We start from the raw sequence: 72,089 nt of genomic DNA, 5'->3' as shown, positions 1-72,089 counted from the left end.
GGTGATGATACTAATAACCCTTATAATAAAAAGCAGGTTCAACCAGCCAGGTCCACTGGTGGCAGGCTCAAGTAGGTAGCAGGGGGTGGATGGCACATTAGTACAGACAGATCTGTAGTGATGTGTGGATCAATACTAAAATATATAAATACCTCATATAGCAGCTTATGTTTCATTATGTTAGAATATTGATGTTTTAGTCATTTGGGGTGAATGTGTAGTTTATCATGAACAGTGGAAAGTACTTATAATATCAGGATCTTGTCTAAATAAATGGTAAGCACTACTTTTTTTTTCACCTGCCATCATCATATGTGAAATAAAACACAGCTAAGGGGTCAAGTGTGGAGCTGAACAACAATGTGTGTGTGTGTGTGTGTGTGTGTGTGTGTGTGTGTGTGTGTGTGGGGGGGGGGGGGGAAGACATGATGGCACTTTAGCAACACCACAAACCTATGTAAACATTGGAGAGTCAGTTATAACAGAATATAATGAAATTACGATGAAAAAGAGGAGAGGAGAGGACAGGTGCATTAAGGTAATGTGGAGCTGTGTAGCAGTGATGTTGAATTTATGCCAAGTGGCTTCCACTTGTCTGCCAGGTTCAGGTTTTTGTGTTGTTGTCTAAACAACAGGAGTTCCCGTCATCCTGAAGACTAAAATATCTGCTTTTTACGAAGCAGATTTACTGTCAGATATTGATGTCTATTAATGAAGTGTGTAGATGAAAATAAGTGAAAAGTTCAAAGTAGTGTAGCACACAGACTGGAGCAGCACATTGTATGACATTTTAATTTTAGGTCTGTTCAGTTTTGGCCAGATATCTTTCTAATGTTTAATGAGTTAAATGTATTTTCAAGACATTAATATCACTTGAATTTAATTTTTGTGTCTATTATTAGATTTAGTCATTCACCAAAATTCCCAAATAATTTAATTAAATTTTTTTTAAAAATTGCTTTTTGGGGCAAATATTGTTATGCAATTAAAATGGGATTAATCCTCAACTTATTATAAAGACTATAATTATTTAAACTAACTTTTTAATTGGGTCCCACCCCGATTTTTTAAAATAAAAATAATGAACAGTTGGTGGCAGATATTTGATATCTACATTTAGTTGGATAACTTGTATAGTGATGTATACATTTTTATAGTCTCAGTTGTGATTAAATGTAAAAAATTTTAACTAATTTGAAACATTTTCTTGTTATTTTGCCTCAGATAATGTGTGAAAGTGGATGATTTCATTACAAGTAAACTCTAGATGAGGGAAGTTTGATGCACGCTGCCATTTTCTACGAAGCTAAAGCTATCGCACTCTGAAGTTAACTCTTGTTTTATTATATAAATTATTTGTTTTTAGTTCTGTCACAGACTACTGCAACAAAACATTACAGAAAAGCACCAGCATGTAATCCAAATATAACACCATTATATTCCATTGACACCTGATGAATAAAAGGATTGCATGGAGGATGACTGTTTCACTGTTTGCTCTGGACAAACATGGATTATTACACTGATGGTTCTGATGCACAGCTCAACATGCTTGGATAGTAATTTCATTCCTCTGCACAAATTTTCATGACAAATTGATAATTTTATACCAAAATCTACGGTGGCCCTGAAGTGTCACAGCAAAACAGAAGCCACAACACAACACATTAAGCCACATTAATTTTCATTAAACTCAGGATGGGGGATTGGATCCAAGTCATGACTCGATGCAATCAGTTGGTTTCTATTAGAGGATATGTATGAATTGGCTTGAAATGATGTGTATGTAAAGTGTCCTGTGACAACATTGTTGTGAAGTGGAGCTATACAAATAAAGTTGAATTGAAAAAATTGAATTGAATTAAGCCACAACACGACACATTAAGCCACAACGGAAGTGATATTTCTGTTTTATTTCTTTCTATTATTTTTTCTTCTTGGGACTACTGCAATGGAATTTACATCAGCTGACCTGAGCAGCGACGTACGTAACATCACAGGAAGTCATCTTTTTTCAGTCCTTACAGATTATAAATGAGAGATCGTTTGAAAAAGTCAGAAACTTACATTTTAAGTTTGAAAACAAAAAGTTTTCAGAAAAGTTTCTTTTTGGAAATACATACCTGTAAAAGCCTGCTTATTTTTTTCCAAGAGTCATGTCCTCCTCCTTTAGGGTGACACGCTTTGCTTCTCAAAAACACAACATAACTCTCCATAGCAAAGGCTGTTGGATCCTGGTGGTTACCGATCGGATTGATGGATTGTTGCAGCTAGCAATGAACTGAGAACACTTATTGAAACACTTCCGGGGCATGTCAACCTGATCAATTAAATTTTCAATTCAAAGTGGGGTCCAGTAGCCTATTTTTTAATTTTGTGTTTTTAATTAAAGTCCAAAATTAAAATATGAATAACCTTGATATTTTTTTTTTTTTGTATTTCGTGTTTGATTATAAAATAAAAAAAACAAAAAAGTTTGTGAAGTTTTAATCATTTAAGAACAAATAATACACAGATTTATTATCTATGAATGATGCATGCTATCTCTGCAGCATCTTTACCAACCAATCTGTTGAACTGATATGAGCTTATCTCAGGCATACATATCACTCTAAGCTGAACTCATAATTGTAGCATTTACTCATTTAATAATCATAAGTAATGCTGTACATAACTAAATAAGATACCTCAGTTTTAAGTATGAGGGGAACTCTTGTTTTCACATCGACCAAAAGTCCAAAACCTGGAGCAGACAGATGAAAATCACTTGTATAAAAGTCAGCAGAGATACACAGCTCCACATTTTCTCCCTTTACATCTGCTAGAACCACATGATACCACATAGTAGCTGCTTGCAGTATCTAAGGACTCAGAGTGACATTTGTCTCTCCCTTGCAGCACCTGTCCTCCTCCTCTTCTTCATTAAAACATCATTATATTCAGTGTTATGACGCTGTGGAATGCCTTATTCCACATATGACTCTGGCAGGCGGAGGAAAAAGTAGTTCCAATCAACTCTGTAGACTTTAGACAAGATCTGGTATTACTGGTCCTTTCCATTATATTCCAGTTCCAGTGATGAACTCCATATTTACACTAAATAACTAAAACACTGATATTCTTAAACAAAAATCAATTCGAGAACATTGACAGCTGGTATCGGCGATAGACATTAAAGTATCGATCTGCATATCACTAATGTTAAGTTTAAAGTAATTACTGCTCCTGAGGTCACTGGATCCACTCGCAGGTGAAAATATGTTCATGTCTGAAAGAATTTTGGCGACTGACATTGACACTGACATGGTCATTTACTTAGAAATTTACTTAGAAATTACTTAAGTCATTTACTTAAATAATTTCTTTCTTCATCTTCACCAACATCAGTCATTCTTACACACTGAAGCTTTAAAATCTGTGGAATCTCCCTTTAAAAGAAGCCACAAGCTTTCCACAGTTTCACATATAGTCTGCACAAAAACTCATCTAGCTTCAAGACAAATCTCATAATTTGGTTTATATTACTATAGAAACCATCCAGTAATTAGATTACAGTGTCATTTCATTCATGTGTATACGTGATGGCGTGCAAGAGCAGAGAGAGGAGCATTTGACGACTAAAGATGTGAGAAGCACTTGGACACATATTGGATATGGATTTGAACATAATGGTATTAACCTTCAGGTCAGAATTCAGTCAAACTTAGCCAGCAGTGAACAGCTCAGCACTGCCACATCTGATTTAAACCATGATGTCTCCGTGCAGAACTTGACAAGTGAGTCTATTCCATAAAACCTCAGCCGAACAAAGGAATAAGTTCTCATTAAACCAAACAAGTAGATGGGTTTAGGCACAGGCAGTCAGGAGGAAAATTATAAATTCATGAAGGTTCTGTAGCTGTTTTATTGGCTTTAGGCAAGACTGCAGCATTTGGCCTGTAAACTAAGTTTGACAAGCCCCCATGTAGTGCAGCCAGAGCAGCAATACGCCTCTCACTGATCATCCCTCCTGCACTGCCTGGAACCTTCTGGATCACAACAAGAGGAGGAGCTGATAGTGGAGCTCAGCTCCCCAGGAGGTTAAGTAGGGTGGGCAACCACATCTACTTCTATGCATTCACAGTTTGGAAGATAAACAGAGAAATGTGGCTTTGAAGAGAGGAATCCTCCTGGAATTAGAGTTGTAGCGTCATGTTACTCATGTAGTGCGAAGTTTTTGTCTGTATTTTTAAAACAACCTCTCAGGGTGGTGTGATGTACACAGCTGTGTCAGGAGGGAGATCTGAACTGACAGTGACTTGGAGGCAGGCTGTGTATATTTAGGAAAGAAGTAGTAATAATATTCCCAGTGCAGTAGTCTGAGCATTTCCACTCCAACGGGCTTTGTTGAATGTTACCTACATCATCAAGTTGGTTTTTCTCAATCAGGAAATGCATCTCTGAGCATTTATGCGTTTAGGACTTTGCATTTGCAATAATTCATGTGTTCTTAAAGCTTTGGAAGAACTGGTGGAAAAACATGTGCTGTGACAAGTGCATTCATGCAGCCATGCCTTAAAGGATGCTGACATAGTTCCATGCAATTGTTTGCGTATCCTAATTGCAATTTCAGTCACTGGCAATTTTCATTTTAATTCTATGAACTTATTAGCATTTGCACTTCGATAGAAAAACAATTTAATTGCATCGTGTGTGTGTGCCTTTTGTTAAAATTAACTGTATATTGTGTATGAAAAATCTATTGAACAGAGTCAAATTAAATCTGTGAAAGATGACCTTTCAGTTTAAACAAAAGGTCTTTTTCTCCTCATTTTCACCTGCTTTGTTTTTCCTGTAAATGGCTTCTGCTGTGAATTCTTGCATGGTAAGCTGATTTTAGGTGTCAGATACCTCAATAAAAAGGGTCAAATAAAAAATAATCAAATCAATACTTGGATGATTGACCTATGGTCTCAACACAACCTCTGCAGCAAAGATGGTGCAGATGACTAAAATTTTGTGGGGAAAGTTTTTTTGATAGATTATATGGGTGTCATATGATCACTGCTTGTTCCTGATTGTCTTTCAGTTTAACCTGCATTCTGAATGCTGTCCAAACATCCAGCTTGCTTATTGTTCCTTGTGTTTTCTTCTCACTGGCCCAGAATAACGCATGCCAGTTTCCTTATACTGGCCCAGTGCCAGTCATGACACCAGTTGATAGTGGTAATTCGTCACTCTAATGTTGTTTGCAACCGTACGAAAATACCAAAAGACATAGAAGACTAAAAGCACAAAGTTTATTTGCTGTTTTCCTAAACTTACTTTTTATTTGGTGGTTTCTGTGTCTTCTTCTTCTTCCTGTTCCCAACTTTTCTTTGTCAAGTGACGGATAACTAAGCCCCTTGAAAGCAGACACAATGGTGCGTTATTTCCGTCTCTACGTTACAGAGAGAAAATCAACTCTGTACCAATATGTATGTGCAATACATCATGTGTAATGTTTGTAAACCTTTATGTGCGATATCAAGCAGTTAGGAAAATAAACCTATGAATGCACAAACTGCCGAACTACTTTTCACAAAGATAAAGCTCAACCTCACAAATGTAACTCCTGAACATCCAAACGGTTAAATATTTCCAGAAATCACCTGATGTTCAAGTATTAAAAAAGTGCTAATGAACAGATCAGTCTGATTGCAACAAAATAAAACAAATAAAAAATGCTTTGAACGGTTTATAAATTGTTTATAATACATGCCCAGTTTTTAGTTGATTTTTTTTCCTCAACACTTCATGGTTTTACATTTACAGATTACCTCGCCTTCCTGTGTCACACACGGTGGACTCCCACCCTGACGGGCACACACAGCCACCTGCACACAAACACAGGTGAGAACATGCCTACCTACCATGTACATAAATATGTCTTACAGACAAACCTCTGGTGCTATGAAAAGAATTACATGACCATCTTGGGAACTGCCACAGAAAAATGAGGCTTATTTAATCATCATTGTAGTCATTTATAAAAGGTGTATTTAAGCTCTAATTGATTCTTTGTTGGTTTAATTAATGTCAACACCTGAGATCTGACATTTAAGCTTATTGAGAACAACTACACTGAATTTTTATTTGCGTCATAAGACAGTTTATAAGTTGGGTTTTTTGTTGCAGTATTTGTCTGATGAGGTTTGGAAATGCAACGTGACTTCACAGCTGTACGTAGCTGTCGATTTTTTGTCTTCATTACGTGTCATATTCACACTAAGGTTTCCTGTCACACCATTAAAGATCTTAGTCAGGGGTGCCCAGCTCCAGTCCTTACGGGTCACAACCTTGCAAGTTTTCCATGTATCCCTGCTCCAACACATCTGACTCAAACTAATCAGTCATTGTGCATGACTTCATTGGCTGTTGAATCCTTTTAATGGAAGCCAGGTGTGTTGGAGCAGGGATACACATAAAAAACCTGCAAGGTTGTGGCCCTCGAGAACCGACTTTGGAGACCCCTGGTCTTTGTGAATAAATGATGTGGCAGTGCCAATTTAAAGGTTACTTGGTGTTAAAAAACAAGAGGTGCAAATCTAAGTGGAAGAAACTCCGACTGATCCATCAAAACTAATTTTAATAAAGGAAATGATTTTTTTAACATCAAGTCTTTGAATTTCTGTGGGAGGAATGACATGCACTATTCAGAAGCACTGATTTTAAGGTATGTTTTATTCATTTAAGCGATTTTCTTTCCAATTTTCTGTTGAATATGCAGATGGCTTAAACAAGCGGTTGTGAGAAGAAACCAGACCCAGCCATTTATACTCTCTTTACTCCTTCTTTAACTGTATTTTCCTAAGGACCAACATAATTTTTTATGAAACTGTATTGTCTAACAAGTCGCCCACATATAACAACTGCCATTCCTTTCTGAGCAAGACTTATGCTACAATCTGTATTGCTGTGTGGGTCTCAGTATGGGAGAAAAAAAAAAAAGATCACACATCACCGACTCCCACTTTTTGAAAGACTTAAACTCTTTGCGCATACGTTTGTGTTAGCTCCAGATGACGGGGCCTTGGCAGAATTGGGCTCACTTAACTTGTAAGTTTGTTTGACACTTCATTTGTTTATGCAAGAAAAAATAAACCCCAGGCTGCTTAATTAGCACAAACTCGAGGCACTGTTGATACAGGCCACATTCAGCATGCAGTGATAGCCATCATCATCATCATCATCATCGTCATCTGCAGGCAATAACAAAAGACAAACAAACTGCAGTAAATGCTACTAAGATTTCTGAACCACTCCAATATGCCGACACACTAGGAGACAGTCTTCTGCATTGACATTCTTCTAAAAGACTGACATATTGTGGAACTGTCCTTGGATGGCTCCGGGAGCGGATCTTTTCATACTGGTCAATCTATAAGTTGACCTTCTGCATTGTGGCAGCTGGTCTTACTTGGATGAAACGGCCCTGGGTATTGTGGTGTGCCTGTCAAGTTATATTACACACATTTACTGTAAAACATTATTTATTTAAAATATGAATAGTTCAAATCCCCAGGAAATTTTGCACATTAAAAACCAGAACAATATTGACATCTAGTGGTTTAAATTTAATTAGTCTGCTGCCAAGTGCGGTTTATGAAACAATTGGTCTTTTCTCTGAAAAGACACTGACATGGTTCATCTTGGCAGGTAATTAAGTCTAAACAGAAAAAAGCTTTGCTGACATTCTGTAGAACTGAGGGACCATTTGGTCACTGGTACAAAACACAACTATAATGTTACCCGAAATGATTAAATAGATCAAATAACTGTTACTAAAGAAGGAAAGAAGGGGGGAAATTTCTTTTTTTTTATTTTTTTTTTAAATGCACGTTTTTTAAAAAAAAAATTTATTTCTAATTTATTTTTAATTTTAATTTTCATATGTAATTTTTTTCAGAGGAAAAAGGGAGTATTATTAGAATATAATACTGTAAATGTAAAATTAGCAGGATTTCTTGTTAACACCTTCCAAACTGTTAAATAACGTACACTGAGGTAAAATGTGCTAACTGATGCTAAAGGTACACGAGATAAACATGAACTTATTTATAATTGCCCTGTTAAAGAATCAGAATTCAGTTATGCTGATACTAGATACTAAGAAATTAACAACTTCAATTAGGCATGAACATTTTGATTGGTCAGTTTTGTTTTTTTGTTCTTTTTTTTTTCAGTATTGCTTTTTTTTTATTTTCATTTTTATAAATAATTAATTAAGTAACACCCAGTGGAACATTAAAACAACAACAACAAAAACAACAGGGTAAAACTACTGGGAAACAAACACAGTTACTTATACATACATCAGTACATCGACTCTTAGACATTAAGTATTGAACTCTTTGCTACACTTTAAGTTTTCCTCCCTGGTTATACAGTTCAGGAAAGGGGCCCATTTCTTCTGAAATGTCTTTTCTTAATTGTTTGTTTGTTTGTTTATTATGAAAGTTAAAGGTTAGCTGTTCGTAATTATCCATCCATCTATCTTCTGCAGCTTATCCGGGGTCGGGTCGTGGGGGCAGCAGCCTAAGCAGGGAAGCCCAGACTTCCCTCTCCCCGGCCACATTTGCCAACTCTGCGGGGGGGATCCCAAGGCGTTCCCAGGCCAGCCGAGAGATACAATTCCTCTAGCGTGTCCTGGGTCTTCCCCGGGGTCTCCTCCCAGAGGGAACACCTCACCAGGGAGGTCCAGGAGGCATCCTGACCAGATGCCCAAGCCACCTCGACTGGTTCCTCTCGATGCAGAGGAGCAGTGGCTCTACTCTGAGCCCCTCCCGGATGACCGAGCTCCTCACCCTATCTCTAAGGGAAGAGCCCGGCCACCCTGCGGAGGAAACTCATTTCAGCCGCCTGTATATGAGATCTCGTTCTTTCGGTCACGACCCACAGCTCATGATCAAAGTTTTGTAATTAGCCGTTTTAATTATTTGTTCTCACCATTCATTATAAGAAATATCTGTTTTATTTTTTCAATATCTCAGCACGATCCTGCAGCCTATGTATAAAGCGAGTCTACATCTTTGAGACTATCCAAATGAGTGCTTCATTTTTTCTAGTCCCATACCTAATACACACAAAGCTGAGCATTGGACCATTTTTATCCTAAACATGTCTTTCACACACTCCATTATAACTGTCCAATAGCTCTCAACTGTTTGACATTCATAAAACATGTATTAGTGTACCTCTGGCTCTTTCACACCTCCAGCATTTTACAGAGTCTCATAATTTTAGTCTTGCCATCTTGTCAGCGGTCCAGTAGCTTCTATGGATGATTCTGTATATAATTAATCGCATCTGCGCCTCTCTTGATATCTTATACCAGGATTTAACAACATCATGTCATGTAGTGTCCTGTGTTTCCTGTTTTAATTCTTTTTCCCAAGCCCTCTCAAGACCATTATGTTTTGGTGGGTTAGCGGTTCTTATTAAGTTATAGAATTTAGATGCTACACCTTTAGATACTTGTGTGTTTTGACAGATTTCTTACATAGTAGTAGCAGATATTAAGCTGTGTTTTTAAATGCTTTTCTAATACAGTCTCTGAGCTGTAAAAGTTTCCAGGTATCTTTGGAGATGATTTTATATTTAGCTGTCACCTGGTCAAAAGACATGTAACTCTCCAGTATTGAAGAATATCTTCAATAAATATTATTCCTGCTCTGATCCAAGATTGCCAATGCAGAGATTTTTTATCCACCTTAAGGAAACTATAATGTCAAATACACTTTTTTTTTTAAAAGAAAGGATCTTGTCCTATTATTTGATGGGTTATTTTCCACATTTCTCTCTCAAAAGCCAATAATGGGTTTCTGAAAGGAATTTCCTTAGTTATTTGTGATATAAAGGCTTCACTGGAAAAAGGTTCTATAATTTCACGCTCTATAGGGACTACTGTGGGACGTTATCCTCATCTCTAAATATTTTGGCAAGTTGACCAAGAGAGAAAGCATTGCGATAAACAATCTCCTTTGGGTAGACCCAGACCACCATCCTCATGAGAAGCATGCAATTTGGTTTTATGAAAAAAAAAAAAAGGTATTTTATCTGCTCAAAGGAACAACTCAACTGCTTTGTTAAATCTCAGCAGCAACTCAGATGAAAAACTGAGAGGGTATAGAAATGTCACATAGTTTATCGGTGGAATTGTCATCATTTTTAAGATATTTAGTGTAACCAGTAAAGATAATCTTGATTTGGTTTTATTTTGTTAGGTGATTTCTATTTTATGTATGAGTGGGAGAAGATTCTCAGACATGATATTTTTCAGTCCTTTTGTGATCTTTATACCTAAATATAGAAGCCCTGAGGGGAGCCATTTAAACTGCCAATTTTCCCTGATGCATCAAAATCTTGATATAGGCATTGCCTCAGACATAAAATGGGGAACAGCCATTTCCTGGTTTGAGTTCAATAGTATCTCATCGGCATCTAAAAACAACTTATTTTCCGTTCTACCTACGTGGATACCCTTGATATTGCGATTACTTCTAATAGTAACTGTTAAAGGTTCTAAAATCAGAGCAAAAATCAATGGATTCAGAGAGCACCTATGTCTCATACCTCTATGTAACTGAAAAAACTTAATTCCATTAGTAGATACTACAGGCTTTGTACAATCATACAATAATTTGACCCATTATATATATATATATATATATATTGACCCTAACTCAAACATATTTAATATCTTAAACATACATTCCCATTCTACTGTATCAAATGCCTTTTCTACGTCAAGTGAAAAGGCCACTTTAGGTACAGGATCATTTCTAACTTACCATATCAAATGTAAAAGCCTAGGAATATGATCTGCGGAGGATCTTCCCCTAATAAAACCACTTGCTTTGGATTACTAAGACAAAGTAAATATTTTTCTTATCTTATTGCTAAAATCTTTGCCAAGATTTTAGCATCAACGTTAATTTATGATATTGGTCTACAACTCCCACATTTCTGTGAATCTTTCCCTTTTTTCAGTACAAGTGTAATTATTGCTGTATCCATACTACCCGGTAACCTTTCTTTCTCCAGGAAATCCTGAAGAGCTTTCTAACAATTTAGGTGCCAGTATATCAGAGAAGATTTTTATAGTATAGTATTCAATGGGAAATCCATCATTTCCTGGGGATTGACCAAAACTTAATTTCTTAAAGACTTGCTGCATCTCCTCTAATGTTCTCACTCCCAATATCTTTTTGCTTATCCTTTGACAAAAATGGTAATTGTATAGGCGCTAGAGATTGGCCAGAATTTTTACAGATTTACAGTAAACTGAGTGGTCTAACTATATTTCTTATTGTTCATGATTACTAAATGTATAGACTACTATCAGGACAAGGAACCACTTCATTCAGAGTAAAAAAAAAAAAAGTCTGAGCAAGATTACCTACCCCAGCTTAAACTAAGCAGTACAATAAGTACAGTGAAAATATTCTTGCTTTGAATTACTCGTATGAAGGATCATCATGACTACCATCTTTAGAGTGTGTTTGTTTAAAATGTTGTTTGTGCACGCTTAGAACTTAACTCTACATGTTTGCAAGCTGCAATACGCATAACTGCAGGGTGCAGAGTCTGGACCAGTTTCACAGGATATAAGGATACCATTTACAATACCAATGCTTTGTTCGTTTTATACCATGATCTCAAAAGCAACCAAATGCTAACCTCCTCCATGGTACCATGTTCACCCATTGTTCACACCCCATAAAACCAGCAACTCAATCCAGTATTCCTCTAATATGCTCCACTAAAGATTCCTTCATTAGTATACAGCAGGGGTGTCCAAAGTCGGTCCTCGGGGGCCGCAGTCCTGCAGGTTTCCCATGTATTCCTGTTCCAACACATCTAGCTTCCACTAAATGGATCAAACAGCCAATGACGTGCACAACTGATTAAGCTCTACTACTAATTAATTTGAATCAGGTGTGTCTGAGCAGGGATACATAGAAAACCTGCAGGATTCTGGCCCTTGAGGACCGGAGCTGGACACCTCTGGTATACAGCAAGTATGTGGACATTTTCGCTCACAAGGAGCCAGTTGCCTATGCAAATGTGAGGTTATATGTTCCCTTACGTATGGAAACGGAGACTTCCCATCAAACTGTTGTCATTCTTTGCAGCTCTTATAGGTCCATGCATCTTTTAGATTGCCATAGTAGTTCTTTCATCCACTGGTGCACAATTTCACTTCCAGGTTTTGACACCAGTTGGTAGTGGTAATTTACTGTTCTAAACTTATTTACAACCATTGAAAAACAGAGGAAGCAGAAAAATATAAAGCAATGTTTCTGCATCTTTTTCTGGTACTTTTTAGCTGAGCTCTTTAAAAACGGACCAAATTACCTGCGAAACCAACACAGGAAACTGATCAAACTATCTATCTGTCTGTTTATAAGTCTTCTGCTCAACTGATGTCACACTTCCTGTTGTTTTTGTTTGAGGGAAGAACTCCTGCAAAGACCCGAGACATCCATATAGACCTTTAGTTAATCCATCTACTGTTGGCTGAAGTCTTAACAGAAATGTACTTCATGGAGGGGTGGCTGTCTAGAAGTCATTCTTAAGCAAGGAAAATACAGAGAAAAAGCTGAGGAATGCCATTTGACACAAGAACTAAACCACAACAAACAAAAGAAACGGTCTGATGGGGGTATGAATCCTCACCTGAGCCCAGATCTCATCATTACTGAAGCAGTGTGGAATCATTTGGACAGAGAAGGGAACAAAAAAGGCAGCAGACATCCAAAGGAGAGCATCATTAAGTCCTTCAAGAAGCCTGAAGAACTATTTTGGAATATTACTTGAAGAACTTACAAGAGTACATCTGAGAGAGTTCAGATGATGAATAAATGTGCTCGTAATGCTCATTAAAACTGCAAATAACCTGTTTACAGTTGCACCTTTCCATAAATCAACACCTCTTCCATCTAGGCAATAAATATATAAAAATTGGAGGGTTCAATATTTTTTAGCAGTCCTGTATATCTTTAGATTTCTACAGAGCGTAAGAAATATATTACGAAAGCTGCTTTCCTGCAGTTCTGTGATGTATATAATAAGTGGATGTTCAGATGTCAAACTGAAATGCAATAATGTCAAGCCTTGCCTGTTTATGACTTCTGATACTGGCACTGCCGAATTACCTGATGCTTATAATAAAATATTTAAGATACTGCTGTCAAAATGTCCTCAAGCACTATAGGAGATACATTTCTCAGGTAGAAGGCTCTTTCTTATAGCGTGCATAATTCTCAGTGGACTGGAGGGTGATGCAAGTTGGCTGCAGCCACTTGTCAAGACATTCAAGAGGCTATTTGTTATTCCTGGTCTGTGAGAGGGGCTGACATTCCCCATTGGCAGTTGAAGCACATCCAACAGTGCCCTCTGCCCCTATCATCTCCTGTGGTTTACTTGGTTGAAATGGGACGTGGCTCACAGGGGCTTATAGAAATTCACTCAGGAACTCCTACAGGACCATATTGAGGAGTTTTCTGACAGATGTGCCTCAGTAGTGTGGGACCACAGCTGCCTCTGGAGATTGCTGGATCACCTTCTTTACATACATTTCCACATGAAATTGAGGCATGAAGTGAGCAAGCATGATTAAACTTTTCCAAGCTTCCATTCAAGACACTGACAGAAGATGAAGAAAGCAAATATCATAGCATGGTTTTATGCTTTTCTTTCGCTTATTTAAACTCTCTTGTTTATTTTTGCCCGAGGGCAAAACCTAGACTTTCTAAAAATGATTGCAAACATCCTGAATTTGAAGAATTATAAATATTTGTAAGACACAGTTCAGGAAATAACTGATTTAAGGAAGGAGATGATAACACACTATAGAAACTCGGTTAAATTTAAAAAAGAAAATCCATTAAAATAAAATAGATGAACAACTTTTTTATGTCCACCCTGTAATTTCAAGAACCTCTTTGCTAAATAATTCTAAGTTTCTAGAAGAAGTAATTGAAATTTATGATATGGCATGGTTTTATTCAATAAATAAAGCTAGAGAACCTTGTCATAGGGCAGTGATAGTCACTGTTAATGCAGCGAGAGCCTAACTCAGCAGAGAGCCGCCACGCCCCCCCACCCCCAAACATAGCGTTGCTAGGCAACGTATCCTGCTAGGTTGCCAAAGCAGTAACATTCAGCTTTTCAGCAAGGAATTGTTATCCTAAATATTGCACGGAGTAATCGCATCTCAGCCCCGTGTCTGGGTTCACCAAAGAAATCCTCCAGAAGCTGCGAGCTGATCGCTCTGATTGGTTGATGCCCCGCGTCAAGTGGCCAAAGTTCAGCTTTGCCACGCCTCCACATAGACTTCACATGGAAACTTGCCACTCTTGCCACTCAAAACACGTTTGGTCTGAACACACCATGAGAAAATCCACTTCAAACATGGTCAACCTGCCAAAAAAGTGATGAGATGGGCTATCTGATTATTCATCCCTGGCAATCTTATGTGTCCTTGTCAAAGATCATTCACCACCTTGCCTCCAGTGTCAACATCAGTGGTGTATGAATCTTCAGTGGTTCTCATAAAGGTTGTCGGCTTTAAGATTGGCTGCCACGTTTCCATCAGTCCACCTCAGGCCAGCTGTGGCTACACATGTAGCTTAGCATCAGGAAGTATAAATGGTGAGTGAATTGATAATGCCTTTAATGTAATGCGCTTTGGGTGCCCAGACAATGGAGATAAATCTAATTATTTTTTTAACTCTCGTTGGTTTATTCATTGGTAAATGAGTGAAATTATACAATCCGACTTCTACGAGTGAACATATTGCTGCAGTGTTTACACAGTCAGAGGTGCCATTTGCCAAAAGGCATACCAGGCAAATGCTTAGGGCTTCAAGAAAGGAACCCCAGAGAGCCGACCAACTTTGAATCACTACAGAGGAGTGACAAAGTCAGCGGTCAACGGGAGTAGAACTCCTGAAAGGTGCTCCATCTCAACTGTTGCAGCAAGTACGATTAACATTGCAAGAAGAGTGAGGAAGACATTATAATGCTGATTGTAAATAGATATACTGTGCTGAACATTGGTACATTTATAATGACCATAATGACGCTGATATTGATAGGTAAGTCCATCATGTGGGAGATGCTGCGAGCAGTATGTAAATCAGGATTCAGGTGTGAGAAGGTAAAATAACACAAACATGCTGCAGTGATACTAAGAATACACTCCATGAAAATAGCAAACTGACTATTCGTAAAACCTTTGTTCACCACTCAGTGCTTTAGAGTACAGGCAGCATTCACCCTCTCTCTCACACATTAACATTTAACACTTCTTGTTCCATAAATTTGGAGTATATCCCTGCTCTACACACACTCCCACAGATGAATGCCTGAGGGAGAGTCTCAGCAATGACTGGTTGAAGAGAATTCTCGCTTGGCTTGTGGGTTTAATAGCAACATCTCTGCCACAAAACTCCGGTCCTGCATATAAAAACACACTGAAGAGAGAAGAGGATTAAAAATCTGTTCACAGACTTTCCAAATGTGGCGGTATGGACTGCAAAACAGGACGAGGGTATCCAGAACATGTACACAGAATGCGCATCCAACCGCATGATTTATTAAGTGACACCATGGTCTTAGGCATCGCTCTGTTTTTGTCTGCCAACTAGAGGAGAGCCCTTTCCATCACCTATAGAGCAGAATGGAAACTTTGCAAGATAAAAGTACTTTTATATTGTCTATAGAAAGTAAATAAACTAAAATCCTGAAATGCTGCAGTATTTAATTAGAAATACAGTTAGGAAGAAAGAAATTGGTCCCTTTCCTATATTTATTTTCTTTGCAGTATTTATTTGCACAGTATAAATTCAAATTTATTAACAAGTCACATTTCCATCCGTCCACTTTAGCAGTTTAACCGCACAATACAGGTGAAAAACAAAAAGAATAGAGTAAGAGCAATTCTGAAGTCGGACTTGCAGACATGCACAACCCACAATGAAACTACGGCTTGCAAACAGTGTGCTACAAAAGGGTTTACATTCCCTGCAAAATACCCATCACATTAAAAGAAAATTAAAACATTCTCTCTTTTTTCCATGAATTACTGCCATTTACACAGAACAAATGTCTGCAAATTATTCAACACTTATTTATCTGGAGGGAATACTCAATATTTCTAACATAAGGCTCCATCTTTACTGATGGCTTCTAGGTAATGGAACATTAGTCAAATCACACCAAAGCAGAAAGTAGGAGAAATGTACAAAACATAGCTTCATTTTCTGAACCATAATTTATTTTCAAATCAAAAAAGCCTTGCATTTTATAGATATTAACTTTATTCTTTATTTCAGACCCAGTTTGGATCCATATCACAAAAAACAACTGAGAAAAAAACAGACATAAAAAAGAAAACACGACAACAGGTACTCCACAATGGTCAATGTTCAACATATAAAGAGGTCCGCCAGTGGTTCCACAATCTGGAAGAGAATCTGGCATCACTGCATAAAGGATTAACCACATCCTTAAACATAAATCTGTACAGCAAGTTTAGCAAGACAGCAGAGCAGGTTGGTACCCTGATAGTGACAAACATGGCTCACATTGGAACTTCTTGACATCCTCAACATCAGCCTCATACTGTCATTAGAAGCCACCGTGAGTTTCCTCAGGCTTTCTTGTTTATATCGACATCACAGATTGGCAGTATAAAAAGGCGTACAATATGCTTTAAAAACTGAGATCTTCACTGGTATGGAACACATGTTGAACTTATGACATAGAACAGTTGCTTATTTCTCCCCAGTTTGTTAAAAACAAAGTCATCAGTTGAAATTCCTTACTGCAGACTGAAGGAGTTACTCACAAACCTCCAAGCAGCGAATGCTGTTCTGCACACCTTCTGCCAGTAGCAGAGACAGAAACTGGACATCACAATCACAACCCCATCACAATCTCACAACCTGCTACGTTGAAACACAGAATGAGGTGACTGTTGTGATTTTTGGACTAAATAAGGAAGTTCTGAAAACCAGCGCGAGGAAGAACACAGGTATGCATGAGAGCAGAAATATTACGTATTGTGGAAAAAACAAAACCCTTTTCAATAAATAATAGTTTTGCATCTTTTTCATTGACTTTGGCGACCACAATACAGAAGAGTGGAGCTGTCACCCAGATTTTATACAACTGGGACCATACAACGTTATAACGTTCTAGGTTCATTGTAAAAACATGAAACGTATCATATTATAATGTGATAAATTGTGTTATAAAAGTTTAAAATTCTGTAAGTGTAGAAAGATTGAAACAAAACAGATTTTTATGGAAATTATTCTCGTCAAGCAGATACATTTCAGAATCTTAGACATTTCAGACCTAGACAATGGTATCTAACATTGACACAGAAGTGAAATGTCTGTAATTTCTCAGAGGCAGTAGCTATGTACATATATCCTCCTCATCGTCATCATCAGCATCATATATAAATGCTTGATGTGATATGTGGTGGTGATATGTGGTGCTTTGCATCTCCCCAGTATGACTTAAATTTGTGCTCAGAGGTTTAGATTACCAGCAAATGGAAAGAAAATACTATTTTCCAAAAGCAACTTCTCAGTTAAAAGGGAAGAAAGGTAGAATAATATAAGTATGCTACATTTGGTGCCACCGCAGAGGAGACAACTTTGTGTAGGATGTATTTTATATTTTTTTGGCTTTTATTTGACATAAAACTTGCTGCTTTTCTGGGGTCCAGCAGTTAGCTCTTCCTACTTTACATTCTGCACCCTAAAAGTATACAATGCCATTCAAGCAATGTGGCGGCATATTCACACTATGATAACAGGCAGGACTTTCATGTTGTTCCAACAAGTCATTCATCTCTCAGTTTTTGTAACTATTTGATAAGCAAAGTCCATCCATCCATTTTTTTTTTTTAACTGTATGTTTCAATTAAGGGTTCAGGTTGGGAGATCAGGTTGGCATGGAAACACAGAAAGGCCACTGTCTGAACCCCCCACAAGCTGAGGCTTGAACCAGCAACCTCCTTTCTGTGAGGCAACATTGCTAAATTTACAAAAGGACGTAGAAGCTTTTATGGGTAAATCAGATTATTTATGTTGTCCTGATTTCACTCCCTCTTTTTGCTATTCCAGCTGTGTAGCGGTGCTATTCACTCACCAGTGACATCTACTGTTTGGGAAAAATATTGCAGAAAGTAGAGAATGCTCCGGTATAAACATCACAATTAGCTTGCACAACGACTTATCTGTCTGGAATAATCCAATTTTAAATGTGTGTGTTTGTGCACATTTCCTGCAGCCTGGAACTGTGAGAGAAAATGAAAACATAACACACCTTGCTTAAAGGGGTTTTTTTTTCCTCATGCTTTCAAAGTGTTGCTCGGTGGTTTTAAAAAAGTTTGAACTAATGTAGCTGTGAGTTATGAATAATGCATCCCATTTATTATTAATGCATACTCATAAATGCATTATTCAATGTGCAGAAAGCCTGGTGTTCATTCACACAATTAAAGCTTCAGTGGAACAATGACATTTAGTTCATGAATGGTTAACCACCAATACCGGAGGCTCCGGGTAACCAGCCATCCAAAATCATTTACACGAGGACGGAGTTTTCTCTTCTTTCCCTTTAGCTGAGCTCGTCTAACTGCAGTTCAACCACTAGCTCTGTTAATGAGCTAACACCTCCTCTCTGGATTATCACACTCTTATGAAGTGGTGTCAATTGCATGACCGGAAGACAGCTCTCTTGGGAGTTTTAATGAACAGACTGGACAGCTTTCCCATATCTTTAAGAGACCCTGAGGCCAAAAGGACGATGGCAGTGCAGCTACTGGCCAGTAAATTTGACACCGAATGAATCCTGTGGGGATTTGCAGAGATGACACGCTTTGCTTTTTGCAGAGTTTAAAATAGGATCTGTGAAGAGCTTCCAGGTGGATTCTGGTTTGAATGAGGATGAAGAAACAAGCAGCAATTACGATAACTCCTGCATTGATTAATCAGGTTTATTTCAGCCTGTTCTACCTGCCATTGTGGCTCTCTGTTGACTTTACTTCTATTGTAGAATACAGAACTTATTATGCTACACAGAATGGGAACAGCTTTCCAAACACATCTGACATATTTGTTTTCATTTGGAGAAAGTAAAAATGGAATCCAAATGTAAAAAGAATAAAAAACTGACTTTTAATAGCTGTCTGGAAGTTATGGTACTAAATGATATAATAACACGAATCAATATTGTGAAAGCTTTAGCTCCAGATGGAGCAAAGAGCTTATTTTTGTCTGGAGTTCGCCCGTGATGACATCAAATGTGTTTTTACTGGGATATAAAACACAATCAAAACCAGAAATGGATTAATGAACAGAAGAAAAAAAGACTGGGTGATGAGGTAAAAAATGGTCCAACAAAATATATTTTATCTTTCTTTAATCACTTCATTACTTTTTAGAAAACAGGAACATAATTGTTGCAGGTTTTTAGTTGAAAGCTGAATCTATTCTTCAGATTCAAAGATTTCAGCGTATCAACAGTCTGTTTCTGCTCTTAGTGATGCTCCCTGCAGTTTCAATACAAGACAGACGAGGACTGGAGTCAATCAGTCTGTTGGAAGTCATGCTGAATGGTATTGTTCTGCTAAAATAAATAAACAAGCACAGCTCTCACACTGATGGCTGCATGACTCGCCAAAACTCCAACATCCACCGCTCGATCACTGCTACCCAAACATGGAGAAGCACGAATACTTCACTATACCATCAAAGTTGCTGGATTTTGCAGCTTTCTCTGATAAAAAGTCAGATGTTCTTTTCAACTTCAACAAAAACCAACATCAATTTTTCCCAAATGCAGCTAAAACATGGACTCATCTGACCAGAGTACACTTGTCCACTGTCTCTCTGTCCATCTGAGACAAGCTGGTGCCCGGAGAAGTCTGGTGTGTCCGGCAAGCTTGAGGGTCACTATTGTTCCAGTTTCCACACAGAATCATCAGTTTACAGTCTTTAAGTCCAAAGAACAAATTTATTCCAAGAAACAAGTAACTGCTGTGTTGGTTGAAACACAGAACATCCCATAAGTCTCCACTGCTGCATTTACTCATTTCTCTTAAGTCTGAAGATTTATACCAAATCTTTTGTCATTATATAATAATCCTGGCAGCTGGGATCAAACTGATCCATCATTACAGAGAATCAGGTATTTAACATAATTATTAAATGCAATCTGTCCCCTAACAGTTATGACTGCAGCCAGGAAATGACTGAATCACACCAGCGACTCTGGAGCTTCAACCTACTTTGTTTTTACTGGTTTAAACTGCTGTAGTGTTTCTGCTTCTGCAGCCTATTTCAGTTCAACATAACGTTTTAGAGAATCTTCCTGCAATAATATGGAGTTTATTCATTCTGTCACTCATTCACTATGGAGAAGATGTCCCTGATGTTTTACTGACTGATCCAGCAAGTCCTCCAAAGACACAACTAGGTGGTTGTTTGGGTCAAACCACAGACAGATAGTGGTTTATGAAGGTGAGTAGATGTGCTTGGTGTTACTCAGTGTTGCACCCCCTTAATGTTAATGGTTCCTCTCCATCATGAGCTCAGAACATCTGCTATAACCTATCCTACTAATGACTGGACAAAAAGTGGAGAGGGGGGGTGGCGGCTGAAACCGATGATTTGGGATTATATGTATGACGCTTACATATTTAGGTAATCTGGGACTTTTGATTGGCCCAGATGACCTGAATTTAATTGGTCATACTCTTTGTAAACTTTTTTTTTTTCATTGTTTTTTTTTTGTTCTTTTTCTTTTCTCTGTGTGTTGTGCCAGTCCTGCTGTGGAGCCATTGCTGCAGTGGGAACCTGGTATCTGCTGTCATCTGCAGACACTGACAGCAGAACGGAAATCTGGAGAGACGGCGTTAGACGGTCGCCCACAGTTTCCAATCAGGCCATCTTACTTGTTCTATCTGGAAGTTCATTTCCTCTTCATGTTAGCTAGGCGTCGGTTTCAACAAAAACCAGAAATACTGGGAAAAAAAGACCACTCACCATTCCCCTCCCACATCTCAGTAATGTAATACGTTACTGTACTAGCCAGATGGATTGCTTGTAGTAAGTCACTGCACACTAATGATCCTAATAGACAGGTACATCTCAGAAAATTAGAATATTATGAAACAGTTCAATATTTTTGTCAATCATTTCAGAATGTGAAACCTATATATTATATAGATTCATTTCACAGAGTAAAACATTTTAACCATTAATTCCATGAAATGTTGATAATTGTGGCTTATAGATACTACGATGGACTGGCGAGCTGTCCAGGGTGTACCCTGCTGCGATGGTATCAGGCAAAAAAAGATCCGATTCTCATCAGAATGACATGTTACAGACACATAAGTACAAACGTAGAAATGGTACTCAGTCTAGTTCTGATATTTGCTTGGATTAGTCCGTTACTGGAGGACTATTTGAAAAAGAAGAAATAAAGAAGTCCATGATGGTTTTCAAACAAGAAAAAGCCTGCAGTCTTCTAGATCAAAATCCACTGTTTTATGGTCTACTCACACCCCCCCATCTCCTTCCAGCACAGATGTTACAGCTCTGCATACAGTCAGCTGACTTCCCGTCATCCTCAATTCCTAATTGTCTACATTTACTGGACAGCACTGTCAGTATCAGCTCAACTTACGAAAAGTTTGAGGTATCAGCTGAAATGATTCATGCAGTTTCCTGTAACAAACAAAATATGATCATAGCTTTTCAGAACAACTTTCTGACACAGATGATAAATGCTGCGAGTTTAGAAGAGGTACATGAAAGCATGATGCATCTTATGAAGCTAGCTCTGTTACTTCCATCTCATACCATCCTCATCATAGTCATGACCAAGTTCATCTGCAATGGCACAGATTGTATTGTTCCTCTACCAATCTTCTCATTAGCTGAAAAGACATGTCACATGGCCGCTGGAAGGTTTATTTACATTACTGAAAATTAGATTTTCAAAAAAAAAAAAAAAAAAAAATAGCACAAACGCTGATTTTGCTCACACATTTCAGGACTGAAAGTCCTGAGCTTTTTTAGGGTTTGTTCAGCTTTAAAAAATATCAAAGATAAAGATTTTCATGACACAATCTTTGTATAAAGAAGTAAGTCTTAAGAAGTTGTTAATAAGACCTGTTTTTAAATAAGGCCCAGTGTTATCAGGCTACTTGCTCATTTATTTAACTAAAAACGTGTCAAATATGTATGAAGGTAAAAATACAAACAGAAGTGAAATTTCAACAGCAAGCATGTCTGGTCTGGAATAAGACTGAATTTCCTCACCCAGATGTAAAGCTGACACCAAGCTTTTCAACCATACGGCAGAACACTAATAAAACCTGAGAAGCTTGAGAACAGTCCTGGGAATCAGCGATTCCCTGCAGAATCAAACCACCTTTCCAAAATGTTTCCATCAACTCGTTCTCAACACATGTTCAGTCTTTGGTCATGTTTGATAGAAATGGACTATGCCTAAAACAAGACCCTTTAATGTAGCACAGCCATAAACCTCTGTTGCTCTAACCAGTTATGATGGAACATTTACATTAATTATGCACCGTTCTGGAGCCATGTTGCCCTGCAGCTATTCAAGGCTGAGACTGCACTGCACAACTTCTATTTTTTTTTTTTTTAATCCCATCCCAGAAGATCACGGCAGCTGCATTTGGTTTTATAGTGCTGTGTCACTCCGGCAGCTGTATAACACACTGGTCATTGGGTGTGCACCGCGCCGAATCAAGCAAAGAAATGCAAGAAGACATTATTGGAAAGTAAGTGACAGATTATGAGGTATGAGATGAGTCAACATTGGATTTACTTTTACTGGCTGGAGAACGCTTAGAGAAGAGACAGGATGCCAAATTAGTCTAGGATAGAGTGTGCCAAAGTGCAAAAAATCTGTTAAAGTTTAGTAGTATAGCTTTAAGTCTATTTTTACGGTTTCTGAGGACTGCAACAACACACAACTACCTCCAGTTCAGCATGGCAATAAGTCAGCCTCATGTTCTCTAAAGAGAAGAAGAAATCCTCTTATCACTCTCAAGACATGACTCCACTTCCCCAAACTCTGCGTTTCCAACATGATGTTGTTGCTATGCAGCACAGCTTCCTGCAGAGGAGAACAAAGAACACCAGGTGGAAACATGATGGATTGTCCTCCTACTGTGTTCAAAACTACCAAAACAAGACAGGCACTTTGCAGGGCAGTCGGCACATCCCACTCTTCTTGTCGACTTAAATCACAAAGTGCTGCTGCGGCGCTGGAGAACGCCCTCCACTTCAGACACCATAAATTTTCTCCATTTTCCAAATGAAACTCTGAAACTGTGTGAGCACTAACGGGATGCTACACAGAGGAAATGCAGTTAAAACGTGGGAGGAACACTTATAAAAGCAAAAGCAATGCCCAACAAATAGATTCAAGCTCTATTTGCATGCATGCAACCATTTGTCTGATCAGTCTTTAAAACTCTTACAGATCTTTCCAGAATAAATAAAGGTGCTATTGTCAGCCCCATTCTTTATTAAATCCATTTTCCAGTTGCAGCTCATTAAAGCAGGAAAAGCACGAGTAGAAGATCTCAGCCCTAAATGCTCAACAAAATCTGAAATGTTTCTTTTCTGCTCTAAATAAGGTCACATTAGTGACTGTAGGTGTAAATCCGCCTTCACAACATGACGCCCTGAGCAAGTTGTCTTCCTAACCTCATGCTTCCACACAGCATGTTAAATTGAGTTCTCCACACTCAAAGCACAGAAATGTATGAGGTTTCATTGGCAGTCACTTTTAGAAACTTTCAACTGTGACAAATGCATGTATTTATTTATTTTAAAAAGCCTTTTGGCCATTTCTTCCAAAGCTTTTCCTCATTAAAGCAGGAGCACGCTGCTGAATGAACACAAGCACATCTGCCAAACCAGACTGTAAGTTTTCCTGCCACCAGCTATGTTCTTGTAAAATCCCCCAAAATACAGAAGCAAGACATTAAAGGTGAAGCATAAATCTCATCTTTGTGATGATGATGAAGAAAGCGCAGCTTCACCTGAGCCTGAGGTCTCCTGCAGCGTTTCAGGGAGAAGCCTGATGGTTTAACTTCAGCAAAGACTTCCAGGAACCTCCTGCACTTCAGACCAGCTAACTAGCAGTAGGAGAACCGCAAGTTCTTCATCTGCTCTTCTCAGTTGAGTGAAGAGTCCATTACTGCCCCCGGAGGGCAGGAAACAGCCACTTTCCACTACTCCACCTCTCATTTAGTCAGTTTCAATCTCAAAAAGCCACAAAGAGCAAAAATGAGTTTATCTTCCAGTCATCAACTTATTCACATCAAATCATCTGAAGTGCTTGCAGTCTGTAGTCATGTGGCTTTCCTAGAGAAAGCATGGAAAGTCTGTATCTACCTATCTACATCCATGTCTAGTTTTTGTGGAGGATGGGGTGATTAAACAATTACATTAATATTGCATAACCTCCTCAAACCTGCATAACTACTGTAGAGGCAAGGCCTCCGTGAGACCCAGATGAGTCTGCTAGTTTCAGGCACAAAGACATTACAAGGTCTTCTAGGCTGACATATTTTTCAGCCAAATCCTCCAACTGCTCAGTCAGATTGATACATAAGAAACTTGCAGGCCAAGCCAACAGCGTTTGGTCTGATTAGCATTCCTTCCATGTTTTCACAGCATGGCAGGATGTCTTGTGCTCATTGGAAGAGTAAAGTGTGTACATGATCTTTAGGAGATTTCCTATAGAGCCTGACATCAGAGATGAAGTTATAACCAAAAGCATAAGCACTGGAGGAAACCATTTCAACTCCTTATGGACCGCTTCTAACTGCAGGACACCAGTAAACCCACTGGGAGGCAGAAACTGCATGTCAAACTGAATACAATGGGATTTCAGGATGTTTGGACCATTTGGGTGGTGCAGAGCAGAAGAACATCCAAAGGTTTAGAAAAAAAAAAAACTGATGTTCCTTATTTTAGACTTTTTTAGGAGATATTTGAGAATAAATGTTTAAATGGAAAAAAACTGCATCAGTTTAAGAAGTCGGTGACTAAATCCTTCCATGGAGGCTGGTTTTACTTTGAGAAGATCAGGTGACTGAGTGACAAGATCCCCAGTTCAGACCAGTCCGTGGGACACAGATCATCACACATCCTCAGCAGGAATCACCTGCTGTACTGTCTCACCTTGTGGAAACATCCTGCCACAGGTCCAGTTTCCCATCAGAACAAATCCCCACATGTATTTTTATGGTTATAGGGAGACAAGCAGGCGGCGGTGATGGCAACCAGGAATAAGCTGAACTGTTTTTAACAGGTTCAGCTCTAAGCTGCCTGGTATCTCCACATCCTGACCACCACACTCCCCCCACTGTTTGCTCCCCACTACAGTCCCACTGTGGGGTGCTCTCGTGCACAGCATGTCTCCACCTCCTGTCTTGGACAACTTCCTCTGCTTGAACTAGTCAGGTTGGGAGTCAGATGGAGAAACTGGACCTGAGGAAGGCTGCAGACAGGATCTCCCCCAGCTTCCTGAAGACCAGCGCCATCTTGCTGTTTCCTGTCCAGCAGAACCTGATCAGTCTGATGCTGAGTCAGGAGACAGGTCCAGTTCTCTGGAAAATGTCCTGCTCCGTCCCTGTCCCTGTTACGTCCCTAAGAAGGAGTAACACCTAACGAAGCAAGGTTACAACCTCAGATGAAAGCACAGAGAAAAAAAGTCAGAGTTGGGCACATTTATTCACTGCTCAGAGACCTTCACAGTCACAGATTCCAAACCAGACAGCCATTTGCGTCAGGGAGAGCCAAGGCCAACATAACAAACAAACACCCCTGCCTACAAAACAAAAGGACAACTTACCTACCCACCAAACAAAAAGTACAAACTTACATCTAACCTACTCTATATTAACATAAACAGGAGAAAAGAACCCCATATGATAAAACAAAATGGCAGCTCTCCCCTACAAGGCCTATCTGGAAGAAAGCTCAGGGTTATATTAAACAGAAACACAATACCCACCATATAACCCAAAATGTCAATAAGCTGATGCACAAAACCAACATGGTGTGAATGGCAAGTGGCCAGAAGGCCCAGACGCGCAGATCCTGAGGTCTTTTAAAAACCACTCCCAGACCTGATTGGCTGGAGGAGGCTGCCACACATCAGCATAATAAGGAACACCTGGGAAGGGAGTATAATGCACAAAGAGTATAACACAATGCTGTAACAGTCCCCTATACGTCAACATCATTGAGCCTCAGTGGCTCAGGCGTGGCATGTGATGGAGAGGCTGGACTTGGCCAACCTGAGACTCCAGGTGAAGGAACTGTTGGACCCTCTCCGGTCTACCAGCCTATCTGAGTGCTGCCCCCTGCTGCAGACAGCAGGAAGTGGCAGCAGTGTGAAAGAGACTTTCCTTGGTTTCACTGGTGCTTTTAGCACCTTCCAGACATTTCTCCTGGGTGAGAATCTGCGACAGATGGCTGTTGACCACCTCATCGTCTCCTGCCTGCCTGACAGCCGTTCCTTCTGACACGGTGGCCGGTGACTGAAGGCCTCCTCTGTGGACTGTGCTGTTTCCACCTGATACACCGGTGACTTTTGGTACAACACTGAGTTTCTGATGACTCCGCTGTTGTAGGGTTAATATGACAGGGAGGGGAGGGGGACAGGTGGACAGGTTTGGCCAGTGGAACGGCAGGAATCACCAGCGATGGCGATGGACTTCCAGGGGAAGAGGACTCGTTCACTCCCGCTGAAGATCATGAGGCAGGAGGGGGAGATTGTTGAGACCTATATGTACCTGTGTGCGACCATCGATGACAGACTGGACGGGAAATTCAACACAGGCACGGCGTATAAGTGAAATGAACAGGCTGTTGTAGATTATACCAAAATGTGAGCATGAACAATGATTTAAAAAAAAAAAAAAAAAAAAAAACCATAACTTATGATAAATTCTCTTTTTTTCTTCAAAAAATAAAATATTAATGTTAATCTCACAATAATGGAAGTAAATAATGACAGGAAGGGTCACTCAGCTGCCACAGCCTAAAGCACTACTGCATCAAAACTACTTGGAATAACTCAATTAGCCACCAGTTAGGTATTCTGGGATGAGAATGGTCCAATTAAACGGTGAGGAGAGGCGACTCCTTATGCATGAAATGCAGGACAGACTTTTTTGTTTTAGTGGTTTAAGTAAGTAAATGTTTATACAGCAGATTTCAGGATAAAAATCCCAGTGCTTTATAATCAAACACAAAAAAATTAAAACATAAAAACTGATGAAACTAAATAAAAAAAGATGACGCAGATGTCAGAGACCTGCTAGGAACCTACAGCTGTAAAAGTTCCCTGATATGGCCAGGTGCTTGGTCATGTACGGCTCTACGCGGTAAACCTAGACTTTTAAAATGCACTCTGTGACTGATGGGGGGGTCGGTGCAGCTGGATCAGGAGCGTTCTGGACAACCTGGAGACCCCCCAGACATTTTATACCTCAGCGAGGTAAGGTGGAGTTGCAGTAGTCAGGTCTACAGGAGATGAAGGCGTTAACGGTCATCTTCATGTCAGATGGTGACACAACTGGACTCAGTAAGGTTCTGTAAATGATGAAACGGGAACGAAGAGGGATTTTACGTGACCGTCTAAAGACAATGCAGGGTCCATGATTACACCGGGGTTCTACACTGAAGGCTTAATAAGAGGAAAGCCGGTCAAGAATCTCAACTATCTGGGGAACAAACAGGAACTTCAGTCTTTGCTTCGTTTAGTTGAAGTTAACAGCATCCAAACATCCAAGTAAAAACTGAATCTTAAAAACATGCAGAGGTTTAAAAGAAGCAGAAAACCAGGCAGCTTCCTCTGCTTTGCCCCCCCCCCCCCCAGGTCCTGGTTTCTTTTGGCTTGCTTTAACAACAACTTTAATTAGCTTTTGGTGCCTGTTAACTTTTTGTTTTCGTTCGTACCTGTGAACAAGGTTGTGACAAGTATCCATTATTTACATTTTAATCCTTAAACATCCCGGTTGCTTCGTCATTTTCTTCCCAGCAGCAGAATAAACTTTTCAGCGTGGATGAGAGCGATTCCGTCCCCGTATTTACATCCCACCATGTGTCAACAGCACTAAACAGAATCTGTCCACATCGGCAGCACCTGAACTCCGACCTCAAGCCGTTCCCAGACTGCCCCGCAGTGCCTTCCGCAGCACTCACACACCCCCCCCCCCCTCCAAACACACAGAACTACTTTAAAAACTCATTTATTCACCTGTTTGAGCAAAGTTCACAATTTCTTTTACTCAGTTGCTTGTGACTATGGGTTGAAGGCAGCAGACATCAGGACATGCCCAGAAACTCAACACACACACACACACACACACACACACACACACACACACACACACACACACACACACACACACACAAAGAAGTTCAAACAAGAAAGCTGCGACAAATGTGTAAAAAGTCAAAGGAAAAGAACAACATTCAGACGACTTTACAGGATTTCATTTAATCCCAAGGATTTGTGGGGAAAAGCTGTAGAGGAAGAGCTCATACAAACACTTCACTGTACATCCAGATTTACATTGTGTAGGAACATGATGTATGGTCTCTCCCCGCAGCCCCTCTGCCGTTTCACACAACAAACAGTCCAAGATGAGGTTTGCATCCCAACTCTACTCCGGCGCTCCGCAGCATGTTCCAGGTGGCCCACAGAGTTGACTTAAAATAAACCAATCACAGCGTGTTAAGAACTGTTAAGCTGAACATTGAATATGCTCTCATACTATTTTATCACATTGTGATAAAAGAATTTGGAATGCAGTTGAAATGTGGGCGAACTGAACAGGACAAAAACGAGCTTGTTAAGTTTGGAAAGCAAACTGGTGAGGAAGTAGAGCCGGGACGCAGGCTGGCATAGAAAAGGGAAGATTTGCATTGATATTTTTGCAGGATGTTGCTCAGACGAGGAGATGGTGAGCGCGGCTTTGCAGACCTTGTGGCGAGGCAGCCGGCGCCGTCTGGCCTCATTTTAACATGTCCTTTGATTCTGTAAAACCTTTTCTGATAAAATCAAAAGCATGAAAATAAAATGAAAGTATATATATAACTCTTTCAAGTCCTTTTTATGTATAATTGACATTTTGTTCTCATTCTTCTTCGCTCTCGTTTTCATGCTCCATGTCCTCCTCTCCGTTGGCTTTGGGTGCCGTTCTGCTGTCGGGATCCTCCTCTTCCTCGTCAGATTTTTCCTCATCTGCATTCCCCTCTCCGTCTTCCTCCATCTCCTCCTCCTCCCAATGCTGAGAAAGATGCAAAGCATAAACATGTCAACATCAGAAGTGGAAGGCCGAACTGCGAGCAGTGTCATCCTCAAAGTGTCGCCGACGTCATGCGGATGAGATTTTTTTTATTAAACAAGTCAGTCTAACTTACATCTGAGTCCTCTTCCAGGAGACCTTCATCCCCAGAAGCCTCTTCTTCAGATGACTCTGCAAAGGGAAACAAAAACAAACCCATCAGCTTCTAATGCAAAACTGTTTTCATTCCACCAGTCGGGCACAACTCCTCACACAACAAAAAGGGGGAAAAAAAACCAACCTGTGTTTACATTTTACACTGAGAAGGATGAATTTGCATTTCAATACAGTAGATCCATTTGGTTATGACAACCCAGACTGCACGGTGCAGGAGGGGAGAGATGTCTGGCTGATTTGATGAGCATCTCATCAAACCTCCACTGCTGGTACACCGGCACGTATAGCGAAACGTTTCGCTGCCTTGGTCATAAAAGCAAGCTTACGCGCTGAACAAATAGGAAATGAGAAGTAATTACCATGAAAATAGATTCCGAATAAATGCTTTTACAGTGATATAATGAAACTTGGTTTTGGAGACACGACAGCCCCACCAGACCGCCGGTCATTTTAGGGCCAAAATAATAACAGTCACAGAAAAAATGTCCACAACACAAGAGGGAGGGTGGGGGGGCAACCTGAGAGGCCGTTACCATGTCTACAAAATGTTACGGACAATTCAGAGAGAAATCACTTTGTGTCAAAGGGGGGGGGGGGGGGGGGGGGGGGGATTTCTGAGCATTGCAGGACTGTAGAACAGGCAGAGTTTTATAAAATAAATAAAGTGACAGTATGTTGTCTTTTTGGACTCTACAGGATAAAAGCCCAACGGGGGGGGGGGGGGGGGGGGGGGGACTCGACCGGGACTCGAACCTGGGCCAGCTGCAGCTCCAGCATGTTTCCCAGCTGCTGAGTCCTGCGTTCACAATCCAGCAACTTCCTCTGAGGTCACTGCCATCATTCAGTCAGACCAGCTGTTAAAGTTTACTTTCTTAAATTGAGCAAATTTCCTGAATTTATGAACAGGTGCAGTTTTCTCAAAATAAATCATCATACATCACAAAATGACGTGGAAACCTCCCTGCTCCACGTTCACTAAACCAGCTGACTTGAGAGCCTCTGCAGCCTGTCGGCATGACGCAACGAAGTGACAAATGATCCCGAATCTGCTCATCCCAAACTGCATTTACATCTCTGGCTTCTGGTCAGAGTCTATGCTAACTAACTAACGCAACTTCTGTCAAAAACCCTCCAAACACGTTCCACTCTGCATGTTCTGCATGTGACAGTCACCGAGTCGTCACGCAGTTTTATTCATTAACAGCAGCTAGTTTTCTCATTTCTGTTTGTTTCTCATTTATATTTAACTTTTTAGATTCATAGTTTAGTTACTATGATCTAAAGTTGACTTGTATGTGTATGTATATGTGTTAATACTGGCAAGTGTGTATATGTTTGTACGTATGTATGTGTGTGCATAGAGGTGTGTGTGTATATGTATGTATGTGTATATGTATACATATGTATATATATGTGTATATATATATATATTATGTGTGTATACGTGTGTGTATATGTATGTGTATGTATGCGTGTGAATGTGTGTGTATATGTATGTGTGTGCCTGTATGTGTGTGTATGTATACATCTGTAGGTTGTTTTCTTTCTTTTTGTTTTTGGGTTATTTTTTAGTTTTTTCTCTCCCTTTTCTCTCCCTTTATCTCTTTCACTTTTCTTATGAGGTGTTTTTTCTCCTTTCTCTTTCTGTCTTTTGTCTGTCCTCTCTGGTCCACCAGTACAAACTCTACAATTCAAACAACAATACAAAATAAACATAGAAATAAAATAAAAATTCAGAAAGTCAAGGGGATCATTATATCTATAAAGCTTCCCTTGGCAGAGAAAATTTGCTCAGCAGAACACAGCATCCAGACCATCATTCTGCTTGCCTAAATGCTGGACAAGACAAAAAAAAAACAAAAAAAAAACCCTCCAGACGTGTTTAGGAGAGCAGACTCCCGAGCTGCTAACATCTGGCTTTTGCGCTCAGTTGGGGGTGTTTAAACTGATACTGGCTACGTTTACATGTTGTTTACCATTTTTCAGAATTAAATGAATCCAAATTAAGAGTATTCTCCTGCGTGTTTACATGGAAATAATCCTGAATGGAGGTTTACATGGAAACACATCCTTACCTAATTCTGCTTTAGATTGGAGGGAGGGAGAGACTGGACGGCAGCGTGATGTACTTACGCCTTCCAGAAACACACAAAGTTCGCTTCCTACTTGTCTTTTCAGTCGTAACATGGAAAACTACATGAGTACCAGTTTTGCCGTTATTTTTATCATTATTTTGACGCAGAGGCTCAACATGAACATACTACTTTACTTTATTTAAGCAGCTGAGAAGTTAGACTACTGAACACGGGAGGCAACACACCGTACGGAGAGTGTGTCATCGGGACAGGACAAGGTAACAAGCATGCGCAGAACGATGGGAATGAACTTCGAGCAGAATGAAGGTTCACATGACAGGAAATTAATCAGTTCGGATTTAAACCAGACACTTACTTTGGACTTAAGTTTGATTCCGAACCGACTTTTTCATTCAGAATCAGGTGTTTAGATTTTTCACCAGTTCAAAGCAGATTTAACTTTTATTTGGAATCAAAGAGGAACCAGAGCTCCCATGTAAACGTGACCATTCAGTCCCACTTCTGCTCTGGATCCTTCCAGCATAAATGGAAACACAACAGCTAGGTGTACATGCTACATTCGCTGCAAGCAGAGCAAGAAGTGTCTATCTAAACAGTTCATTCTAGGAAACATAAGCTCAACTTTGCAGATGTACCACATATAAAAAGCATTTGCACAAACTTCTGTTAAGACAGAATGACTCTAAACACAAAACCACATGATGGACATTAAAGATAGGGCAGAAAAAAACCTTTTGAGTCTTTTCTCCATCTTTTACAGTGAAAGGAAATGTGTCCACAGCGAGAACTGAGCGCCGGATGAGCAAAGTGATGAATAGCAGCCACACAAAGTGTTCAAGCTGTTCAAAGTTCAGCTCAGGTCTGATGCTTTTCACTCATTCTCCCGACAAAAGGAAGACAGCGTGCAGACTGGCACCAAATGCAATCTTTTCTGTCCTGATAAATAATAAAAAGGTGAAGATTCTTCTGTAGGAGGTGTATTCAGGATCTAATATTTTCATCTTCAGCTGTTCTTACAAACCGCTTCCTTCCAGAAATTGCTGAGATCTATTTGACCCCACTTTATCCACTAATATTACTGTGCGGATGATGATGAGGTGAAATCATCCATCATTTCCTTTCACTGCGCCAACTGTCACAGTGTGATTCACCACAAGTCAGACGAGCCTCCAGCTTCCTGTCAGATTCCCATGTTGGACCCATAATAAGCCCAGTGCATGGCACCATCCGCACAGCGCTGACACAAAGGAACAAACTTCTGCTTCCTGCTCATCAGCTCCTTTCATTAACTTTTTTGTTCAATGCTGTCTCACATCCTGGACCGCTGACAGGGGTATTGGAACTCAAGGCGCAGGTTAATTATTTCATGAAAGCCAATTTTCTATGTGGTTCAATAAAGCATTTTATACAGTACTGTAATGAGAAATGAGTGAACAGAGCAGGGCCTTGTTGCTTCGCTCAAAGGGGAGGATCTGAACGCTGCCGGTCAGGTTGCCAGGCAACAGGAGTCGTGTTTGCGTGCGGTGCATCGCCAAGAGTGGCTGCATGATGATGGGCAACACCGTCTTCATAAACTTAACCGGTTCAGTGCGCTCCTCGTGACAACTCCCACGTGGCTTCAGATCAGTTGGTGAGATGATAAACGCCCGTCAACATGATGAGAACGTGTTGCAAAGCACCAGATCTAAACTATCTAAACCAAACAAGCAATGAGCAAAGGCTGAAATGAGATTATCACTTTAACCCTGTCAGCTGCCCACTTCCCACAGCTCACTGAGCTGCATCGCTGGTTGTGATGCAGCGCATCAAGACCGACAGCGGACGAAAGTGTGCCGATACGAGGCAGGAAGGTGTCGAGGGAAGAGGACAGATGGGAAACAGAAGGTTATGGTGGAACATGAGACTCTCAGCATAGAGGGACTCTAAAAGAAGAGCACTCACCATCTTCATACACCAGCTTGGCTGTGTGGTCAAGATCAGAGATCGAGTTGCTGCTGTCATTTGTCGCCACCTAGTGGTAACAGAAAGAAAGACATTAAAAACAGGTTTCAGCAGACCATGATCCTCCATGATTCTGCTTTTACTTTCTGTTTAATAAAATCCATCCTTACTGTACACAGCCACAAGAGTAAAACCACTGACAAGTAAAAATAGTCATCTGCATTCATGGAAATGTTACGCTGACAGGTCACGCATCACCCCTTCATTTCCAGATGCAGCAGCTCGACGCAAGACGTGCCCGCCGTACGACAAAAACATGGAGGTTAAATCCATACAAGTCTCAACGGCAAAGAGAGGTAGCCCTCTCCGCCCTAGACATTTCCATGCTGTTACATAAGCCTCAATTTCCTCCCTGGTGGACGTCTGCAGCTCCTTGTGTGTGGGTACAGCTCAGTCATCTGGTACAAAGTGCAGCGACTCCACGTTAAACATGATTGTATAACACCAGTGTTACAGGTTTGATTTTAAGATTTAATAAGTGGCTTTTATCTGCGTAGAGCTCGGATCACCAACTCTGGTCCTGGAGGGCTGGTGTGCTGCAGGTTTTATATGCGTCCCTGCTTTTCCAACAGCTTGTCAAGTTCTGCAGAAGTCTATTAATATTCCATTGATCTGAGTCAAGTGCGTTAGAGCAGAGAAACATGTAAAACCTCCAGGAGAGTGGTACTTAGGGACCAGAGACGGCAGTCTCTCATGTTGAACAACCGCTCCATCGTGATGAGCCTGTTTACAGACATACCTGATTTGAGGGGTTGCGAGATAATTTAAGTGACAATAAAACCTGTTTTCCAGCAGATAATTGTTTCCTTTGATTATTTTCAACACATCTGGATTTCTCCTCCATATGCTGATGTCTGATCCGATTATCTGAATAATCTTCACACTGAAGAAAAACAAAGGCGTGCAGGAGGGAGGAGTATAAATTTCACCTATAATGTACTTTGCAGCTTATTGTCTCCCACATTAGCAGCTAATGCGGAGGCTGTGGGTGCCACTGCGTTCTGCAAAGACCAGATGTTTTATAACAGGAAATAGATACATCAGATCATATCACAACTGCCTGATTGTGTAACTAGAAACCCCTCTCCTGCAGGTTTCTCTGCTTCAATACATCCAACGTAAATGAATGTCATGAGCAGACTTGTCCAGAAGTTGGCAAGCTGTTGGAGGACAGTTTCATTTTATACAGGTGTGTTGTAGCAGGGATGACATTGGCCTAGGTGGTTCGGAGCTGGTGAAAATGTGCTGCTTTGGTTCAGCTGGGATCAACCAATCAGATACTCTGGTTGTTTGAAACTCAGACAAGAAGCTGAGAAACTTTCTCGATACCTGTTATTGGGATTTGTTTCAAACTGCACCTGATTTTACCCGCTCCGTTTTAAATGACAATGATTTAAATGTAATTTATTTGACTGTTCTTATTAATTTCATTAATTGGACAATCCTAACCCAAAGAATGAGAAAACCCAACAGAACAATCCCAGATGTTCAAAGTTAGGCTACAAATGGAAGCGGTCCCTGAGCCAATCGCACAGCTCCGCTGATAAAACAGAGTCATTTAAAGCTACTTTACAGGGCGATGATGCCACCTACCTGTGTCATTAGCAGATGCAGCTTCCCTTGCAGCTTTGCAAGTTTGTGGAACATCTTCACTCTGCTCTCAATCATGTGATAAAGGACTCCCAGCCGGGTAACCAGGTCTGGCAGCTGTTGCATACGCAGATGGATCAGGGGAAGGCAACAGAAAACACACAACACATGTTACATGGAAGCATAAGCTGACAGGAGATCTTCCAGATAAATCACTCAATATTCACTTTTTACAGTTAAGTTCTTGGAGAAATTCTTTGTCAAATGTACGAAAGAGAAGCTAATGTGTGAGATATAAATGCAGCGTGTGGATTTGCATCAGCAGAACTGAACTCACCGATGCCAGGTATGACGTGTGGTGCATTAGAATGGCTTTGAGCCACCGTACCATCAGAATTGCCCTGTTGAAGGAACAAAAACACACTGTCAAACAAGCTGACCTGGTTTTTCTAAAGCAGCTGCACAAACACTTCACTTGGGTGAATTAAATTCTAAAATTCAGAATGACAGGCTCTTACTTACGTGTAAGGATGCCCTTGCAGTCTGTTTGTTATCTGCAGAGGAGATAAATGATTAAAACCTACAGCATTACAAGTCCTGACAGTGGCCTCTAACATCTTTACTGGTTAGTATTTCTTTAAAGAAACAAAATATAATTTTAAAAAAGTGTTTTTTTTCTCACCTCTTCCAGCAGTGGAATAATGGCGGCGAGAGGTAACCGAGCAATCGTCTTTTTTATTACAGCCTCTTTACGATTCTGGAAAATTTTCTGTGTGAGAGAAAAGTTGTGTTAAAGCTCAGAGGTGATGAAGGAGGACACAGATGAGGATGACCGTTTCTTGCATTTCACAGGCAAACAAGCAGAACATCCACAGATTTTATTGAGAACTTACATTTAATAAAGTGTTGTCGTTGCTTTCCAGGCCCTGCACCAGCAACACCGCAACATTATCCGTCTGTAACGAGGCCGTTACTTTCTGCGCTCCCTTCTCGCTGGACGCCACCGACAGATCTATTTCACCCAGTCGCTCGGCTAGCGAGATCTGTGGAAAAGTCAGGTTTGGTTACTTCAGCAGGACTAACTAAACCCATCAACTTAAAGCCATTAGTTCAGGTTTAATCTGAAAATCATGTCAGGATTGAACTGAACTGAGTGAGTCGTATGTAAACGTAACACCCAGAGTAAAAACATCACATGGTTGCAGCTGAAAGTGACAACGGGAGAAATTGTCTCTACCTCTTTGGTGTCCGAGTCTTTTTTCCTCTTCTCCGACCCCTGTGGTGGTCCCTTCACTGGGGCTTGATGACCAGGAAGCCCTGGAACCAACACTCTGCTCTTCGCATTGACAAGTGGAGTTTTCACCTAGAAGCAGCCGAGAGAAAAGTTTCACATCATCCAGTCGTGCACATGGATAAGCACTGTGATCGCATCCGGTTTTGTTTTCTTGAATGAAATAAAAATGAAGCCTTGTTACCTTGGTAACGGTGGTTTCCATTGTGAGGGACAAGTTGGTATGAACATCTCGGGTCAAGCATATGTGTCTCTCTGCTGTGTTGATCTCCTGTGAGAGCAGATGAAAGCAGAGCAGCGGGTAAAAAAAAAAAAAACCGTTTATTTTACATATCCGTTCCCATAATCACCAAGGAAACGACTGTCAGAACAAAACCTCATCGAAAAGCCAACAGGTGTATGACAAGAAAGACCAAACTGTTTGGTGCAATTCACAGGAAAACATAGAAATCTTCTGTTTTAAAACAATCATTTCCTCTTGATGCCATCTTTAAAACGAGTGTCATTAAAATCCACAAACCCTGCCGCGTGCACAACCTGCCATGTCGCGGACGAAGTTGCTCGGTAAATATGAAATAAGCATCAAGACACAAAGAATAATCGTGATTACATAATTGATCAAAGTAATGATTATTATTTTGGTCATAATCGTGCAACCCTAGTTTCCATTACCACCTGGAACTGCATAAAATCTAAATATCGTAATAAAAAGATGCAAATGGAAAAACATTTTGGGGGGGGAAAAAAAGTCTTAAATATTGCCAAAAAGTTTTGACGCTCTCATCCAGACGTTTCGTAATGGAAGTGTAATGGAAGCACTTTTTTTGCATTTACATGTCCCCGGACGTGACAGACGGTCATGCCCAGTTCATCACCAGTAAAGATGGCGCAGGGTGGAACAAACAGCAAATTTGAGTTTAAGTAGAGAACGGGGAAGAAAAGCTTCAGAAAGTTGCAGCAAATTCTCTGCAGCAAGTAGAAAACCCCCAAATAACGCTACATGGCTACCTTTCATAAGCTGCAATTCTCTTGGAATCTCATCAACTGGACGAGATTTTATGAGATCTGCAGCTTCTGCGCTGAACAGGGGTCAATAGAAACACACAAATCACAATTGTTGTTTGTCGAAACTAAGAAATATCACTTTTAGTTTAATAACATGTCATGGAAATGCAGCTACCGATACCCTGTGTACTCACCACTCTCTCCATCACAGGCTGTAGGTGGTTACCGTAAGCCAGCAGAACCGACTGAGGATCGGGTCCCAGTGCAGCTGCCAGCAGTGGGATCGGCATCGGGGACTCCTTCGTATCGGACATCTGCACCGTACACGAGGGTGATAAGGGCTTCTTACACGGCCTGCATGGACACACATTCACTCATTTTACTGATAACGTTCTTCAGCAAAAGGTTCTACTTAACATGCTGAATTACAGCCACATGTACCTTAAAAGCAGCACAGACACGAGATTATTATGGAGAACAGTTTAAAGCAGAGCACACCTATAACTAAAGCCAGAGGTCATTTTCACAACCATATCCAGCAAGTTAACATCACAGAGGGCAGTTCTTCTTCTGAGAACATTCTGATATGAAGTAAATCCTTTCCACACCACATGTGAGGTTTTAACTGTTTGAAGGTTTGGGGAAATATTTGCTTGTTTTTAGGAGAAGCATCACTGCAGGGTTTGTTGCACTTTGTGTCTTCATCCAGTTTTATGTTTAAATGTTGGCTTTGTCAAATCGTGCAGCAGCACTGGCGGCTCCTGTGTCACATACCAACCACTAACCCCTCACGTTTCTTTTTCATGCTTACAGCAGTTCCACTAGTTTCTCCTGCTTCCTCCTCCTCTTCCTGATGTGCTTCAGCAGAAGACTGATTTGCACACAGTCCTGTGCTTGCTTCAGGCTTTTTACTGGTAAGCCACCACATTAAATCATGAGAAGCTCCACTGCTTCCCAGCATAAACTGGGGCGATGCAGCAAGTTTGTGCAAATGTTTATGTGACAAAAATGTTTTTTAAAAAAAACCCCAAAAAAAACCAAAAACAGCACAAGGAAACATCAGTCAAACTAAAATGATACCAAAGCCAACTAACAAACGAGGTATTCTTGCATTTAATTTGCTCCAAATAGCTGAAAATAATCACATATATGAAAAGCAGGTCTAAGTAACCTGATACTTTTTATTATGGAATCAGACTGGGGTTATTTAGCTGTCATGATCCACAGGTTAGCTCATGATAAGTGAGCAGTGTAATATTAGAAAATGCTAAAAATGGTCCATATTTGTAAAACTGCACCATAAGGTACATTTCAAATGAACCATGTCTATTTATCTGCCAATCCTGCTTCGACCAATCAACATGAACCCCCAGAAACCCACCACAGTGCGCTTTGAAACGTCTCAGCTGGTAATCTTGGTGAAGCGTTTCACCTCCAGTTGGATTTTATACCAAATCAAGAACAGTCAAGATGTCAATTTCTGCACTAAAGTTGTTTTTTGTACCGTTAGTTTCCATTTGAAAGCTCCATATTTCAAGTACATGCTGAAATACGTACCCATTTAAAAAGTGCTCAAACAGATGCAGCTGTCCATCCTTGCACACCACTGCCAGTCTCACCGCCTGTAAAAACAATGGATGCAATGAATCGTTCAGCACAATCACTGATTTATTACCAACCTTTTTAGCAATTGAACACAAAGTTCAGTAAAATTAGCGTGAAATGTAAAGAATACACTTAGACACTTCTTACCTCTTCCTTGCTGTTCGATGCGACGAGGTCGATGTGTTGTGGTTCATCCGACAGTGTGAAAGAAACCACCGAATTCTTGTCCTTCCCATCTTCTCGAACTTGCCTGCAGATAAAACTTAGCATTAGTTACAGAAACACGGCCACCAGAAGCAATGCTGACAATTCATACCAGAACAACACAGTCTCCAACATTAGCAGGATGGTTATAAATGAGAAAAAATCAATACATTATCTTAGACTTTTGACATTTTAGTCAAAACATTCACATTTTGACATTTTAGTTGTCTACAAATACAGTATAAACCCATTTTTAAACAAGCAGCAGGAGGAAAAAACCCCACAGCTGAATATTAAAAGTTTGGGGTGCAGCTAGCAAGTCGAACCATCGCAGTTCCAGTAAAATCATGAATCATTAATTTGACAGTGTTCACATCCAAACACATGAATATTTTAGGCAACAAAGCTTTGGAATATGTCATTTTTTGGAAGCTCCAGAGAAGATTTTGCATAATGTTCTCCATATGTACTGTGAGATGTTCGGATCTATCGTCAGGTCACGAGTTATTTCAAACCTCTAGACTTCTTACCATTCAGATAAAGTTAGAGTGTTAAACGTCTCCAGCACACTTGTGAGGCTACGATGAGTTAAACCTTGTTACGAAGGTTGTGTAAAATCTTCTCTTCAAAGTTTACTTAAATAAAACATCCTCCTCCCACAGCAGGATGCTTCTTTGTTGCAGGAAACATCTCACATTTACGCATTACTGTTGTCAAGAGGTGTTTGAGAAAAATGGAAGCTGTTGCCTGCTGGACTCACTGGAAAAACAGGAGTCACCCAAACCATTCCCTGATGCATGTGGTCTTCCAGGCTTCCAGATGGTAATAAGTTGCAAGTCTGAAACGCTTTCCCCATAGACTGTATGTAAAAGATGAACGGAGCCTCCGGCAGTGAAAAGTGAAGCCGATGCTGAAGTGCATTAAAATGCAGTTTCCCCTTCATCCACTAGGGGCTGCAAAACAGAGCAAATCCCCATCGACTCCCATGTTAAAAAGACCAATTTCACAGCAGCAATAAACATGTTTACAGCAGCAATAAACATGTTTACAGCAGCAATAAACATGTTTACAGCAGAAATAAACATGTTTACAGCAGAAATAAACATGTTTACAGCAGAAATAAACTTGTTTACAGCAGCAATAAACATGTTTACAGCAGCAATAAACATGTTTACAGCAGCAATAAACATGTTTACAGCAGCAATAAACATGTTTACAGCAGCAATAAACATGTTTACAGCAGCAATAAACATGTTTACAGCAGCAATAAACATGTTTACAGCAGCAATAAACATGTTTACAGCAGCAATAAACATGTTTACAGCAGCAATAAACATGTTTACAGCAGAAATAAACATGTTTACAGCAGAAATAAACATGTTTACAGCAGGAATAAACATGTTTACAGCAGCAATAAACATGTTTACAGCAGCAATAAACATGTTTACAGCAGCAATAAACATGTTTACAGCAGAAATAAACATGTTTACAGCAGAAATAAACATGTTTACAGCAGAAATAAACATGTTTACAGCAGCAATAAACATGTTTACAGCAGCAATAAACATGTTTACAGCAGCAATAAACATGTTTACAGCAGCAATAAACATGTTTACAGCAGCAATAAACATGTTTACAGCAGAAATAAACATGTTTACAGCAGAAATAAACATGTTTACAGCAGAAATAAACATGTTTACAGCAGCAATAAACATGTTTACAGCAGGAATAAACATGTTTACAGCAGGAATAAACAGGTTTACAGCAGGAATAAACAGGTTTACAGGCTGGTTCAAATAAACATCTTAGATTTAATAGGTCAGGTTTACCTTCATGACAACTGTGGGGGGAGTGAATTTTTTTCTAACTCCCCGTTTAAAAGTAATTTAATCTCGAAGTTCAGCATATTTAGGGGCGTGGCCTTTTGACTGACAGGTACCAATCTCCCGCTTCAAGACAGAACGCAGAACAACCGTGGTTTTTAGCCGGTTAACAACGTGACTTAGCTTTAGCCCGCTTACCTCCGTTAGCTGGTTAGCTCCTGTTATGTCCGGTTTTGCTCGGTTAGCTCTTAGCTACAGGCAGCTCGGAGTTCGCTAGATGTCAATCATCCACCATGACGCTCACAGCCCTCCTCTCAGCTCCACCTCTTTGCCCATATTTGTATTTTCAGGGCGAGACGACACGCATGCCGCTGCCAAGATGGCGATGGTAGGAACCGCCCACCGAGCTTCAATTCAGCTCATCAGAAACCTATGGGTGACGCCACGGAGGCTCCGCCCATCTCTTTATATACAGTCTATGGTTTTCCCCAACATGGATACTCCCTGATTAAAGCCAAGTAGTCTGTACTACAAGCTGATACTACAAGATAACGTGAACATGTTGACATCATGATAATGTGGTCAGACAATACTGCGGGTTAACAGCATCCATTAGATCAACTCTGGCCACTCACCACACACTCAGCAGTCGGTCATGTGCTGCGCCTGAGAGGAAATAAAGGCCATTGCTGTCAGGAGGTCGTGTGGTGGCAAAGCGCAGGGTCGTCACAGCCGTGGAGTGCCCTGTGAATTTCTGCATGGAAACAAATTTAGATATGACCAATCAGAAGTGACCTTTCATGTTTCTATTAGCTATGTAAAAGATACATTTATTTCAATCATCAGAACCTTCACACATCCATGTGTCTTTCATGTTGTCAGGCTTATAAGGCAATACATCCAGTATTAGTTGCAGAGTTCACCTCTAAACCCTACTAAACATGCTCCCACAAGTTCAAGCTATACACCTCATTTTTCTGAGTCCATATGCTCACTGAAAAGGACCAAATTACACAGAAAGAGGGCTCCGCATCCATCTTCAGCGTAGAGTATATAAGGCCATAAAACCATGTCTTGAAATAAAACTAATAACTCAAAACAACAAAAGCAAATATGAATAAACACTCACCCTGTACACCTCCTTCGTGTCCAAGTCCCACATCTTGATTGTCTGGCCAGCTGACAGCAGCAGTTTCCCATCAGGACTCAAACACAAACTGGTCACAGCTGCACGGTCCGCCTTCCACTTACTGTTCCAACAACACAGACCCAAAGAGCACACTTTAACCACCAGCAATCCATTCGGTGGAAGTCCAGGAAGCGTTTTAAGAGGCCGTTTCCTCTCTTGTTGCCATCTTCTGAAAACCTGCTTTGTGTTTTCTGTCAAAGTATCTCGTTTCTCTTCAGTCCAAATGGCACACCTCAAACTCAAAAGCAACAGTTTTATGTTAACTTAACAAAACACTGACCACTCTCCAAACCACTTAGGACCAGAGGTGGGCTTTACTGAACTTAAAATGGCGGGTGAGTCATTGTAACATTAGCGTCCAGCTCTCCATCTGCTGCGGAACAATGCAGACTGTGTTATAAACGTCATTTTAAGGTAAGCAGAGAGCATAATGTATAAAGACATTAGAGTGACAGCTTCTACTTTTCAGCTGCTGCTAAAAGTTGCTTTAAGTGCATGAAAAGGCGACGTTGACCAGCAGCCGTCACGGCATCAGTCGTTCTCTTACACTTTGAAAACGGCTTTTAATCAGAACATTTCCACAATATAAAACAGTCGCTTTCTACGATATGCAAAATAAACATAATGTCCACACTATCTGGACTGGATTTCTGCCGGTTTAAAAAAAGAAACGGTGTGTTTTAGGCAGAACAGAATTAACTTTGTGAATCAGGTCCAAGCTACAGAGATTAAAATGGTTCTGGTCCAAGAGTCAGTCAACATGACGGAGCGGTGTCTTTCCACCAGACATGAAAATAATTCCTCAACAGAAACTCTTGTGCATTTGCAGCGTTGCTGTGATTACTTTGTGTCTCTGGGTTTGTTTGCAGTCAGGATCACAGCGACGTTTTCTAAATTACAACCTTCCATTGTCCAATACGCCACCTCCAAGTAACACCGATGTGGGTGGAAATAAGTCAGATCACACTGTGCTGCAAGTTTTTTTTTGTCAGATGTTTGCTTAGATCAATGATGCAATGGACGAGATTTAGAATTCAGTGTTCAATTAGATGATAAAAATTGAGGATCAAAATCCATTTTTATTTCTGAGCACAATCAGCGATTGGCATAAAAACCAGTTCTTTGATTACAGGATCCATAGACTGACGTAATAAAGAGTTCTTATTAAATGTATCATCACGGATTTGTTCCCCTGCTGACATGAGATCAGCTTCGTTTCCATCACAGCAGTTCTGTTTCTGCTAAACGAGCCTGAAACTTGCATCCCTGCTCCACTACTGACGATTTTCTAATGAAACAAACTGTGAAACAAGCAGCCGGCTGATTGATCAAGTTAATTGGCTGAGAAATCAATGACACTTTCAATGAGCCGTTTCATTTATAAATCTTTTTTTTATTTTTTTTTATTAAAAGATTAAATTTGGCATACAAATGTTTTGATGAGCTGATTTTTTTTCCTGATGTTTTTGTTGCTTCCTGTCTCATGATGCTGCGGCTCCATCTGGGCATCGTCTCCTCTGCTGTGTAAAACATCACTACAATGGTTGCAAACAGCCGTGGCTCGTTGTTGTTTTCAGCTCTTCAGCGATCAGCGTGCACAGTGCGACCACCCACACCATTAGTGTCCAGCAGGTTTAAGCCACCAACCAATCACAGAGATGTCCAGTTTGTTGACTTAATTATAAGCTTTGCAGAGTGGATGCCTTTTAAATCATCAGCAGTGAGTTCAGGGTGAAGTTAACGGCCACAATAACAAAATGATGTCATTTTGTTCTCACGGATGTTGTTGGGGACACCTTGCGGCTTGTTCTCGATGCATCAGCCAGCAAAACCTTCTTCTCGAGGGGCTCTGAGCAGTAGCATGTGATTGGTTGGACATTTGAGGTGGGCGTGCCCACATTTATATTTTTGCTAATGCAAACATATTTTTTTATACCTGGTTACAATACAGCATTTTATACCACATAACCCAGCCTGACAGTCCAATCAGGAGTGCTCCAGTAGGTCTGGCTGCCGTTTATTGGGAGAATGGACATTGAATCTTTTATATTTCTGTATCATGCATTACATTAAAAAAATACTTTCAAACATATTACAGTAAAATAAATGCTTTCAACGAGTGTATTTAGTAATAATTGATGTGCTGAAGAACTGAAGGGATTTTGTATAGAGAAGAAAACGCTCTGCTCTAAACCTTTTCTCAGAATTTTTATGCTGTTAAATCATTTTTACGTGGGCAAAAAAAAAAAAAAGGTTGGATACTGAAGACGTAATTTTGGAGGGCAACGTTGAGTTAACACACTTTTATTATTTATGGCGAACCAGATGATAATCATCAGATTGGATCATTTATTTCTTCTCTGGCCAACCACACAGCTTTCTGTTTCTCTTTAAGTAATGAACCTTTTACGACAGGTAACATCGACTGCAGGAGAGGACTGAAGAAAAACTCGCTGCTGCCAAACTAGTTTCAGTCAAACCAAAGTTGTTAAAATATTGTCAAAGTGCCTCACAGAAAACACCAAAGATCACAGCCAACACTTGAGCTTGGATTGAAAGTCCATTAAATCACTTCCCACAAGCTGGTGTCTGATATTTCACAGGACCAGCAGAGAGGAGAAAACTACAACTGAGAGTGAAAAACAGGCAAAGTTAATTTGTTTCTGCTACAGATTATTTTAGGAGTACAAGATCTCTGCGCAGTGAACAGAAAACAAACTCCAGATTTGAAGTTCCTCTTTACTCCATCCAGTTCTACCCTGCAGTCTGCAGCTCCTTCTGAAGACAACAATCACTGAAATGATAAAACTAAGTTTGTTTGTTTCAATCAGAATCTACTGCTAAAAAAAAAACAAATAAACTGACCTCCGCGTCTTGCCAGTCTGCAGGTCCCACTCCACAATGTTTGTGTCATCTGAGCCACTGTATAATAAACTGTCTTGAGGATGCCAGTCGACACAGTTCACTCCTCCACTGTGGCCTCCGTCCTGGTAGAAAAAAAATCAGGAGAAGTTAAACAGTTTTATTATTTAAAAAGTGAAACAATAATAATACACCAGTTTCTTTATGCTGATATGAAAATGTGCTGAATGGGTTGAAGCTTTAGTGACAGCTCTATGGGATCAATATCACAGCAAGGATGCGAATTAAACCAGGTTCCTTTCTTACTGCACGACAGTAAAACAAAAACCGGGTTTTGGTAATGATAACTGGTCTAAATGGATCCATCCTCTATTGCAGCTCTGTATAAATTCCACTACAGATATCCGAACAACAACATTAGGGCTGTGATAATATGCTTTCGTCCCAATTTTATTCAGATTTTTTGGGTGCCAATTTGATTTAAATTGAGATTCTCATGATTCTTTGATATTGCTGCTTTTTGTAGACTAAAACCAAAACAAAAAGAAAATGTAAAAAAACTTTTGCTTGTCATTTTTCTTGTTTTCAAATTAGGAAAAAAACAACCCACTAACCAGATATAATTTTTCTACTATAATGCCTTAGAAGACAAGCAAAAAGATCAATAAAACCAATTAAAATTATTTAAGAAAAAAAAAAAACTAGAATGGATTATTTTTATTCATTGGGATTTTTTTTAAACAAAATAAATCCTTTTTAAAATTGTGTTGCAAAAAATCCAGATATTCGATTTTTCTGATTCAATTTCCCACCCCTAAATGTCAGAATGTGTTAGTTAAATACATGAACATTTACTAATGTCAATTTATTTAATCAATGATAATGACAAAAACTAAATATGATGCAAATGTGAAACATTTTCAGACAATTCTAACATTTAAAACATAAAAATGGTCATCTGAGCAGTTTAGTAGGTCTCATTGTTGCAGACGTTTGAGATTCTTGATGTTCATGTTTTGCTGCACAGCATCATAACTTTAATCTCCCCTAGAAACGCTGGCTGATATCTGTGCCGGAGTTTAAGCTCTTTTTCTGTACTTATTAAGTAATCTTTTAAACGTAAGCTTAAATATTGTTTTCTAAGAAGGATTATGACAGAGTTCCTTGTTTGTAAGTGTTTTAGTGGATCCTGTTTTTACTGTTTACACACAGGAGTTTAGCCACACTGCACTGAGGATGATAAATAGCTACATCTTCTTTTATCTGGCTGACATGTTTATACAGATGCCAGATAAAGTGATCAGGTCAGCTATGCATTTACATGATGGAAGGATTTCATACGATCATAACACTTTGAACAAAATTCAGACTGGTTAGGTAACAAAACAACCAAAAAAGATTTAACAAAATATCTGCTTAATCAACTGTTTGGAGTCTTTTGACCGTCAGTTTACAACTAAAACAATACAGTTAAGCTATTTTGATGATCCCACTTTCCAGGTCTTTCCCAAAACTCATCATGCCATCAAACCTCCTGATGATTCAAGCATGAACAGAAACTACATCAGAGAATCTGCATGCTTATTTTTTCCAGTCCACAGATGGTGGAAAGGTTTTCACAACCACTCTGGATCAGATCGAAAATTCATTCCAAATCGAGGCCAACTGGATAAATGGGCGTTTTATGCTGATTGATTATTTATCCATCCAAATTCTGCTGCTTATTGGGTTGTGAGGGAAGCAGCCGAAGCAGGGAAGCCCAGACTTCCCTCTCCCCAGCCACATTTGCCAGCTTTTCATGGAGACCCCGAGGCGTTCCCAGGCCAGCCGAAGGTTATGATCCCTTCAGCGGGTCTTCTTCGATTCCCCTCCCGCAAACATTCAATCAGATCTAAAGTGCTGCCACTCGACCTCCTTTGCCACCTCGTGCACAATATTCTAGATCTGCAACTAGCTGTGAATGAACTGCTAAGACATAGCTGGCATACAGCTATTTATACACACACTTGTGTCAGATGTAGTGAATGAATTATAACAGATAAAACACCTTAATCATTCCGACAGACCAAGGCTCCTCGCAATTTTCTCCTATTTTGAGACTGTCATTATCACTTCTGTCATGACGCCAACTTAGATTATTCATCCTTTCAGTTTACTTCTAGATGGCATTAGTTTCAGTGGGAAAGACTGTTTGGAAATTGTACAGCGATACACACCAACACCAAACAGAAGATAGAGAAATGCAGTGATTTGGTGTCTCGGTTGTGTATAAATGCCTCTAAACGTCTTTGAGCTACAGTGAGACGTTGTATTTAATGCCCGCTGTTTTAGACTAAATTGTAAACTCTGGGAGCAAAAGTTCTTTCAGGACAAACAACAACCTGATGCTGTTTTAATCAATTCTGCAGTTTTATTTGGATCCATTTCAGAATGTTGGTCAAAACAGAAACTAACTCGTCAGAAATAGTAAATGTCTCAAATTTAATCAGATTAGGTCAAAGAGTAAGTCTACCTATTTTATTTTAAAGACTGTGGCATGATTCTGACCATAAAACATACTAAAATGGTTTCTACAAGAGAAAAAGAGGTTGAGCAATGTCTGACCTTTAAATTTAAAAAAAAATTTTTTTTTTGTTGCACTCGACTTAACTCTTCTACCAAACTTGACCTGTTGCTGCAAAAATCATCAGCTTTGATGCAGGAAAGCATGAAGGTTTTAATCTAACTAAAAAATTTTTTTTTAAAAACTAGCAAGACAAAGAATAAATTAAACTAAGATTGAGATGTATTTTTATTCTACATGAAAAGAGTACATACCCAAACACTGTAAGTGCAACTGGAGAGGCAAACTCACCAGAGTACAGTGTAGATCTCCTTTAGCTGTGCTGTAAATGAGCACAGTACCCGCTGCTGTGCCCATCGCCAACAGGTCTGCCTTCTCCTCCACCTGAACTGCCTCTGATTTCCTCTTCTTCCTCTGAGGTCCCTCCTGCAAAACAAAATGTTTTACTCTTTAAGAACATTGTCCAGTGACAGTAGATTCTGTCCCAGCAGTCATGTGTTAAACTTGTATCATTCTAGTCAGTAGGGCTGTGACGATTCGATTCTGATTTGTTGGGTGCCGATTCGATTTAAATCACGATTCTCACAATTCTTTGAGATTGCAGATTTCTGTAGATTAAAAACAAAAGAAATGTATAAAACTTTTTTTATTGCTCGTCATTTTTCTTGATTTCAATGAGGGAAAAAACAACAATAAATGAAACAGATCCTCTCCACAACACAGTGAAGAAACAACAAAGTGTGTTCAGTGAGAGGCTTCTTCAGGTCCGATGTAAGACAAAGATACAGAAGATCATTCCTGCCAGCAGCCATCAGCCTCCTCAAGTTAATTATATACTACAATATTGAATTTCCCTTTGGGGATTAATAAAGTATCTTTCATTTAATAAGCCAGACCATCATTCTGCTGCTATAATGCCCAAGGAGACAAGTAAAAAGGTCAATAAAAACAATAAAAAATGACAAAAAATTTTAATAATGGATTATTCTTATTTGAAAAAAGAAATCTTTTAAAACAAAAAGTTAGTCAGCAAGTAGGCTAGTTTGCACAAATGAAAGCAATCCTAAAGAAATTTGTATAGTGTAATTTTACACACACAAAAACCAAAACATATATGTGAATAATGTTACACCGATTTGCTGATTATTTTAGCAAAGTTTCACATATATAAAATGAAATACTTCAAAAAAAAATTCCCTCTTTTTCTTTCTTCAAAAAATTTGATCTATGTACTTTATTTTCATGTGATCCAAAAGTTGAACCTAAAACATACTAAAACCTTTTATCTGTGCAAACTTTACAACTACATCACTGATTGATTCTCATTGTATTATATTGTCTAATTTCTTCGTTATTGTACTTTTTTAATGATCATGATTACACTTTGTAAAAACTAACCCATGTAATAACATTTTGAAAACGTAATTTAAAAAAAAAAAGTTACATGAGGACCTCCTACTTTATCATGGGGCACGCGCTTCTGAAGTCTGAGCTTAAATAAACTTCTTTCCATTATAACTGCTTCTAAATAATTGCTTCTTTAATAATTGGCCCCGTTAATATCGTTCTTTTTGGATAATCAGTTTTATAGTAGCTGTAAAACGCAGAATGATTAAACTGGTCGTGATTTCTTTTGCACCATGTGGGACCAACATGTGCAGCTATTCACATTAGCAGCTACATGCTAATGCTACCAACACGTCTGTCACGCACAGACTTACTCTAACAACAGGAAGCGGCGTATTTCAGCTTTATGACCACTTTTCTCTGTGATTATGGCTTTTCATAAATCTACATGTGTGCGCTTGGACGTATCTTCCCGAGGCCCTGCTAGCCGCGGCAGCTAACCCCGCAGCGACTTCCAGCGGTCTCCCCTACCTTGGCAGTCCGGCATGGTCCCCACGCGATGCACGTACAAGTGGCACTCAGATGAGCTGAAGGCACATATTCTTGCTGAAGCGTTTTGCTGTCTGTGTTCCAGATCCGAAGCCTGCCATCCTGGGCGCACACAGATAAGTACTGTCGTGATTTGGGTGAAAAAACGCAGGGTAGCTGCACCGAAAAGCTGCCTCCGTCGGCCGCCATTTCTGTAGCGATGCTTGCGTGTGCATGCGCCGTAGTTGCTCAAACACGTGCGGCCATCTGAGAACATGCGCAGTAGCACGTCAACGACGACGCTCGCCCATTGGCTGCTGCCCGGAAACGAGCGGAGTGGATAGATGTTGCTTTCATGGACATCATATATATATATATGATGTATATATGAATACAACTTTGTCTTGTGATGGAAAATAAAACAATGCAATTTCTAATTAACAATATTATAATTTTTGCCAAATTTTACATACATAAATGCCAGTTCACAAAATCCCCCCCAACATGGAATGCCTTGGAACATGAACTCAATCTATTTTACAAAAGCTTAAAATTGATTAAAAGTGCCTAAGCTACCAAACTTTAATCTCTTATTGATAAGTATGATCTAAATTAAGTCCCTACCCCTTACAAATGATCATTTTATTATTTATCTTCCTTTTTACTTTTTTTTATCATTCACACATAAAACTTTTTTTTGTCCCTTTTTTTTTTTTTTTTTTTTTTTTTAAACAAGACATTAACTTGTTATCTAGATTCTTTCTAAGATATGTTCACTTAGAATTTCTTTTTGTAAAAAGGTTCAATTGTGAATGGAAATGTTTGTTTCAATTACTTTCTGGGTTCCGAAGAAAATAGCTTCAAAGATACTTAAAGAGGTGTGATTTACAGATTTGATTTGATAGAAAAAAATTATTGAATGTGAATTAGTTATTTACTTTGTATTCTTTATATGTATATATGTATTGTCACGATAAAATCTATTTAAAAAAAATGTATGTATGTTGTCTATGTGTTGCTTTCAAGGTCTTTTTGTATTTCTTGTAAATATTATTTATCTCAGCCAATAGTGCATACAGTCAGGGGGTCCACCAGGAATTTTGGGCCCTATTAAAGACAATGGCATAGACCCTGACACTTGATTGCGAGTTTTAGATTTTTGTTTTCGCTTCAATTGCTTCAAGCTGTTTAAAAAAAAAAAAAAAAAAAAAAAAAGCTTTTCATGGGAATAATAAAGATCTAGGGCTGTGTTTAACCTATTATGGGGCAAGTGACTATTTTTGATCACTTTGTTTCCTTTCATATTCAGCGTGAAACTTTTTTTTCTTCTTTTTTTTTTGTTAATGTAACAACAAAATAGAGTACTTGGTTCATACTAGAAGGACAATTTTAGGTTAAAATGTCTAATTTGAAGGCATTTTATTACGTGCCCTATAAAGGGTAAATAACATTACATCTAACTAGGTAATTTTAACATAAATAGTTTATCAGTTTATATTACTTCTAAATTTTATTACAACCTTTGAAAAAAGTATTTATTTTTTTTAATGAAGGTTTAATTTTTTTTTTTTTTTAGATAGTTTGTACATCTTTTTGGGCCCCTGTCAAGTCATGGGGCCCATTTGGTGCCTCTGCATACAGTTGTGCTCATATGTATCCATCCCCTTTCATTAAAGAAAAGGCTGAATTTACAACAGTCACTCAAATCACTGGAGACTTAAAAAAAACAGGAACAATAACTATAAATTTGCAAAAATATAATTTAGTAATACAAGACACAGTTTTTTCATTTAATTGAGTTGAAGAAAGAAAAAAAAGAACAAACATACAAATTGGTCCTGGACAAACTTTTCTGTTGAACAGTGGGACAAAATACCTGTCAACAGGTGCAGAAGTCTGACTGAGAGGAACAGAAAAGACCTGACTGGAGCGGAAACATTAAAGGATTGTTCAACTAAATATTACTTTATGACTGATGTAATATGTAATACATTATCTTATTTGTTTGCTTTTTAAAAAATATTTCTATTGAACCAGAATTAGAAAATGTAGTGATTTTCATAAAATTTTTATTTATTAGTACTTTTGTCAATTTCATCTTATTTTACAGGCAGCTGTTTATTTCCTTCTTTAATGAAAGGGTATGAATAAATATGAGCACAGCTGTATATTTAAAGACAAATTATGTAATTTGCATCTTCTAGGTTATCCAGTTGATATTTATAACTATTAATAAATGCATTTTAACATATCTATTAACGTTTAACACAATGTTGGCTGAGCTGTAGGGTCACACATTTGCATTCAAGCCAGAGGAGATTATTCCTAATTACAAGTAATACTCATCAATGGTTTTGGCTTTTTGAAGGATATTTCAACGCGTTTTTCTTTTTCTTGTTTGTTTATTTTTGAGTGTGTGTTTGTGAGTGAGTGAGAGAAATTTAGGATATACCTTTCTTCAAATTCAAAAGTTCCCTAAAATTTATTTCAAGTATTTTCGCGCGGATAACAATATATTAACAAGGGTTTAATATCAGCGAGGGAAATTTCCGAATTCCGACTGTACGTGAATCACTCGCGTGTGTTAGTGGAGTTTTTGTCTCCCTCTGCTGGTCAATGTAAATTACTACACAAGGCGCTTCTTTATGACGTTTTTCCCATGTGCTTCAGCGGTGTTTCCTTTCAGTTCAGTGACCTCCTCGATTCTGTCAACACCAGGAAAATAAAGAGTAATGAAGCCATATTCGTCTTTAAAAACTGCCAAGCCAGTTAAGTAAATTTTCAGTAACATCTGAATACATGTTTGCTTTGATTTATTTATTTAATTTTTTTAATGCTGCTGAATAGGTTGTGTGACTATCTGGATCTGTTTCTGCAGCTCAGTTAAGTTGGTATTTAATAGTGTGTTAAACTTTTAGTGATGGGTGTGCCTTTCAGATTCATATTAATGCACAGACTTCTGTCAGTTTGCACATCCAATAAAAAACCCAACAGCTATGTGAGTATTTTTGTTAAAAGTAGAAGGAACACTAGAAGTATTTCTGCTGCTTCTGTGAGATACAACGACGAAAGAGGTGACAGCTCAGGCTCCTCATCCCTGAGTGCCAAGCTGACATCCAGGCAGGCTCTGCCATCCAGAAGGAGGCGACACCTGTCCCCGCTGGAGAGGATCAGCAGTCTGCTGCCTCAGGATGCTCTGAGCCCTGAGGTGATGCAGCTCAGGGAGCAGAACCAGGATGGAACCATAAACCAGGACAGCAAACCTGAGGCATTCACAGAAGATTTAGATGTGGACACAGATCAGGAAATTGATGCACGTAAGGAAAGAAACACTTCTTCATTACGCCATGAGGAAAGGCAGCAAGCCATTCTACCTGGGGACAGCTTGCTCACCTTTGGGGAGTTCCTCATGGCTGAATATCGGAAGAAGAAGCGCGTGGAGTTTAGAAAGATGTTCCGGCTTCAGACAGGGGCCTGTCTGCAAAGCAGCTGGGGGTTCATCCAGCATGACGACATTGCTGGGCGACCTGCAGGCAGCTTCCTAAGGACTGGCAGAGGGGTTCCCATCTTCATACGGCGAGCCAGCCTAGAAGACTACGTGCTGCACATGAAGAGGGGCCCTGCAATCGCCTACCCCAAGGTAGACGTCAAGTGTGTGCTTGTGTATGAAATAAGTGCAGTCCAGCTTCAGAATGTCAGTTTTAATATCTGCAACCCTCTTTCCTCAGGATGCAGCCACTATGCTGCTGCTGATGGATGTGACAGAGGGAGATGATGTCCTGGAGTCAGGCTCTGGGTCAGGAGCCATGTCTCTGTTCCTGTCCAGAGCAGGTCAGCAGTCTTGCTTTTCTTCCATCAAATTTTTAAATGGAAACCACACAAAGCTGCTCAACTCATGCTAAAAAAGATAAGCTGAAGAGAATAATCATGAAACGATGAGTTTAACACGAAGCGAAGTGATAATGAAGCAAAGTTGGAGGTTAAAAGTGAGTGTTGAATTTTAATGTGAACTTCTCGCCCGGGAGACGGACTCTCCCCGTGAGTGCTGACCGTCCTCATTAAAAACCATGACCATCATGCTATTTTAATCCGACATTCAGAAAGCAGAGCTGTTTGAGTCATTTTCACCAGTGTGTTGAATGCAGTGGGCTCCGAGGGCAGCGTGCTGAGCTTGGAGGTCAGAGAAGACCACCACAGGAGGGCTGTGTTGAACTATGAGCGCTGGAGGACGTCCTGGAGCGTGCGGCGGGGGCGGGAGTGGCCAGACAACGTGCAGTTTCACAATGCTGACCTCCGTACAGCCTCCCCACTCCTTAGTGGGCGGGGGTTTCACGCGGTTAGTGCGGTTTTTAATAAAAAAAACTCCAGGAGTTTGATCTAACAACATCCGCCTGTTTGCTAACATGTGTTTCATGTGTATTCAGGTGGCTCTCGACCTGGTCAACCCTCACCTGGTTTTACCCACCGTGGTCCCACATCTGCACCCCGGAGCGGTGTGTGCCGTCTACCTTGCCAAGTGTGTAACTTATTTTTTATCGCAGTTTTATTTAAACACAAATGGTGCAATAACAGGGGCGGAGCTAGAGCGGGGGGGCGGGGTGGCACTGTCCAACTCAGAATTCTGATTGGACACCCCAGGTGCTACCTCAAGTGATCGATAGGCGACTGTAGGAGACAGGCAGAAATGCAGGGTTCACCAGCGTCACTACACCAGTTTGAAATGAATTTTAAAGTGGTTTCATACCTTAAAGGCAGAGTATGTAAGATTTCAAGGCGATTCTTTTCACCACCAGGTGGCAAACACCAGGTCGTGAGCAAAACCACAAAACTGCTACCTCCACAAACGACCACAGGTTGGCAGTAATGAGCAAAACTCCCCCCTCACCCCTCCTTGCCAGCTCCAATGAGGGCAGGAATCGCTTGTGAGCTGTAGCTCAGAGCCGCTCTGCAATAAATGGGCTTATACTCCCCCTACTGGTGGAAAAAAAAGTACTTTTTTTTCTTTTTTTTACTGGTCAGAAAACATCCAAGAAGGGTCTTTGTCATGAATTAAACTTGTAATTTAATAACGAATAAAATATTGACAGACTGGAACCTACATGTTTAAAAAAAACTATCTAATTATAATTGTAGTTATTTTTTTAAGTTAATTGATTTTGAAAATATTGAAAATCTTACATACTGTACCTTTAAAAATATTAACATTTGGCTGCACATTTCTAGGAAAGATTTTTTGTCTCTGTGCACGTACAACTACTACTGTTATGTAAGGTACCTGGTGTTGGCATGAAGCTACGTAGCAGTGTTTAATCTAGTTTTATGTTGGGCTGGGCAATTAATTGGATTTTAATCTCAATTACGATCTGGGTTTTCAGCAATCAAAAAAAATGGTGCAATTATTTTTCTCTTGCTGCTAGCAAGATCTGCCTTTGTTCAGACTTTTGGGAAAATACTTGTTTTCTCTAACTATTTACTGGCCGAGAAGAAAAAATAGTATTTCATCTGCAGCAAAACAAGAGACATAAAATGACCAGTTATGATGGATAGTGGTCGCCCGGCAACCTCAGATCCAAAGAAACAAGTGCTTTCAACAAAAATGTCACCCCACTGTCGAGACACGTCAATTTTTCAGTGCAGATTAAACACAAAAGATATGAAGTGAGCGGTGAAGTGCTGCTCAGATTTTATCAGCGGAGTGAGGCATCACAGTAACAAAACGCATCACCTCAGGAGGAGGCTGCAGCCCTGAAGTGTCAAATATCAGGAGAACTTTTTTTTTTTTTAGAAATATAAAAGTTTAGCTTCTTTGCTGCAGTATGGATAATATATTCATTCTATCTGAAAATGTTAAAAGCATTCCACAAAGCACACAACTACAGATTAATGCAAAATCTCAGTGGAAGAACATTAACATTTAAAAAATATTACAAACAAAAACAAGCCTGAATAGTTGTTGAAACGAGGTTACTTCAGGTTCAGCTCTGGATTTTTAGAAACACAAAACCTCTTACTGGACTATATCGCTATGGAAACACCTGCTGGATACCAGACCTGCTGCACAGCAGGTAAATAAAAGATAAACAAAAAAAAACGCTTCCACCGCTTATTTAAATTCTTTTCCAGGGGAAAAAAAAAAAGACTGAATAAAAGGTTTATTTACATTTATTATCATCACTGCCGGACGATTAAAGATTTCCTGCAGTTTTCTTTTCAGAATTTTACATTCGTGTTCATGTAAAGTTGTGCTCGTATGTATTCATCCCCTTTCATTAAAGAAAAGGCTGAATTTACGACAGTCGCTCAAACCACTGAAGACTTAAAAAGGAACAATAACTAAAAATTTGCAAAAATATAATTCAGTAATATAAGACACTGTTTTTTCATGTAATTGAGTTGAAGAAAGAAAAAAAACAAACAAACAAACGTGTCCTGGACAAATTAGAGCACTTTTCTGTTGAACAGTGGGACAAAATACCTGCAGGTGCAGAAGTCTGACTGAGAGGAACAGAAAACACCTGACTGGAGCGGAAACATTGAAGCATTGTTCAACTAAATATTACTTTATGACTGATGTAATATGTAATAAATTATCTTGTTTGCTTTAAAAAAAACAAAACCTATTTCTATTGAACTCAAATTAGAAAATAATGTAATGATTTTCATAACATTTTTATTTATTATTACTTTAGTCAATTTCAGCTTATTTTACAGGCAGCTGTTTTTTTCCTTTTTTAATGAAACGGTATGAATAAATATGAGCACAACTGTAATTGTTTAAAAGTCAAATGAAAATCACTGCACAGCTAAACAAAAATAACTTTGTTGTTAGGTACAACAGGAAGACAGGAAATCTCTCCAAATAGCATTTTATGTGACACGGCACACCAGCAGCATATTCATTTAACCATAAATCAGAGCTACTGATAACTGATCAGATTATTTTATACATTCCCATTTTTTAGACTTTTATGCAGCTGCTGCAGTTCCAGATTGCATAAAATCACTTTTTAACAATCAGTGTGGATTAGACCTTAGCAGGGGGACTTTTCTTCCCATCATATCTTTCTGGCCCCAAAAAACCTTCCATAAAGGATTAGTATGTATTTGCTTTTCCCTTTTTGTCACCTGGACAACCAGTCTGAGTTCAGACAACTGGTCTGAATCGGTTCCCATGTATCACTGTGTGATTCTGACTCTGCCTGTAACGCAGTATAACGCAGGTGGTCGACCTGCAGGAGGGGGTCCGATGTTCAGCGTTGCCGTTGCTGTTTGAACGCATCATAGAGGTTCCAGTGCGGGACTGGATGGTGGCCCCGGCCCTGCAGAAGGATGGGCAGTACTGCACCAGGAAAGCTTTGAGCCCAGATGAGGACCAGAGACAGGACGATGAAACTGACAGAGGTGAGGAGAGGAAAACTAATCCATTTGGATGTTCAGAGCTTTTCATGCTCAGACTTCCGTCTCATATCAGAAACGAGGATAGAGGACGACTGCAGCCCGGCCTTTGGGACGGTTCCCTACATCGCCAGACCTCATCCTGAACAGATGAGCCACACAGGTCAGAAAGTAGCACAATGCTCATCTTAATTCCTGGATATTTACTCTGAATGCTCATTTTGTGTGTGTGTGTGTGCGTGTGTGCGTGTGTGGTTTTTCCCCAGCATTCCTGGTGAAACTGAGGAAATATGTGCAGTAGCTACATTTCCTCTAAGAAAGCCTGGAAATACATTATATATGAACCAAATGACATCACTGGACACAATCTGCAAAATAAAAAACATCTTGAAGTCTGGTTAATTTTAAGTCTTTTATGTTCAACTGAAATAAAAAATAATTTTTGCAGATGTGTGGAGTATTTTGACTAAATCTACATAAAAGCTGTGTGTAAGGACTGTAGAGATCTTAAAATGACAAATACAACTTCAGAAGACAACATTAAGTATAAACTAAGGCAAAATGGAGGAACTGTGGGAAAACTACTCCTGCTGGAGGAATTAGAAGGTTAGGAAACAGCCAGATGGGAAAGAGACTGTAAAATGGACATTTTAAGATTTAACAAAATCAGTTTAATAACTTCAGTTCTGTTTTTCCCCACTAGCTATTTCTGCATTTCTAGCATGTATGGGTTGCTCACTGGAGTCATGCATCTTTTTCCATCAAAGGGCATAACACATACTCTTTAGAAAACTGCATAAAAGAAGGGTTGTAATGGGAAATAAAGTTAATAAAATGACTAGACAGAGTCTCGTTCAACCTTGTATTTGAAACTCATGTAGCAGTGTTGGATCATCAAACAGGCCCGTTGGAAACAATCGTGGAAAACACCCAGCTGAGTCCCTCTTTGCAACAGTTCGCAGAGGATGTGCATCGAAAATGAACCAATTTACTGATGAATACATTCAACAACTGTTGAAACAGGATGACTAATTCCAAAAATGCAAATAATTTAAATAATATAAAATAAATAAATATATTTATAAATATATATAGAACTGGAACAGCCTTTACAGAGCCAGTCTGTGTGAAACTTCTACAGAAAACAGCAAACTCATTTCATGTTTGTGAAATAAATAACATCAGTTCATCTGGAAATGTGCTTTGATCCGGTATCTTATGAATCCATTTTGTTGAAGTGAAAGAAACAAACTGGGTGGGATTCAGACATTCAATTTAAAGTGAAAAGTGCAAGTTGATTTAGGAAGCAAGGCACTGCACGCACTGAACTGAGCTGCGGAGGTGTTGTGATGCTCTACATCTCATTGATCCAGTCCATGAAGGCATCGTATGTGGAGTCACAGCAAGAAGCTTCCCCTAACCAAGGAAAGATAGAAAAACGTGCTTTAGGACAAGTGGGCGCCACTCAAATGATCTCAGTCATTAAAACACAACTTTGAATCAAAATTACAAAATAAAAGCATCAAGTGGCAAAAAAAGGCAGCCGGGATAAATTCAGGATGATCATCATGCAGCGTTACCGTTGCTAAAACAAGCAACCATGGGGTTGCATGATTCAGCAAACACAGGTGCTGTTAGAGTAAACACAGGTGAAGCATGTAAAACTAGTGAAACTTGAAGAAGCAAATCTGAGTTGTGGCAGAAGTCTGATCTGTATAAAGTGTAATCCAGTTAATAGAATGATCAGAGCAGAAGCAGCATGGAAAGAAGTTATAGATGTTATAGACTGTGTCAACACGCTGCTCTCCATATGTGCTGCCTTGCAGTCGCAGCCTGCCACATTTAAACATACTGACATATAATATTCTTGCAGAGTTAACAGAACCTGCCGCAGCCTATAAGACCTAAAAATCCCTGCCGTTGCTTCAGCAGCTGATATAAACTTGAATGAGCTGCAAATGAGCAAATGGCCTCAGGCTGATGTGAGCTACTGCCTTTACCTTTGAATGATTAATGTGTGCTAATTGAGATCAAATTAGAAGAAAAAGTCATACTTTGCTTGTGTGTACCATACATGCCATAGTTATGAGATGATTAGTTTAGCAGGGCTTTGCAAAACCAGGAGAATATCTTCAAAGCAACGACTTTATGTGCGTTTCTGTCAACAAACATGAATAGGACATTATATAGCAGGCTTTAGCTACTTTCTATTTAACACCGTGAACAACAACGCATGAAGCAGAAGCAAAGTGTTCTGACAGGCAGATGATATAATTTCCCTTTTGGAAGGACATATTTGCCCTGTACATGAACTTTTCTTAAATTATTTACTTTACTACACACTATATACATACACACATGCAACATCTGAGACACCCTGGAGGGACTATGTCTCTCAGCTGTCCTGGGAAAGCCTCAGGATCCCCCCCTACAAGCTGGCAAATGTGGTTAGGGAGAGGAAAGTAATCTTTCCAGCTTAGGCTGCTGTCCCTGTGACCCAACAGTGGATAAGCAGCAGAAAATGGATGGATGGGAGGCCTGGAAATTTTCCTTCCTTCACAACTGAATTAAATTGTATGCAACTGTATCAAGAGTCAACACAAACCCAGCTGTAGTCACCCAGGCAAAAATCTGCAGCGCTACATTTAGAGAGACAACTACAACAGCTAGTTTTCCATCCACTGACAGCTGCTGAGACAGGTGGAGGCAGACTTCACCATCCATCTGCCTGAACGCCGTTCCAGTTTTGGCTGTAACACGTTGCAGTTTTGAGTACGCAATGAAGGCTGAAATTGTATTTCTCAAAAGCTTTGGCATGCTGGTAAATAAAACGGAACAGACAGAAACGTGTCCACAACGCCACATGTTTGATCCCAGATGTAGCTGAAATCTAGGAAATTCAAATCACTGCCAGTCAGAGAAGCAGCAGCTGCTTTTGCAGCCAGTCGCTGTCTTCTTTCAGTGATCAGCCTCTAAAAAGCCGAGAGGAAGAACTGCATCCTGCCAAGTGTCACATCATCTCACTGATTACTGCAAAGGCAGGAGAAAAAATCCAAACCACAAAACATTTAATGGTGTAGTTCAGTTGTTGTTCTGGTTACTTTTGGTCACACCCAACCAAACACAGTTAATAGTTTGAAGATGACTACACCTACTTGGAACCTCCTCAGGACAGAAGCAGCGTGACTGCTGCGCCTGGCTTTTAGTCTCCACTGCCTTCCTGTGAGAGGCAGCAGCTCTGGGTGGGGTGATCTCCAAACTTATGGCAGAGGCAAAAGAGTGCTGACAGCTGCTTTCCGACGTCTTTTCAGAACAGCGTTTGGAAGTGGAAGAGAAAACGGGGCTGTAACGTGACCTGCTGCTGTAGTCACACAGGTTACAGGAGACCGGGGAGGCAGAGGGCCCGCGGGGAAAGTGGACTTCGCCATCGCTGTACCGCCGCTGGGCACCGCTGTGGTGGTCAGACCGCCGACGTTTCCACACAAAGTGAGAGGAAACAATGGCCATCACCTGAGGGACACAGTCCAAGAAATAAATCAATACAGCTTAGCTCAGACACACACACACACGATAAAATATCTAGCACTACACTAAAGCAATGACAAAGAAATATATAGCTTGTGCAGTAAATAGACCATTAAAGAATTCCCAGAGAAACCATTAATCAGTGTCTAATTTTAGGTGGTTAGAGTTGCAGGTACCTCCTCGCAGCAGCGCCTGCTGACAGCAGCTCTGTACTGGATGCGAGCCCACAGCTCGTCTCGCTGCTTCAGAAAGTGGGGAAAATGCCTCCTCCAGTTCTTACCCAGAGCCCACGGGAAAATTTCATACTTGCTCTCCTCTTCATCCTCCTCCATAGTGTTAGCAAGATAGCTGCAGATGGGGGACAACAGTTGGAATCTGGCATGAAGTGTGTAAATATACCGACACAAAATGCTCACTTTTTAAGAAGGGATGTGACAGAAAACACACATAGGGCGTCACACACAGAAGAGTGGGAGAAATCTGCCGTGTTGGGAAGATTGGTCTGTTACAGCAGTTAAGCAGTGTTCAGACTTTTTTTCATCTTTGTCTTCTTCAGACGTTCTGATGAATATTTCATCTTGTCATGAAGTTGGTTGCGACTCTAGCTTTCATGAACAGTGAAGAAAAAGGAAACTTTGTCCAGATTATGTGGTTTTGGCTGATGGCAGTTTTTATATAAAGAACAGTGTGGGCTTTATGTGAGCAGAAGTAAAGATTGCTGCGTTTACAGGGAAAATGTCAGTTCCATAAACAAGAAAGGATTACAATCTGCACAAGCATGTACAAATACAGGATTTTAAATTAAATGATACCGAAGTAATGACCTACGTGCACGCTTCTTTATAAATATCACTGTGACTATACCATTTCAGTTACTTTTGGACTTTTTAAAAAATTTTTTTGGTGATTCCTTATCTTCCCCACCCTATCCAAAGAGCACCTCAGACTAGATTACTGAACCCAGGAATATTACAGATAGTTTAGTTTACTCTTCTCAGAGGTTACAAATGGTCACTGTCATCTAGCTAATAAAGTTTTTTGGTATCTTGTATTGTTCCTGTGATAAATAAATCTACTTTGACTTATTCTGGCTTTTTTTCATTTTGCTACTGTCCTCTTTGTCCAAATAAAATGTATTAAACAGCGTAAAGTTTTTAAATTTTCCCTGTCTTTTCTGTGTTCTTTTATGGACTAGAGTCTTTTTGACAAATTTGATTTAAATAACTCATTGACATATTTTCAGTTAATGGTGTAGTTGCAGCCAACAGTTTGTAGACTCACATGCACATTTAATTATTACTTTTATCATTACATTTAATAATTTACTTTTTCCCCATACACAAATTTTTTATTTTTTTTATTTTTTTTTAAACACAAAAATGTCGATGTAAACTGTAATCGTATTCTCCCAACATGGCAGATGACACCACAATGAAACAAAGTCTTCATAGGAATATGCAGTATGTAGCAACATATCTCTGGACTTACAGTGCAATGAAAAAGTTCTTCTTGGTGTATTCAGCAATAGTAAAGTGGGCCCGTTTGAAGTACACAAAGGTCATGGCTAATAGGTACTGAACACAGGGGGGGGAAGATACCATCAATACAGAACTGTCATCATAAAAGTATGTTGCACAGTTAAATCTTTACCTTATCTGTCATTTTGTAGCAACAATCCATCCTCAGAAAGTCTTGAATCAGGTCATCATCTGAAACCAGAAGCAAAAAAATTTATTTTTATGCTCCAACTTCATCATACAAGCGTGCTCAATCAAGTGTGACTGGTCTAAATTATGCAAGTTTGGTGAGCAACACGATTTATTTACCAAAAAGTTGGAAGAATGAAGCCATTTCTTGCCGTTGAATGACAGTAGTTGAGGACAGGGGCATCCTGGTGTACACACGCTGGCCGGGCTGGATCTTCCACCGTGAGGCTTCATTGTCCTCCCCGTTGGCTCGGCTGAAGCAGAGGTGTCTTCTGATCTGGCGAACATTTCTGCGTTTGACTCCCAGAGATGCAGGAGGAGGAGGAGGCGTCTTCATCATGCTACAGCCAGTCAGGCTAATGGTGGTAGTGGACTACAGATGAAGACAGGACAAAAAGCAGTAAATTATTAAGTTTAGAGTCCGCATAACCGTCATTTGCGCCACTAAAGAGGACTCGTTTTGTTGAAAACTGTCTGGAACAGGGGTGCCGCCAGGAATTTTGGGTCCTATGAAAGACAGTGGCATGGGAATAATAAAGATCTACGGCTGTGTTTAACCCTTTATGGGGCAAGTGACTATTTTTGATCAATTTGTTTCCTTTCATGTTCAACAATTACTTTTTTTTGGTTTGTTTTTGTTAATGTAACAACAGAATGGAGGTCTTGGTTCATACCAGAAGGACAATTTTAGGTTAATATTTCTGATTTAAAGGTAATTTATTGAGTGCCCTATAAAGGATTAAATCACAGTGCATACATCTAAGTAGGTTATTTTGATATAAATGGTTTATCAGTTTATATTACTGCTATATTTTATTACAGCCGTTGAAAAAGTATTTATTATCTTTAATGAAGGTTTAATGATATTCTTATATAGTTTGTACATTTTTTGGCCCCTTATCAAGTCATGGGGCCCTTATAATCTTCCTAACTTTTCACCCCATATGACACCTCTGGTCTGACATTAAGATCGAACGGGTTATGTCTCAGTTTTAATTTCAGGAACAGAAAAATACAGACAGGCACAATTACCTGACCAATTAATTAAAATTTGGTAATGATAAACTTACCACCCAAACCTGTTTTATTTATTTTTTTGGCTTTGACATAAGAAAACTAGGCCACAAACAGACGATTACACAAAATATGATTGAAACGACCGTGTATCACCTCGGAAAAACAGCATCTTATGTCAGAAAATGCCATTTAAACCGTGTTTTCCTGAGCCAACTCATAGCAGAGACGTTTAAAAGCACTTTAGGTTTATATTAATTTGGTTTTATAAAAGTTGTGGTGGAGTTGCTAGCTTAAAGAAAACTACTAAAACTTCCAGTCTAGTTCATTTAAGCTTGACAACGACTGTTAGCATAACTGCGACACATTTGAATCATTAAACTTAAAGATAAAGAATATTATTATTTGTGGAGGAGTCTATTTGATAAGTTTGAAAGAGTAAACTAACCAGATGAAGTTAGCAGCGTCGGAAGACCTCCCGCGTGAACACACCTATGGCCGCTGCGCGCGCCAGACGCGCAGACAAGTCGCGCGGCGCTTCTTCTTCTTTTCTTTCTTTCTTTTTTTTTTTTTTTTTTTTTTTTTTTTTGTCTTCGGTGGAAATTCAGTTCATGCTGGAAACAGGTGTTGTTTGGCCGCCACCAGAGAAACATTAAAATGTCACTGAAATGATTAAATAATATATGAATCCTTTTGGCTAAATTTTACGTTTATAAATGTAAATTCTGAAAGAGAAAACCTTTTTTTCTGATGATTAAAATATTATGTAGATTCTGTTTGTTTCTCTAAAAGTCAGAAGGCTTCGAAATCTTTGCAGATCTGCAACCAATAAAAGATTTCACGGTACTGATCTGTTTTTCTTCACCTTATTGCATATGTTTCTATTGTTCACCTCTTTATATATTTTCGTAATGCAGAAAAGCAAGTTCGAATAGATGTCATGCCTTTTTTTTTTTTTTTTTTTTTTTTTTTTTTTTTTTTGTATAACTACAAATAAAGTTGTCCAAAAAAAGTTTAAGTTTACAAAAAGTCTTCAGTCGTGGGAACCAATAAATTGCTAAAGTATGTATATTTAGATATGAACAAAAATATCTTTTCAGATAATACACGGTGCAGATTATGGGGGAAGATTTATTCAAAATTAGCTCAGATTAGCTATTTCCTAACCTTTTATTCAGCCAACCAAGAAAATAGTCCAACATTTGATTATTTTTTTTATTTTTTTACAAGAGTGTGCAGAGTACAAGTACAATTAAATAATCTCAACAAAGTTAATTTTTTAAAATGTATTATTAACAAAGGCACTGACTTCAAAGGACTTTTACAGACAGAGTCCAATTCAATACAATTCATTGTAGTTCAATTACAATCCAGTTAAATTAATTACATGATCCATAATAATCCAAGTTATTATGAGTGAGTTGGTGTAAGCCAATATACACAAATAATTGCCTAAGGAAACCAATGAATCGCATTAAATCTTCCCTTTGATACAGTCCAACTTCCTGTGCATGCACAGGATGGCTGGTGACAGTGGAAAGGACAAAACTACTTTTTATTAAACTCACACCCAACCATATTTCTAAGCCATGGATGCCTGCTGAGAAAGAAAAAGAGAAAATATTAATGACATTTTTTTCTGCAAAATCTTTATTTTAATTGTGTGTTCTTACCAAATGGGAGAAACTGACAAATAAGATGACCTTTGTCTTGATAGTGATGTCATATATTTAAAATTGAAAAAACAATCAGGTTAGAAAAGATAAAGAGGTGCTCAGTGCATCACATGATGTCATTGTAATTGTATAACTATAAGGATGATCAAGGATCACCAAGCTAGTCCTAACAATAAACTTTATCAAAAAGGAAAGATATAAGCCTCATCTTAAATTTAGGGGGTGCCTGCTTCCCAAACTGGAAAGTGGTTTCACAGAAAAGGACCAGCTAACTGCAGGTTTTGCCTTCCAGTTGTGAAATGCATATGTGGAACAATGAGATCTTATAATTCCAATGAGGTTTTACTATATATGAGGAAAAGTATTTTACATTATATATAGTATACTATTACCCACTTGATCACTAATTGATCCCAATTGTTAAAGACAATGATATATCTCTATATGTTTTATGATCTTTAGTTACATATAGTCTGAATATATACCAGGTGATTTGCTTACATCACATTGTGTTGTTTACACGATAGCATTAAAAAGCTACAAGAGGAAAGATTACTATAATCTTTTCTTTTTTTATTTGTTGTGTGCACTACAGAGATGTGAGTTAAGTTATTTTAAAAGCTTATCTTCTCCATTCCAGTGAATGGATTGAAGATATAGAGCAAAAAGATGGGTAAATCACCAAAAATCACTTCAGGACTTAAAACTTGATGCATTGCAGGTTTAATGGCAAACAAAGGTACCCTTTTTCAGGTGATAACACATTTATATTACACACAGTTTAAGCCATATCAAACAGTATTTGAATTAAACTAATCATATGTGGTTTTAAAACAGCTAAAAACAAATAATGTGTACTTTTAGTTGAAAGAGGCATTTTCCCTTTCCTTTGATTGGAGATAAATAGTGGGATATTGTTTTCCAGGCTATAAAAAGCCACCTGAAGCCAGCCCTCATTACCCAAATGAGCTTATGTTCTTACAAGTAGGTGAGTTTTATTTGCTTTAACGTGACATATGTGCAGGCAGAGGAGTTCACTGAAAGCCCCACTAATCCTCTCAGCTGTGTGTCCTTTGTGAGGCACAGAAGGATGCATGTTAGAGCACGCTATGAGGAAATTTTAATAAACATGACCGCCAATCTGGGGATTTATTTAGCAGATCTGTGACGGGTGGAAGCAATTTGTCAAATGGATTTATATATATTTTGTTTCGGCAGTCTCCATGTGGAAATGGGTCTCATCAGAGTCAACAAGCTCAGCCATTTGAAAATGACAGATACAGCAGGTGGCTAAGAACTTTGGCTGTTTTTCATCACTTACTTCCCTGTCTGTTCTGGTGTATCGGTCTCCAAGGACACGGAAACAGCTTGTACTGGAAAACATCAAAGATGGGCTGTTCACCATCCAGAGGTAATTTTGCTGCTTTCGGTGCAATGAGGAAGGGGAGAATGCTACCCTCTGTACCTCCACAAAGCCCTGGAGTGTCCCAGTTTGAAGAGAGAGACGTTCGTAATTCACCTGGATCTACAAATGCTGATTTAAAGGAGAAGAAAGCAGTTGCCCAAAGCCAAGTATCTCAGAAGGAAGCTCAAATGACACCACAGAAAAAGAGAAATGTTCCTGAGCAAGTGAACATGGAGGCAGTGAGTCCTGATAAAGTGGAGACTCAAGTTATTGACAACGGGACAGCATCACAGAGGAAAGAGAAAAACATTGAAAAGCAGGACTTTGCAGACAAAAAGCCAGGCAGAAAACCAAACAAAAAGGCCAAAGGTACTAAAGTTCAAAAAAAGAAAGACAAAGATAAAGAAAAAGGTTTTACAGATCAAAAAGTTGACTTTCCAGAACCGTTGGTAAAAGCTCATCAAGCTGCTTATGCCTTCTTGAATCCCAACATTGATAAATATGACATTCTTCTTGGACTTTTTGAACAAGCTACCCAAACTCAAGTTTATGTTCAGCCAATGGTGGCCTTCATGGCTTTACGCTATGAGGAAATTATTCAAGGACTGGAAGAGATGGCAGATGAGGGGGAAAAGGTGTTACGAGAAAATGGAGAAAATCTTGCTTGGCCAAGCCAAATGAAAAACCTCTCATCCTCCACACCTGTGAAGTCTGGCTCTGCTAATACTGATCCCCCACCGGATTTGTTGCAGCAGCTGCTTCAGTACACCACACAGAGGATGAGAAATGTGAGTCGGACCGTTGGTGGAATTGGGGACTCTGCTTTGGAGGAGGCAGTGCAGTACTTTGCCTCGGTTTCAGAGCTTTTAGAGGAGAAACTGAAAGTCAAGCGTTCAGTTGAGGCTAGAATAATGCAACTCTTAACCCGCATTGAAATGGCCTCTCTGCGCAAGCCTGGACCAGAAGATTCTGCTCTGTTTAGTGAGGACAGTGGTATTGGGGCTGAGAATGAATCGCTTGCTGGATCTGAAAAACGGCATAGACGAGAAAGCTGTGGGTCCACGGGGACAAACAGAACTGCTGCCAGTCCTATGGGATACAACTCCATAAATACTTCAGGACTGTCAAAGCAAAATCAACGGAGTCAAATGAGTCCAAGTGTTTCACTCACTTCACTAAACTCTCTTGGTTCTATATGTACCATTATGCCTAATGACCACAGAGACTCCTTGCTGGGATCATTCTCTTTAGACGATGGAGAGGATGATGACAATGATGAGGAGGAGGGAAACAAAGGGGTGGGAGATGTGCAAGTGGCGTTTAGAATGCAATCTAATTCTTTACCTGTCGATAGTGATAAAAACCCACGTCGCCTACCCCCAAAGCGCATTGAAAATCCACGAAATGTTGACATGACTCTCAAAATGAAAAACGCTATAAGTGGTCGGATTCAGTTTGTTCCGAAACAGAACTCCAGTGCTAAAGCAAAGGCTGCAGGCAGCCCACAAACTAGTAGACGTGAGTGGACAGATGAGGAGATACGATCTCCAAAGAGACCTCAAACAGCAGCTCCTGTTTGGAGGGCTGTGGTGAAAAAGACTCCGGTGACTCGAGGACAACGTTCCCGGTCAGCAGAATCTCTGCGGAGCAAAGGTGAAGATCCTACACTGCTTGAACTAGAAAGGACACAAAGGGATTTGAATCAGAGGTTGCAGAAATTGAGTAAAAGCAAGGCGGGAGGAAACTCAAAGACTGCTCCGCTTAAACTAACACAAAGAAACTCACCAGCGCAATCTCCAGCAACAACTCGCAAAAATCCATTATCAGAAAAGGACAATAAACCCAAACCTCTTAAAGACAAAGCAAATCTAACAAAGTGCACCAATAAAAAAGAAGAGCAAACCAGTGAAGTGGAAGAAGATAAACAGAAAGATGAGCAACCATCCAAATTCTCCATAAGAGCCACCCCACCTCCAAGCCCTCCTTTATCACTACGTTCATCCTCTGGCCTCCACAGGGGCAGAAACTCAGTCAAAAAACTGATTGACACCTTCAGTCAAGGCATAGAGGAAATTGAAGGTCCGAAAGTTCTTGGGCCTCTAAAAGGGGTACGTCGATGTGGTGTTCCAGTCTTGCCTGGTTTAGGAAATGTTGAAGCTGTGCTCAGTTCTGGGATAACTAGCTGTAGGCCTGAGCCCACAACATTAGAGAAAACTGATTACTTAGATCTGGATAATCTTCCTCCACCTCCACTGGAAGTATTAATGGACAAGTCATTTGAAAGTGCTCAGAGTGGATCCAATCCAACAGGAGATGGGGCTACAAAAGTAGGAAAGTCACCTGTGTTAAAAAGGGCAGGGCTATCACAACGACTTAAGGCCTCAGTTCAGTCTGTTACGGTGTTACCCAGTAAAGGAGGCCTGCCACAATCTTCCAAGGTAACTTCTTCAGCTAAAGTAGATAAACAAGAAACAACTGCTTTGTCAATAGTCAGCCAACCAGATGTTCAACCATGGACAGATCCAAAAGTGGAAACAGATTCTTTACACCAGCAAGCTAGTAAGATTATACATCTAAAACAATCTTCAGACTTTAATACAGGAAGATCAACAAATTGTGTATTTACTCCTAACAGCCAAGGAGAATCATCAAATCAACAGCAGAGTGGCAACATTTCAGTGCCTGGACCGAATAGCACAAACTCAACAGTGCCTACTTCTGTAGCCACTACCCAATCACCTGCCACCCCACCTGTCTCTAGAGGACGAATGTTACCTTCTACTCCCTCTACCCCAAGCAGCTTACATCGAAGACTTCCCAGTCCCCACGGTTTCCAAAACCAACCTTCGCCACCCTCAACAGCAAGCCCTCCTGTTCACAGAACACTCCCTACACCACCAGCTGTTCAGCGGAGACTCCCCAGTCCACCTGTTGGAAAGCAGAATGTTTTAAGCTCAAACCCAGCCACATCATACCCTTTTAAAGCCCCATCACCACCAGCATCACCAAAAGTTCAAAGATTGTCAAGGGAGAACAGCAGCGAAGACTCATCTAGTTCTAGGATGTTCAGTAATGCCCGTTCAGTCTTCTGCCCTGTGTCTCCATCCATGTTTGAAGCCAAACCCTGTCCAGTTCCCAAACCTCCTCAAGCATGGACTTCTACCAGAGTCTCCTACATCTCAAGTACATGGGGTAATCGAGGAAGATTTCCTGTGTCTGTTCAAGGACCTCGACCCTTTGTTCGACGTAGCCAATCAGACCGAAGGCCGAGTCTAAGTCTGCCACCTCGATCTCAAGGCATCTCAGTGGCTGAGACTTGTGGGAGTGAGCCAGCAATATGTTCCCATGGGTAAGATTTTATATATTTATTTTTCTATGTACCCTAAATATTTGGTTGTGTGGAATGTTAAATCTTATGCTTTCGTTATTTCTCAAATCAAGTTTGAGGAAGGGGAAGGGAAAAACATTTCATGAAGAAATTATGAAAGAAAAACATGCAGACTTATTAGAAGATTGTCATTAAAAATGGAACTACACTTTACTACGTGGCCTTACATGATTTGTGACATAAGCCAGTAAGCTCTGTAAAGCACCATTCCCGATAACAGTGGACTCAAACCCAACTGGCACACTTCCCTAATTACTAAAGACAACTATCTTTATTCTTTCTTACAGGCTAGAGGATGAACCAATCAGAGACAATGACTTATGGGGTAGCCAATCGGAGCTCAGAACTACACCACGCTCTGCGTCACACCCCGATTTGTGTGTTGTTGGACAGGCATTGCACAGAGACTAAAGCCAATGCAAGACTACTGGGATTATGGATTAGCAGGCCTTACTGAGGATTTAATTTGATATAGTTTATTCCATAGGGAAGAGAAGAGGAGCTAATTCTATCCACTCTGCTGAGGTAACACACCTCCACAAGGTTTAAATGCAGGATGCTTTCCATTTTTGTTCCAGTATTATCCGCTACTGGAGTACAATATGGCTTAGAAATAAATTCTATTTCTGACTGGTCATAAAAAAAATCTACAGCTATAATTGTAGCATTGAGTGGTAAACATAAATCAAATCTCAAGAATCTTAAGTGTCTAATGAAGTGTAACATGTGTATGGCATCTGGAAGGGATACATATTTTCATGTACAGTCCTGAGAAAACCTGATAAAAAAAAAGGGGGATAAATTGTGGTGATCTTTGCATTTTCATTGTGTCTCTGCATAAGCAAGATCTTGAGTTTTATGTTTACAACATACAGTTCTCAACTTTTGGTAATGGACAAATACATAGAATCTTACAATTATTATTACGCAATGCTGATCAAGTGCCCTCTGAGATCATGCAAGGTTAGAGGTTACATAAACAACTGTGGACCATGTGTAAAAAGAAGCATTCAGTTAAAAAAAAAAAAACAACCTCTATTGGATGCAGAGAAAAACAACTACATGAAGCTCTGCATGAACAGAATGCCAATGTGAAGAATTGGGTGTTTGACAGCTTTTTATTGTGTGATGTTCTTTTATTGTAAAGTTTACAAGGTCTAAACAGATATATAAAATGGGAAGTTTATCAACAGATTTGGAACAGCCAGGACATAATCATCTGCCTTTGTGTTGAGGTCATGGAGATCTAGTTGGTGAACAGTAACAATAATTTTAATTTCCATTTCAAAATAGAAAAAAAAACCCAAAAAACTTTGACATTATTTAAAACCTTGAAGACATTTTTCATAGATGCCCTTTTCATTGAGAAGGTAGGTTGGTGGGGGATGGCTAAAAACATACGTAAAACTGTCTTCTTTTATACATAAGACATTATCATGGACAGTCAAAATGTTGTAGATTTTGTAATTATTTCATTGAAGTGTTTTTTTTTTTTTTTTTTTTAATGTTGCTTCATTTTGTGATTTGTTATGAGCTAACGAGGGCCTAATCTATGTCATTTTCTAATCTATTATTTTTATTTCCATTTTTACTGTTTATTTATAATAAAGAATATGTGACCATTTATTGTCATCTCTGGACCAATCAGCAGTATCTAATTGATTTTTGTTCTTGTGCTTATGGTATCTATTCTATACATATTAGGCGACTATTTCTACATGCAACGGTGGCTCAATGCTAACATGTCCTCACTGAGAGTCAAAACCTGGATGTTTTACTGTGATGAGCCAAATAAAATTATGCTCACATGCTAACATTTTCTAAACTTTAAATTTAAAGTCAGTTTAATAGGAATTTCCTGAGTTTTGTTATTCTTTGGTTCTATAATACATTAGTAGATGTAAATTCTGACCTGCTAACACTACATGAGTCAGATTAATTCCTAATTTGTTGCCATTAAATTTAACTCATAAATTTATGCCAGCCAAAGCTTTTGATAAACTGGTGTCCCTGTAGCTGTAGCAATGATTTAGTGGTTTTACTAAAGGGAGTTTGGGACAAAAAATTCTATTTGCTGTTATATGTAAGTTTATTTCTTGAATTACAAAATAATGGGAGCATATTTAAGCCACATGATCATTCTTCAGCTGTTTAAAAACTGCATTTATTTACATATAAGAATTTGCAATGTTATAGGAGATACAGTATTTCGATCTTATAATTCTCACTACATATAAGCCTAGTCCACAGTACTACACAGTACTGCAAACATAATGTTGGATATTATAGTGTAGT

The 72,089-nt window shown here is 39.5% G+C and overlaps 4 protein-coding genes across 4 annotated transcripts; 2 read left to right on the top strand and 2 right to left on the bottom strand.

The window, feature by feature from the left end:
- Nucleotides 1-28,513: 28,513 nt before the first annotated feature.
- Nucleotides 28,514-49,895, bottom strand: wdr43 (WD repeat domain 43; the record flags this gene model as incomplete). Its single annotated transcript, XM_079261818.1, has 18 exons — nt 28,514-29,407; nt 29,541-29,596; nt 33,619-33,688; nt 35,272-35,385; nt 35,606-35,669; nt 35,791-35,822; nt 35,951-36,037; nt 36,162-36,311; nt 36,506-36,631; nt 36,744-36,830; nt 37,759-37,918; nt 39,122-39,186; nt 39,317-39,419; nt 41,832-41,950; nt 42,326-42,446; nt 45,251-45,372; nt 48,102-48,236; nt 49,689-49,895. 18 exons carry the CDS (start codon nt 49,893-49,895, stop codon nt 29,255-29,257), a joined length of 1,971 nt encoding a protein of 656 aa, XP_079117944.1. The 3' UTR covers nt 28,514-29,254.
- Nucleotides 49,896-52,428: 2,533 nt separating this feature from the next.
- On the top strand, nt 52,429-57,469 carry trmt61b (tRNA methyltransferase 61B). The gene is made up of 7 exons (XM_079262506.1): nt 52,429-53,325; nt 53,414-53,516; nt 53,831-54,021; nt 54,110-54,201; nt 56,896-57,086; nt 57,157-57,243; nt 57,347-57,469. Exons 1-7 carry the CDS (start codon nt 52,606-52,608, stop codon nt 57,379-57,381), a joined length of 1,419 nt encoding a protein of 472 aa, XP_079118632.1. The 5' UTR covers nt 52,429-52,605; the 3' UTR covers nt 57,382-57,469.
- A 2,621-nt stretch (nt 57,470-60,090) lies between these two features.
- spdya (speedy/RINGO cell cycle regulator family member A) lies at nt 60,091-62,651 on the bottom strand (the record flags this gene model as incomplete). Its single annotated transcript, XM_079262343.1, has 6 exons — nt 60,091-60,110; nt 60,236-60,590; nt 60,782-60,953; nt 62,094-62,179; nt 62,256-62,314; nt 62,432-62,651. 6 exons carry the CDS (start codon nt 62,649-62,651, stop codon nt 60,091-60,093), a joined length of 912 nt encoding a protein of 303 aa, XP_079118469.1.
- Nucleotides 62,652-66,390: 3,739 nt separating this feature from the next.
- On the top strand, nt 66,391-70,205 carry pcare1 (photoreceptor cilium actin regulator 1; the record flags this gene model as incomplete). Its single annotated transcript, XM_079261729.1, has 2 exons — nt 66,391-69,755; nt 70,082-70,205. 2 exons carry the CDS (start codon nt 66,391-66,393, stop codon nt 70,203-70,205), a joined length of 3,489 nt encoding a protein of 1,162 aa, XP_079117855.1.
- Nucleotides 70,206-72,089: the final 1,884 nt, after the last annotated feature.

This window comes from Telmatherina bonti, assembly GCF_933228915.1.
Source record: "Telmatherina bonti genome assembly, chromosome: 22".
Taxonomy (NCBI): domain Eukaryota; kingdom Metazoa; phylum Chordata; class Actinopteri; order Atheriniformes; family Telmatherinidae; genus Telmatherina; species Telmatherina bonti.
The sequence above is the reverse complement of the archived record's forward strand: the minus strand, read 5'-3'. Positions and strand labels throughout refer to the sequence as shown.

What these genes read in the sequence shown, in the direction of transcription:
- trmt61b (XM_079262506.1), top strand. Translation starts at nt 52,606, where the DNA reads ATGGGTGTGCCTTTCAGATTCATATTAATGCACAGACTTCTGTCAGTT. An exon ending in CTGCAATCGCCTACCCCAAG is followed by an intron (nt 53,326 to 53,413) that starts GTAGACGTCAAG and finishes CTCTTTCCTCAG; the next exon opens with GATGCAGCCACTATGCTGCT. An exon ending in TGAACAGATGAGCCACACAG is followed by an intron (nt 57,244 to 57,346) that starts GTCAGAAAGTAG and finishes GTTTTTCCCCAG; the next exon opens with CATTCCTGGTGAAACTGAGG.